This window comes from Mustelus asterias, chromosome 11, assembly GCF_964213995.1.
Source record: "Mustelus asterias chromosome 11, sMusAst1.hap1.1, whole genome shotgun sequence".
Taxonomy (NCBI): Eukaryota; Metazoa; Chordata; class Chondrichthyes; order Carcharhiniformes; family Triakidae; genus Mustelus; species Mustelus asterias.
This window is the reverse complement of record NC_135811.1, coordinates 2,025,610-2,097,698: the sequence shown is the minus strand read 5'-3', so window position 1 is coordinate 2,097,698 and position 72,089 is coordinate 2,025,610. Positions and strand designations below refer to the sequence as shown.

General features: G+C 48.9%; 1 protein-coding gene and 1 non-coding gene across 2 annotated transcripts; both read left to right on the top strand.

The window, feature by feature from the left end:
* Positions 1 to 6,616: 6,616 nt before the first annotated feature.
* Positions 6,617 to 6,815, top strand: LOC144501086 (U2 spliceosomal RNA). Its single transcript, XR_013499056.1, has one exon. It is a non-coding gene; the product is annotated as a U2 spliceosomal RNA (small nuclear RNA).
* A 19,956-nt stretch (positions 6,816 to 26,771) lies between these two features.
* LOC144500864 (kazal-type serine protease inhibitor domain-containing protein 1-like) lies at positions 26,772 to 54,220 on the top strand. Its single transcript, XM_078224337.1, has 5 exons — positions 26,772 to 26,938; positions 37,287 to 37,899; positions 44,864 to 45,024; positions 46,532 to 46,679; positions 53,693 to 54,220. Exons 2-5 carry the CDS (start codon positions 37,398 to 37,400, stop codon positions 53,767 to 53,769), a joined length of 888 nt encoding a protein of 295 aa, XP_078080463.1. The 5' UTR covers positions 26,772 to 26,938; positions 37,287 to 37,397; the 3' UTR covers positions 53,770 to 54,220.
* The last annotated feature ends 17,869 nt before the right edge of the window (positions 54,221 to 72,089 follow it).

Below are 72,089 nucleotides of genomic sequence, written 5' to 3'. Positions count from 1 at the left end.
GCAGCACCCCCTCAGTACTGACCATCTGACAGTGCAGCACTCCCTCAGTACTGACCCTCTGACAGTGCGGCACTCCCTCAGTACTGACCCTCTGACAGTGCAGCGCTCCTTCAGCACTGACCCTCTGACAGTGCAGCACCCCCTCAGTACTGACCCTCTGACAGTGCGGCACTCCCTCAGTACTGACCCTCTGACAGTGTGGCACTCCCTCAGTACTGACCCTCTGACAGTGCAGCACTCCCTCAGCACTGACCCTCTGACAGTGCGGCACTCCCTCAGCACTGACGCTCTGACAGTGCGGCACTCCCTCAGCACTGACCCTCTGACAGTGCAGCGCTCCCAGAGCACTGACCCTCTGACAGTGCGGCACTCCCTCAGTACTGACCCTCTGACAGTGCGGCACTCCCTCAGTACTGACCCTCTGACAGTGCAGCGCTCCTTCAGCACTGACCCTCTGACAGTGCAGCACCCCCTCAGTACTGACCCTCTGACAGTGCGGCACTCCCTCAGTACTGACCCTCTGACAGTGTGGCACTCCCTCAGTACTGACCCTCTGACAGTGCAGCACTCCCTCAGCACTGACCCTCTGACAGTGCGGCACTCCCTCAGCACTGACGCTCTGACAGTGCGGCACTCCCTCAGCACTGACCCTCTGACAGTGCAGCGCTCCCAGAGCACTGACCCTCTGACAGTGCGGCACTCCCTCAGTACTGACCCTCTGACAGTGCAGCACCCCCTCAGTACTGATCCTCTGACAGTGCGGCACTCCCTCAGTACTGACCCTCTGACAGTGCAGCACCCCCTCAGTACTGACCCTCTGACAGTGCGGCACTCCCTCAGCACTGACCCTGACAGTGTGGCACTCCCTCAGTACTGACCCTCTGACAGTGCGGCACTCTCTCAGTACTGACCCTCTGACAGTGCGGCACTCCCTCAGTACTGACCCTCTGACAGTGCGGCACTCCCTCAGTACTGACCCTCTGACAGTGCAGCACTCACTCAGTACTGACCCTCTGACAGTGCAGCACTCCCTCAGTACTGACCCTCTGACAATGCAGCACTCCCTCAGTACTGACCCTCTGACAGTGCAGCACTCACTCAGTACTGCACTAAGATTATCAGACTGGATTATGAATAATAATCTCCAGAGTGAGGCTTGAACCCACACTGTGCCTCAGGGGTGAGTGTGTGACCCACAGCGACACAGTGAGAGAGCTGGTATCTGAATGATATTCAATTCTCAGACTGGGTACTTTGCCCCAGACCGCGCTGTGCATAGCAGCAACCTGGCTGGTTTACTGAGAGACAGCGCAGACATTTCCTTCACCTGCCCCGGGAATCTGCTTCATGCTCAGAATTGATTCGATCCCCACCCCCTGTCCTCATCCCATTCGCCATTGTCAATAACTGAGGCCAGGGGCTGTGGAGGAGGCTTATTGACTGCAGAAGGAATCACAATCCAATCTGACAAGCCGTACACCCACTGACATCAGTGAACTGGTTGGAGCTGAAGATTTGCTGCAGAGGACAGCCCCTGTGTGATGTATTCATGTTGATTGTTGGTAGTTGCAGTAAGCACCGTGTATTCATATATCCATCGGCGGCATGGTGACACAGTGGTTAGTACTGCTGCCTCACAGCACCCGGGACCCGGGTTCAATTCCAGGCTTGGGTCACTGTCTGTGCGGAGTCTGCACGTTATCCCCGTGTCTGCTTGGGTTCCCTCCGAAAGACGTGCGGGTTAGGGTGCATTGGCCATGCTAAATTCTCCCTCAGTGTACCCTACAGGTGCCAAGGTGTGGCAACTAGGGGATTTTCACAGTAACTTCATTGCAGTGTTCATGTAAGCCTACTTGTGACACTAATAAATAAACTTTAAACTTGCAGAGGTTGTGAGTGTGGGAAACTGCCAGAGTGAAGAAGCCACACTGTAACATCACCAGGTAAATAAAACTCCATTGTTTTGAACCCTCTGTGCTTCCTCGGTCAACTCTCCAATTTACAACAAGCCATGCTGTGGATCTCTGGGTGAGGTGGTTACGAGGCAATTGCCTGCTCCTGGAGCTAGCCCAGTGACAGGGACTCTGAGGAAGGACAAATTTAACAAGGCTCATGCACCATGGGAGAGTCTGCAAGGAATGTTTCACCGCTCTCTCCACGCTTTTCCTGAGTGAAAAGCTTCCCTGTGTTTAAATCCAAACCAACACATATTCCCCCAGCAGTCTATCCTGCAGTGCCTCTGTCCAAGACAAACTTCCAGAAAAGTTGCAAGTGTGTGCTTCTGAGGGTCCAGGGGGACATAAAAAGTGAGGCAGAAGCTGTCCGCACAGATTTAAAAACTGCTTCTTCTATTCACCAAATAATTTGTTCCAGATGTCGTTCCAGCAGTGCTGCAGATCTGTTAACCCTTTCCACACTGACTGCCTCACAGAGAGAAAGAATGGGATTCTCCAGCTGCTGCCCAGGACTGCAATATTTGGAGAGACTTTGAACGGATCCCCAAATTTTCCCACTCGGACCGTGAGAATCGCTGCTGGTGTCACGCCTGGAAAATTCCACCCAAAGACGCGCAGTGGGACATCTCAAAGCACTTCCCAGCCAATGGAATACTTTGGAAGTCACTGTTATAATGGAGGCACTGCAGCAGCCATTATGCACACAGCAAGATCCCAGAAACAGCTGTGTGATGATGATGACGAGGTAAGCAACCTCAATATTGATGGAACACAATGGGAACAGCTCTCCCATTGGCCAAGACTCCAGAGGAAAAAAACCTTTTGGCCAGGACACTGCGAAGATTATTCCTATTGGTCAGAACATAAAGTAAAGTTGATTTATTCGTCGCAAGTAGGGTGATATTAACACTGCAATGAAGTTACTGCGAAATTCCCCGAGTCGCCACACTCCGGCGCCTGTTCAGATCAATGCACCCTAACCAGCACATCTTTCAGACTGTGGGAGGAAACCTACGCAGACACGGGGAGAACATGCAGATTCCACACAGACAGTGACCCAAGCCAGGAATCAAACCCGGGTCCCTGGCGCTGTGAGGCAACAATGCAAACCACGATGCAACAACTCTCCAACAGTGCGGCACTCCCTCAGTACTGACCGTCTGACAGTGCGGTACTCCCTCAGTACTGACCCTCTGACAGTGCCGCACTCCCTCAGTACTGACCCTCTGACAGTGCGGCACTCCCTCAGCACTGACCCTCTGACAGTGCGGCACTCCCTCAGTACTGACCCTCTGACAGTGCCGCACTCCCTCAGTACTGACCCTCTGACAGTGCAGCACTCCCTCAGTACTGACCCTCTGACAGTGCCACACTCCCTCAGTACTGACCCTCTGACAGTGCCGCACTCCCTCAGTACTGACCCTCTGACAGTGCCGCACTCCCTCAGTACTGACCCTCTGACAGTGCGGCACTCCCTCAGCACTGACCCTCTGACAGTGCGGCACTCCCTCAGTACTGACCCTCTGACAGTGCCGCACTCCCTCAGCACTGACCCTCTGACAGTGCGGCACTCCCTCAGTACTGACCCTCTGACAGTGTGGCACTCCCTCGGTACTGACCCTCTGACAGTGCGGCACTCCCTCGGTACTGACCCTCTGACAGTGCAGCACTCCCTCAGTACTGACCCTCTGACAGTGCGGCACTCCCTCAGTACTGAGCCTCTGAATGTGCGGCACTCCCTCAGTACTGACCCTCTGACAGTGCGGCACTCCCTCAGTACTGACCCTCTAACAGTGCGGCACTCCCTCAGTACTGACCCTCTGACAGTGCGGCACTCCCTCAGTACTGAGCCTCTGACAGTGCGGCACTCCCTCAGTGCTGACCCTCTGACAGTGCGGCACTCCCTCAGTACTGACCCTCTGACAGTGCGGCACTCCCTCAGCACTGACCCTCTGACAGTGCAGCACTCCCTCAGCACTGACCCTCTGACAATGCGGCACTCCCTCAGCACTGACCCTCTGACAGTGCGGCATTCCCTCAGTACTGACCCTCTGACAATGCGGCACTCCCTCAGCACTGACCCTCTGACAGTGCGGCACTCCCTCAGTACTGACCCTCTCCGGGGTATTCATTGTTGAACTCATTGCAGAGATGAAAGCCAGAATATACCCAATTGAGTTGCAGATGCAACTTCTCAAATCACTTCCCATTTAATCAGCCAATCCTGCTGGACTGATTCTCAGCAACACAACTCACAATATCGAATCACCTTCTCATTGTTCCTGGAAGCAGCGTACACTCATCAGGAATTGGGAATCAGAATTCCAATACTCTGTATCTAACCCCGTGCTGGTGTTAAATCCCAGTCTGTCGCTGCTGTCCAGTCGAGGCAGCTGTTAGTACCACAGCTGCCTGCTCTGGGACTCTGGGACTGACAAAACCCACTGTATTGATGGGAGGGAAGAGTATTCAAATGCAGAGTCCCTTCCAAACCCTCCCAGCTGGGAGCCAGCATCAACAGTGAGAAGTCACTCACCATCCAGAGATGGTGAACCGGAGTTACAGTGTCGCCGAGATTTTAGATTATTTCATTGGCTCTGGACATCACCGGCTCAGCCAGCATTTATTCCCCGTTCCGAATTGCTCTTGAGAAGGTGCTGGGGAACTGCCTGCTGGAACCGATGCAGTCCATGAGATCCTGGAGCGTACAGTGCTGCAACTCTGCTGGGATATATTCCAAAACTCACACTCTCACCTTCTTCTCATGGGTCACCCAAGACCCTCATCCTCATGGGATTCCCTCTCGGACAGCCAATCAAAAATAAATACGCGTCATCATCGGATTGGATGATTCCTAACCCTGACCCTAAGACGTAATCCCCCCCCCCCACCCCCGTCTCCAATCATTCAACACCCTCCAAATGTCCACGACTGGCTGCTTTTGGAGGTTTTGTGAGTTCATGTATTTGGGATTTAGGGTATCTTTGAGAGGGGGTTGGGGTTTTTTGGGGATTGGAGTATCTGGCGGGTTAGTGTATTTTTGGGAAAGGGGTTGGGGTTTTTTGGGGATTGGGGTATCTGGGGGGTTAGTGTATTTTTGGGAAGGGGGTTGGGGTTTTTGGGGGATTGGGGTATCTGGGGGGGCTTGGGGGATTTTGGGAGGATTTGGGGTTTGAAGTGACAGTTCAGATAGGCTCAGAGGAAGGGGTGACATGAGGAACTGAGGTTAAAGGCCATGGGCCGCAGTAATCAGCAGGAAAGGGGAGGAGGGGTCGGGAGGAACCTGGATTTGTTCCAGTAATCCCACGTTTGATCCCACGGTGACCAATGAGAAGAAGGTGAGAGTGTGACTTTTGGAATATATCCCAGCAGAGTTACAGCGCTGTACCGTGCTGGGAAGAGGGGGTACTGGAGAGAGGGGGTAAATGAATAGTGGGCATGTGGATAAATATCAAACCTCTCTGCTCACAACATTGACACATGGTGAATTTACAGTGGACCATCTTGAAGTTAGAAATATCTTGGGGGCCACATTTCATAGAAATGATCACTTGATGTGGTTTACCACGGGGCAACTGACCCCCAGAGCCCACTTTTTGTTTCCAGAATCTTCTGTGGTGATTGTAGAATCAACAAGAGCTCAGAGAGCCCGTTGCGAACAGAGATGCCAATGAGATTTCACGATCGGGAGATTTCCTCGGATTACCTAATTTCCTCTTTACCATCATTCTTCCCGGAATCCACACAGATTCCCACATCCAGAGAAACACTGGAGTTTATTGGATTCACATGTCCACAGGAACACTAGACTTAACCACAATCCCACATTGAGGAAAACGCTGGAATTAACTGGATTCCCATGTTCAGGGGAGCACTGGAATTACCTGGATTTCTGTGTCCGTGGAAACACTGGAATTACCTCGGTTCCTGTTTCCACAGGAACACTGGATTGATGTGGACGCTACGACAACGGATGAATGAACACCGCTCGACAGTGACCCAAGCCGGGAATTGAACCCAGGTCCCTGACGCTGTGAGGCAGCAGTGCTAACCACCGTGCCACCATGCCACCCACAATGCCACCCAAGTTACACCCTTGTTCAAACAATTACAGACGAGTCAGTTTAACATCAGTTGGGGAAAGCTTTGAGAAACAGTTATTCAGGATAGAGTTAGTAGTTCCATGGGAAAATGTGTGCTGATTGGCTATGCAATGGTCCATGTGCAGATATTTCCTTCCTTGTATTTGGTGTCTCGTCCTGCCTCTGTGTAACGTTCTGAGAGCGATGCAGGGGTGCGGGGAAAAGGCAGGAGAATGATGCACGTTTGGAGAGCCAGTGCAGACACGACTGGGACCTCTTCAGTGCGCAGAGTGCGGAGATTCAGGTGAGAAGCTGAACTGACAAAACAGTCGGGATCTGGAACAGTTTTCCCACCAATTCAGCACTTTTGGGAGAATCACCCCCGTGGTTACAAGGGGATCAAAACTGGGAATAAATATTTAGGGGTATGTGACTTTTTGTAAGGACCGGCAGGAAGGAAAACGGAGCTTTGTCAGTACGAGATGGAGTAAATATGATGGGATAAAATGATCTTGGATTGGAAGATGTAGGTGGGAGTAATAAGTAACAAGAGGATGAAGACACTACTGGGAGTATTCTATCGCTTCTCGGCCTTTTGGCTAGGATCAAGTGTAGTATCGACAGGCTGTGCTTGGTTGAAGTCATTAGGTTACATTTTAACTTCATTTGAAGCAATTTTTAAAAGCGGCATCTCGGCCTTTTGGTGAAGATGCAAATGAGATCAAGCCTTGGAGGAGGAGTTATGCCTACTCCAATCAGCTTGGATCATGTAGATCAAACCCAAGACAGGAGGTGAGAGCCCTGCCTTGTCAGCTTGGATCGGGAATGTCTCAACTTGTTGAGACTCTGAATTGGACTTGATTTGATTGAATTGGAATAAAAATACAAAAAAAATCGGTCCATTATTAAGGAGTCTACAGCAGGATATGTAAAAATCCTGATGTGATCAGGCAGAATCAACATGGCTTTGCGAAAGGTGTTGTAATATACCTTTAAATCAGCATGACATCATTAAAAGGGAATGTGTCATGTGATCCAGTCTTAGTTTCACTTTTGCTTTGAGCACAGCACGTACACACAGCTCTGATGCTTTCAAGCTTTATGTGTAGAAACATAGAAAATAGGAGCATGCATTATGACAGTGGTGATTCATCCAACTTCATAGCCTGATCCCACCTTTCCCCGTATCCTTTAATTCCTTCACCTTCAGAGCTATAGCTAATTCCTCTTGAAAACAGAATGTTGTTGGCATCATACCTCATACCGGTGTATAACCATTCCCAGCTGCCTCATCATCATAAATGAACCCAGTATATGTTTACTCAATCGCTTATGGGTGATTGGTGCCTTGCGTCTTGTACAGAAAATGGTCAAAGGTATTGTATTATTATAATAACATAGCACTGATAGGACAGGTAGCAGCAAGATTAAGTTCATGTATGACGTGGTTAACAGCCTTAGATCATGCTACACGGCAAGAGATAACCCTTGCCACTTTGGTCATCGGAGAGTGTTGAAACCGTTGTGTGGTGATGCTGGAAAAGGTTTTAGAGAGACAGTGTTGAGTTAGAGCTCAGGTAAAGAGCTGGTTAGCAGATGGATTCCTTACGGTGAGATTGCAGCGTGTAGTCTGTCCATTCAGTGACTGAAACAGTGTTAACTCAATCTGAAAACACATGTGACCAGGGGATAGGTCAGGGGTTTCTTCAAGCTCACAGGAACAACTTTGCACGCACCGTCCCAGGATGCAGCTGTATCACGGGTGACAGGGCTGTCATGGGGGGAAGAAAGCAAGATCATGACCATAATTTGTACTTGCTGATGCAAGCAGCGGGAAATGAAGGATTGGTGTCCAACAGTGTGAAACGTGGCAGCAATGTGCAGCAGATCCATTTCTTTGGTTCTATTTATTCCAGTACTGTCGCGATCCAAGTGAAATGGAGGGTATTAATGCCATGTTTCAAGATAAGGATGATCTTCGAAGATGTCTGGGTCTCTTTAAGTTCTTGTCGTCATACATTCCCAGTTTCACTCAAAAATCTTCATTGCTAAGGGACTCGTTGGGGGAGGGCGTACCTTTCCTGTGGCACAAAGACCCCTTTAAAACACTGAAGCTCTCATTATCAGAAGCATCAACATTGCAATGTTACAATCCTAGGGAGACAACGACCCTGGAGACAGATGCTTCACACTAATGTCTGGGAGCACAAAAGACAAACTGACTGCATTGGCTTCAAATCTCTGTCTGTAACACAAAGAACAAAGAGCAGTACAGCACAGGAACAGGCCCTTCGGCCCTCCAAGCCTGTGCCGATCACGCAGTCCTATCAGGACCAACCTCTTATATCCCTCTATTCCCCGCCTGTTCATATGCCTATCCAGATAAGTCATAAATGTGGCTAATGTAACTGCCTCAACCATCTCACTTAGCAGTGCATTCCAGGCCCCCACCACCCTCTGTGTAAAAAACTTCCCCACACATCTCCACTGAACCTTTCCCCCCTTACCTTGAACTTGTGCCCCCTTGTAATTGTCATTTCTGTCCTGGGAAAAAGCTTCAACTGTTCACCCGATCTATACCCCTCATAATTTCTATCAGGTCGCCCCCCAGCCTCCGTCTTTCCAGGGAGAACAATCCCAGTTTATTCAATCTCTCCTCATAGCGAATACCCTCCATACCAGGCAACATCCTGGTAAACACAACCCAACTACCCCAACATTGCGGGGAAACATTAGCTTTAGCATTTAGAATTGTGCATTTTCATACCTATTTATTTGACAGAAGGTTTGTGGTAGAGAATAAACCTTATGGGTGGCACAGTGGTACAGTGGTTAGCACTGCTGCCTCACAATGCCAGGGACACAGGTTCGATTCCCAGCTTGGGTCACTATCTGTGTGGAGTCTGCACATTCTCCCCGTGTCTGCGTGGGTTTCCTCCGGGTGCTCCGGTTTCCTCCCACATTCTGAAAGACGTGCTGGTTAGGTGCGTTGACCCGAACAGTCGCTGGAATGTGGCGACTAGGGGAATTTCACAGTAACTTCATTGCAGTGTTAATGTAAGCCTCACTTGTGACTAATAAATAAACTCTATAAAGAAACCTAAATCACTGTAAATAATTTGGCGAAAACCATTGACTGGTGCAATGCCAAGATTGTAACGTTTCTTGATAAAGATTCAAGGTCGCGACTGTGAGATTAGGAACAAGACTGATGGTCACATTGGGTCCATCTCACTCATTACCCAACCCAGTGAAAACAGAAGGTATATCCTTTCTCCTAGAAATTGATTTCATTGACATTGAATTAGAAGATATTGTTTTCTTCAAATTGATTCGATACATTTTGGACAACATAACGGCAGCAGTTAAAGAGGAAATGACAAAAGATTCTGCACTGCCGAAGTTGTGGAAAACCGTGAGGGCGAATTCAATTCAGCGTGTCCACAAACACATCAAACCACTTTGGCCTCACTGGGATACGGCAGGTAACCCCTCGGCAGTCATTTTTAAAAACAGACGGGTCATCACACTGGATTCTTCAACAACTCCATCACTCACACATGGGCAGAGGCTGGATGAAGAAACTCGCAAGAGAGACAAAATCTTATTGGTAATCCATTTCAGGATGCGTGTGTGTAAGGGGAAGTTTTTGCTTCCTACCAGCATAAAATACAAGCAGACATGAGTACAGTACAAAAGGCAACACAAGCTTTATTCCCTGTCCAAAATAACAAAACCACAGGCCTGGGGGAACACAGCTGCTCGCCAACTGCTTCCCCTGGCCACTGTGCGCTTTACAATTTATAGGGTTTTGAACTTCGCGCCAAGCGTATGGTAATGGGCTCATTCAAAGCCGGGACTTGAGAAGGGGTTGCTGACAGCATGAATGGACCCACATGGGTTATTGTAACACTAAGCAGTGACCCAATAGCAAAGTATTGAAAAGCTAGTATAGATGGGTGGAGTTGATCTGTGGCTAATAGTGAAATGATCCTATTTCTCCTGGGCCGATCTGTTTCTGGAGAGTTCCCTTTGTGATTTGAACTTCTTGCATAATCTAATCAGTTGAGCTATTGTCTATGTTTCCCTGCCTGGAGTCTAAAGTGATTAAGCCTGTCTGAAGTGATTAGGAGGTGCAAGGAGCCTCTCCATGAGTCATCGCATTGCTGTGAGCTGCTGATAATATTTCCCATCATTCATTACCGGGCAACATAAATTCGATATAAACGTGTAAAAATGTCCATGATATTAGGCATGAAAGTTGTCTTAAGCATAAAAGTCGTCCCCTTCAGTGTGAATAGTGTTATATCAATCACACTACTTCTTCTCCTCATCACTCGAGCTCTAAAGATCTAACACCCAACTGAATGAATGATTTGCATGGTGAATTCCCTAATTCTCAAATGTAGGCAGACTAAGCAGGATCTACGCATTGCAATGTTAGATGAGGGCGACACCTTTAAATGCAACTATTCCATCCCTGGCAAAGCTCATGTTTCACAGAGTAGTGTATATAAATTCACCTACTCTTACCCATTCTATTCTCTCAGGAAAGAAACAGCAACTTTTAAAACTGCAAGAGAAGAGGATCAATGTGCATGATAAAAATGCAGCTACAGCATTGCCATGTTTACAGTGGGGACAAGTTCACATCCAGGATACCACAGATTGTACATAGAACCATAGAAAATTACAGCTCAGAAACAGGCCTTTTGGCCCTCCTTGTCTGCGCCGAACCATTTTTTGCCTAATCCCACTGACCTGCACTTGGACCATATCCCTCCACACCCTCTCATCCATGAACCCGTCCAAGTTTTTCTTAACTGTTAAAAGTGACCCCGCATTTACCACTTTATCCGGCAGCTCATTCCACACTCCCACCACTCTCTGCATGAAGAAGCCCCCCCTAATATTCCCTTTAAACTTTTCTCCTTTCACCCTTAACCCATGTCCTCTGGTTTTTTTCTCCCTAGCCTCAGCGGAAAAAGCCTGCTTGCATTCACTCTATCTATACCCATCAAAATCTTCTACACCTCTATCAAATCTCCCCTCAATCTTCTACGCTCCAGGGAATAAAGTCCCAACCTATTCAATCTCTCTCTGTAACTCAGCTTCTCAAGTCCCAGCAACATCCTTGTGAACCTTCTCTGCACTCTTTCAACTTTATTTACATCTTTCCTGTAACTCGGTGACCAAAACTGTACACAATACTCCAAATTCGGCCTCACCAATGCCTTATATAACCTTATCATAACACTCCAACTTTTATACTCGATACTCCGATTTATAAAGGCCAATGTACCAAAGGCACTCTTTACGACCCTATCCACCTGTGACGTCACTTTTAGGGAATTCTGTACCTGAACTTGGTGAGGCCGAATTTGGAGTATTGTGTACAGTTTTGGTCGCCGAGTTACAGGAAAGATGTAAATAAAGTTGAAAGAGTGCAGAGAAGGTTCACAAGGATGTGGAGGGATATGGTCCAAGTGCAGGTCAGTGGGACTAGGCATAAAATGGTTCGGCACAGACAAGAAGGGCCAAAAGGCCTGTTTCTGAGCTGTAATTTTCTATGGTTCTATGGTTCTATATGTCCAGCTTAATAAATAAACCCACAATGGGTTTACCCAGTCCCTTGTGAGTGATTGGTCCCCTGTGTCTCATACAGTACAAAAGCCCAGGGCATTATATCATTATAGTAACACGACAAAAGGGAAATCAAGTTTGATAAATTTATTCAGGGTAACATATTGCCTGGCATGGAGGGCATTAGCTATGAGGAGAAGTTGAAGCACTGTAACTATTTACAGTACATGTTAATGTTTAGTCCACAGAGCTGGCAAACTATGAGTCTCTAAAGGAAGTGGTCATCATCTAATATGTCATGATCTTGTAATAGAAACTTTGTCCATGGGTTTGTTCTCACTGGAGCGACGGAGGTTGAGGGGAGACCTGATAGCAGTCTACAAGATTATGAGAGGCATGGACAGAGTGGATAGTCAGAAGCTTTTTCCCAGGGTGGAAGAGTCAATTACTTGGGGGCACAGGTTTAAGGTGCGAGGGGCAAGGTTTAAAGGCAGATTTTTTACACAGAGTAGTGGGTGCCTGGAACTCGCTGCCGGGGAATGTAGCAGAAGCGGATACGATAGTGAGTTTTAAGGGGCATCTGGACAAATACATGAAAGGATAGGAATAGAGGGATATGGTCCCCAGAAGGGTAGGGGGTTTCAGTTCAGTCGGGCAGCATGGTCGGTGCAGGCTTGGAGGGCCGAAGGGCCTGGTCCTGTGCTGTAATTTTCTTTGTTCTTTGTTCTTTATTATCATAGAATCATAGAATCCCTACAGTGCAGAAGGAGGCCATTTGGCCCATCGAGTCTGCACCGACCACAATCCCACCCAGGCCCTATCCCCGTAACCCCACATATTTACCCTGCCAATCCCCCTGACACTCGGGTCAATTTAGCATGGCCAATCAACCTAACCTAAATTATAGAATCCCAGAATTGTTATGTCTCAGGAAGCGGCCATTTGGCCCATCGTGTCTGCACCAGCTCTCCAAGCAATCATCATGGCTTAGTGCCATTCCCCTGCCTTTTCCCTGTACCCTCTGCATATTGTTTCTATTCAAGTAATCATCCAATACTCCAGCTGAGGTCTAACTCGTGTCTTCTATAAGTCCAGCATTACCTCCTCACTCTTGTCTTCTCTGCCCCTATTAATAAGGACCAGAATACTATACACTTTATTTACTGCTCTCTCCACCTGTCCTGCCACCTTCGATGATCTGTGCACAGATACAGCCAGCTCCCTCTGCTCCTGCCCCCTTTTAGAATTTTACACCCTATTTTATATTGTCTCTCCATGTTCCTCCTGTTGCTGGGGGTAGAACGTCCCTCGACCTGGTTAACAAAGTACAAAGAACAAAGAAAAGTACAGCACAGGAACAGGCCCTTCGGCCCCCCAAGCATGCACTGACCATGATGCCCTAACTAAACTAAAACCGTACGCACTTACAGAGTCCGTATCCTTCCATTTCCATCCTATTCATGTATTTGTCTCGTTGCCCCTTAAATGCCGCTGTGGTACCTGCTCCCAACACCTCCCCGGGCAGCGCGTTCCAGACATTCACTACCCTCTGTGTCAATATCTTGCCTCGCTCATCTCCTCTAAACTTTCCCCCAGGCACCTTAAACCTATGTCCCCGAGTACTTGGCTTTTCTACCCTAGGAAAGAGCATCTGACTATCCACTCTGTCCATGCCTCTCATAATCTTGTAAACCTCTATCAGGTCACCCCTCAACCTCCGTCGTTCCAGTGAGAACAAACTGAGTTTATCCAAGCTCTCCTCATAGCTAATGCCCTCCAGACCAGGCAACATCCTGGTAAACCTCTTCTGTACCCTCTCCAAAGCATCAGCATCCTCTGGTAGTGCGGCAACCAGAATTGTACACAATATTCTAAATGAGGCCTAACTAAGGTTCTGTACAGCTGCAGCATGACCCGCCAATTTTTATACTCAATGCCCTGGCCGATGAAGGCAAGCATGCCGTATGCCTTCTTGACTACCTTCTCCACCTGCATTGCCACCTTCAGTGATCAGTGGACATGTACGCTCAGATCCCTCTGCCTGTCAATACTCCTAAGGGTTCTACCATTTACTGTATAATTGCTACATGCATTGGACCTTCCAAAATGCATTATCTCACGCTTATCTGGATTAAACCCCCTCTGCCATTTCCCTGCCCAAGTCTCCAGCGGTCTATATCTTGCTGTATCCTCTGACAATCCTCTTCGCAATCTGCAACTCCACCAATTTTTGTGTCATCTGTGAACTTACTAATCAGACCAGCTACATTTTTCTCCAAATCATTTCTATATACTACGAACAACAAAGGTCCCGGAACTGATTCTTGTGGAACGCCGCTGTTTCCCAGAGATCAGACCATGAGTGTTGGTCAATAGCTGGTTTATTCAAACATTATAGCGAGAGTGCAGAGACCAATCTCAGCAAACTCTGAAGACTCATGGTCACGTGGGCACCTTTTTACGTGATTATAACAGAACAACCTGCGGTTGTGCCTCACAGTTTGTTGCACAATGTGGTGCTCAGTATCCCATGGAGCTTTGCACGTAGTGCCTTCCATATGCTAATTTTCCCATTTTGCCCTACTTCACGGGCAAGAACCTGACATTTCTCCACATTGAACTCAGTTGCCACCTATCCGCCCACTCCACCAACTCACAGTTCACAGCACTTCCCAGTTTTGTATCATACACAAACTTTGAAATTGCCCCCTGCACACCAAGATCCAGATCATGAACATATATCAGGAAAAGCAGGGGTCCCAATGCCCCTGGGGACACCACTACAAATCTTCCTCCAGCCTGTAAAATATCCATTGATTATTCGCACGGACAAAGGATTGCTTAGCTACAGGAAGCAGAGAGTGGGGATAAATGGATCTTTTTCGAGTTGGCAAACTAGCAGAGTGCCACAGGGATCAGTGCTGGGTCCTTAACTATTTATAACCGATCACAATGACATGGATGAAGGGAGCAAACCAATGGTAGCTAAATCTGTGAATGACACCAAGATAGGGAGGAAAGTAAAGAGGAGGAAGAGAGTCTGCGACACAGACAGCTTAACCAAGTGGGCAAAGATTTGGTAGATGTGAAGTTGGCAGGAAGTGTAGAAAAGCAGCAGATTATTTAACTGGAGAGGGACTGCAGAGCTCAGAGGTACAGAGGGATCTGGGTGTCCTGGTACATCAATCACAAAGTTAGGATGCAGGTACAGCGAGTGATTAGAACAAAGAGAACAAAGAAAATTACAACACAGGAACAGGCCCTTCGGCCCTCCAACCTTCACTGACCATGCTGCCCAACTTAACTAAAACCCCCTACCCTCCCCTGGCAGCGAGTTCCAGGCACCCACCACCCTCTGTGTCATAGAGTCGCAGAGATTTGCAGCATGGAAATAGGCCCTTCAGCCCAACTTGTCCATGTTGCCCTTTTTTTAAAACCCCTAAGCTAATCCCAATTGCCTGCATTTGGCCCATATCCCTCTATATCCATCTTACCTATGTAACTGTCTAAACACTTTTTAAAAGACAAAATTGTACCTGCCTCTACTACTACCTCTGGCAGCTTGTTCCAGACACTCACCACCCTCTGTGTGAAAAAACTGCCCCTCTGGACACTTTTGTATCTCTCCCCTCTCACCTTAAACCTATGCCCTCTAGTTTTAGACTCCCCTACCTTTGGGAAAAGATATTGACTATCTAGGTGATCTGTGCCCCTCATTATTTTATGGACCTCTATAAGGTCACCCCTCAGCCTCCTACGCTCCAAAGAAAAAAGTCCCGGTCTATTCAGCCTCTCCTTATAACTCAATCCATCAAGTCCTGGTAGCATCCTAGTAAATCTTTTCTGTACTCTTTCTAGTTTAATAATATCCTTTCTATAATAGGGTGACCAGAACTGTACACAGTATTCCAAGTGTGGCCTTACCAGTGTCTTGTACAATTTCAACGAGACGTCCCAACTCCTGTATTCAATGTTCTGACCGATGAAACCAAGCATGCCGAATGCCTTCTTCACCACTCTGTCCACCTGTGACTCCACTTTCAAGGAGCTATGAACCTGTACCCCTAGATCTCTTTATTCTGTAACTCTCCCCAACGCACTACCATTAACTGAGTAAGTCCTGCCCTCGTTCAATCTACCAAAATGCATCACCTCGCATTTGTCTAAATTGGACTCCATCGGCCATTCGTCAGCCCACTGGCCCAATTGATCAAGATCCCGCTGCAATTGGAGATAACCTTCCTCACTGTCCACTATGCCACCAATCTTGGTGTCATCTGCAAACTTACTAACCATGCCTCCTATATTCTCATCCAAATCATTAATATAAATGACAAATAACAGTGGACCCAGCACTGACCCCTGAGGCACACCGCTGGACACAGGCCTCCAGTTTGAAAAACAACCCTCCACAACCACCCTCTGGCTTCTGTTAAGTAGCCAATTTTGTATCCATTTAGCTTCCTCACTCTGGACCCCGTGAGATTTAACCTTTTGCAACAACCTACCATGCGGTACCTTGTCAAAGGCCTTGCTAAACTCCACGTAGACAACATCAACAGCACTGCCCTCATCTACCTTCTTGGTTACCCCTTCCGAAAACTCAATCAAATTTGTGAAACATGATCTTTCCACTCACAAAGCCATGCTGACTGTCCCTAATCAGTCTTTGTGTCTCTAAATGCCTGTAGATCCTGTCTCTCAAAATACCTTCCAACAATTTACCCACCACAGATGTGAGGCTCACCGGCCTGTCGCTCCCAGGCTTTTCCCTGCAGCCCTTTTTAAACAAAGGCACAACATTTGCCACTCTCCAATCTTCAGGCACTTCACCTGTGACTATTGATGATTCAAATATCTCTGCTCGGGGACCCGCAATTTCTTCCCTAGCCTCCCACAACGTCCTGGGATATACCTCATCAGGTTCCGGAGATTTATCTACCTTGATGCGCTTTAAGATTTCCAGCACCTCTTTCTCTGTAATAGGTACACTCCTCAAGACATCACTATTTATTTCCCCAAGTTCCCTAACATCCATGCTTTTCTCAACAGTAAATACTGATGAGAAATATTCATTTAGGATCTCAACCATCTCTTGTAGATCCGCAAAAAACTTGCCTCATACATCTCCTTTAAACATTGCCGCTCGCACCTAAAACCTATGCCCCCTAGTAATGGACTCTTCCACCCTGGAAAAAAGCTTCCATGCCCCTCATAATCTTGTAGACTTCTATCAGGTCTCCCTTCAACCTCCATCGTTCCAGTGAAAACAAACAACGTTTCTCAAACCTCTCCTCATAGCTAATGCCCTCCATACCAGGCAACATCCTGGTAAATCTTTTTTGTACCTCTCCAAAGTCTCCACATCCTTCTGGTAGTGTGGCAACCAGAATTGAACACTATATTCTAAGTGCGGCCAAACTAAGGTTCTATAAAGCCGCAACATGACTTGCCAATTTTTAAACTCAATACCCCGGCTGATGAAGGCAAGCATGCCCGTATGCCTTCTTGACTACCTTCTCCACCTGCGTTGCCACTTTCAGTGACCTGTGTACCTGTACATCTAGATCCCTCTGCCTATCAATACTCTTAAGGGTTCTGCCATTTACTGTATATTTCCTATCTGTATTAGACCTTCCAAAATACATTACCTCACATTTGTCCAGATTAAACTCCATCTGCCATCTCTCCGTTAAAGCCTCCAACCAATCTATATCCTGCTGTATCCTCTGATGGTCCTCATTGCTATCTGCAAATCCACCAACCTTTGTGTTGTCCGCAAACTTACTAAACAATCCAGTTACATTTTCCTCCAAATCATTTATAGATATTACAAACAGCAAAGGTCCCAGCGCTGATCCTTGAGGAACACCACTTGTCACAGCCCTCCATTCAGAAACGCACCCTTCCACTGCTACCCTCTGTCTTCTTTGACCGAGCCAGTTGTGTATCCACCTTGCCAGCTCACCTCTGATCCCATGCGACTTCACCTTCTGCAACAGTCTCCCATGAGGGACCTTGTCAAAGGCCTTACTGAAGTCCATGTAGACAACATCCACTGCCCTACCCTCATCAATCAACTTTGTCACTTCTTCGAAAAGCTCGATCAAGTTAGTGAGACACAACCTCCCCTTCATAAAACCATGTTGCTTCTCGTTAATACGTCCACTTATTTCCAAGTGGGAATAAATCCTGTCTTGAAGAATCCTCTCCAATAATTTCCCTACCACTGATGTAAGGCTCACCGGCCTGTAATTACCTGGATTATTCTTGCTACCCTTCTTAAATAAAGGAACAACACTGGCTATTCTCCAATCCTCTGGGACTTCCCCTGTAGCCAGTGAGGATACAAAGATTTCTCTCAAGGCCCCAGCAATTTCCTCCCTTGCCTCTCTCAGTAAGGAGGGACAATTAGGGAGACAAATAAAACGTTGCCATTTATTGCAAGCAGAATGGAATAAAATTTTTAAAGTTTTATTGTGGCTGAAGAGGCCCTGAGTGAGATCACATCTGGAATACTGTGTACAGTTCTGGCCTCCTTATTTGAAAAAATATATAATTGTGTTCGAAGCAGTTCAGAGGAAGTTTTCTTGACTTATTCCTGGGATGAGGGATTTATCTCATGAGGAAAGGTTGGACAAGTTGTGCCAATACCCACTGGAGTTTCTGAGAGGTGGTCTTAATGAAACGTATCAGATCCTGAGGGGACTTGACAGAGTGGAGGATGTTTCTTCTTGTGGTAAGACTAAAAATAGGGGGCCCAGTTTCAGGATAAAAGGTCTCAACAGAGAGATGAGGAGAATTTATTTCAATCAAAGGCTCGTTGGAATGTAGAATTCTCTTCCCAGGAATACAATGGGGGCTGGGTCTTTATTCAAGGCAGTTAGACAAGTTTCTGATGCTCACTCGCCTGGTGAAGGAGCAGTGCTCCGAAAGCTCCTGGTTCCAAATAAACCTGTTGGACTTTACCCTGGTGTTGTGAGACTTCTTACTGTGCCCACCCCAGTCCAACGCCGGCATCTCCACCTCAAGTTTTTGATGGACAAAGGAGTGACGGATTATGCGGTTAGACAGATTCGTGGAACTGAAACATAACCAGATCAGGCAGGATCTGACTGAATGGCGGAGCAGGCTCAGAGGGCTGAATGGCCTTCTCATGCTGCTAAGATTGCTGTCCCAATGAGGTGTCTGGTGGGGTAATATATGTAATGAGGAGTTGGGGTGGAATCTGTGAGAGGGATATGAGTGTTTTATAACTGACATTGGGAGTGAGAGGCAGCAACTTGACTGAATAATTAAAGGAAATGAATCTTCATCATTGGAGCACAAGGTGCCATTACTGTATCAATGTGTGCTCCCAGGGGATGGGAGAACATCTGAACATTTTAACACAGGGCTGATTGTAATATGATGTGTTGTTGTGTGGACAGGCTCTGGAGTCAGGATGGAGGAGTTTTCCTGTGTCCAGTCACTGAGTTATATGGCAGCAAAAGACAGCACTGACCTTTCACCTGTGCAATCCCAGTACAAAGCACTCAGGGTGGGAGTTCAGGGGGAAGGAGTGGGCTGGGGCGGGGGGGGGGGGAGGGAGGGGGGTGTGCAGGGGTTGGGTGGGTGGGTGGGGAGGGGTGGGCTGGGGGGGGCAAAGGGGTGGGGAGGGGATGGGTTGGGGGGGAAGGGGTGGGTTGAGATGGGAAGGGGTGGTCTGTGGGGGGAAGGGTGGGCTGGGGGGAAGGGGAAGGGGTGGGATGGGGGGAAGGGGTGAGCTGGGGGGGGCGAATATCAGCTGTTTCTGAACAGGTTAAACTCGATTAAAACAATTTACTGTTTGCAAGTATTTGATAGATTCAGTTATTGCACACAATTCGCAGCACGGCAGACATTTCACAGCCAAACTCCATTCATTCACCGTCTCTTACCCTTCCATGTGTAAACTGAGCTGTCCTCCACAATCTAACATGGGCCTAGAGCCAATGCTGCTTCATACAGCATGTAGCTTGACACAGTCTGGGAGCTCAGACCGTAACACAGACAGATAGGGAGTGAGCAGAGAAACTGTACACTGGCTATCCGCCTCACTCACTGTGTGAACAGCAGCAGACCCAGACACACAACCAGAAAGCAGAGGAAACATTCAGAGAACAGCTGCCGAGAGAAGAGAGACTTTCAGCTCATTTTTTTCTTCGAAAATTAAGAATTAAGAGGTGGACAAACGCACTCACAGTTAACCAAAAGCAAATAAAGCATAATTATAACCATCAATGCCCCTGTCTGCATCAACGGGACGAAGTAGAAAGGGTCAAGAGCTTCGGGTTTTTAAGGTGATCACCAACAACCTGTCCTGGGCCCCCCATGCTGATACTATCGTTAAGAAGGCCCACCAATGCCTCTACTTTCTCAGAAGACTAAGGAAATTTGGCATGTCAGCTACGACTCTCACCAACTTTTACAGATGCACCATAGAAAGCATTCTTTCTGGTTGTATCACTGCTTGGTCTGGGCTCCTGCTCTGTCCAGGACTGCAAGGAACTACAAGGAGTCATGAATGTAGCCCAATTCACCACACAAACCAGCCTCCCATCCATTGACTCTATCTACACTTCCCACTGCTTCGGCAAAGCAGCCAGCATAATTTAAGGACCCCATGCAACCCGGACATTCTCTCTTCCATCTCTCAATGTCCACCTTGTCCTCTATTAAGTCATTAACTACAGTGCGCAAAGGACCTTTAGCTTCTTCCGTCGGGAAAAAGATACAAAAGTCTGAGGTCACGTACCAACCGACTCAAGAACAGCTTCTTCCCTGCTGCCATCAGACTTTTGAATGGACTTACCTCGCATTAAGTTGATCTTTCTCTACACCCTAGCTATGACTGTAACACTACATCCTGCACTCTCTCTTTTCCTTCTCTATGAACGGTATGCTTTGTCTGTATAGAGCGCAAGAAACAATACTTTTCACTGTATGTTAATACATGTGACAATAATAAATCAAATCAAATCAAAACCAATCTTTGTCTATGATTATCCACATATCTGCTTATCATTGGTGTGTGTGTCTATCTCCTTCTCCATCTCTCAATGTCCATCTTGTCTTCTATTAACTCATTAACCACAATGTGCAAAGGACCTTCAGCTATTAGTTACATAACTGGAGGGGCATTCCTACTGAATCATCCCCTCCCTGCTAGCCCTTCTCACTCCCTTTCCTGCTCCTCCTCTCTCCACATTCTCCATTGTCAATGCTGGCAGCAGTCATTCCCTGTACCTCAGGGCTCTGCAGGTCTTACTGAACCATATTTCTGCAGCATCCTCCCACATTGATGTTGATCCTTCCCCAAGCATGGTCAGCTCAAATTCACAATCTCCCACTGGGCTGCAGTGAACCCAGTCATGATGTGGAGATGCCGGTGTTGGACTGGGGTAAGAACAGTAAGAAGTCTCGCAGACTTCTTACCCAGTCGGGCAGACAGGCTGCTGTAAACCTCCTTCCATGCTGTAAGCCTCCCTGACTCTAGGACAGTGCATCACCCAGTCATCCCACAGAGCATGGGCTTCTCATTGGGTTTCAATTGATTGAGAGAGTCCTCGTTGGACAGAAGACCAAAGTTGAGCTAGCTCGCATTCTCCCACCCAGCTAGTCACATGAGGTGCTGAATTGGGGGAAGGCTAACTACAGCCGGATTAGGCAGGATTTGGTGGCTGTTGATTGGGAGAGGCTGTTCGAGGGTAAATCCACATCTGGCATGTGGGAGTCTTTTAAGGAGCAGTTGATAGGACTGCAGGACAGGCATGTGCCTGTAAAGAGGAAGGATAGGAAAGGTAGGATTCGAGAGCCATGGATAACCAGTGAAATTGTGGGTCGAATCAAAAAGAAAAAAGAGGCATACATGAGGTCCAGGCAGCTAAAAACAGATGGAGCACTGGAGGAATACAGAGAAAGTAGAAAATAACTCAAACAGGGACTTAGAAGGGCAAAAAGGGGTCACGAAATGTCCTTGGCAGACAGGATTAAGGAGATTTCTAAGGCATTTTATACATACGTTAGGAACAAGAGGGTTGTTAGGGAAAGAATAGGACTTCTCAGGGACAAAGGAGGGGAATTATGCTTTGAACCAAAGGAAGTAGGAGAGATCCTAAATGAATACTTTGCATCAGTATTCACAAAGGAGAGGGACATGTTGACTGGTAGTGTCTCAGAGAGATGTGTTGACCCGTTAGAAAAAATCTCAATTACAAGGGAGGAAGTGTTAGATTTTTTAGGAAACATGAAGACAGACAAATCCCCAGGGCCAGATGGCATCTATCCTGGACTCCTGAGGGATGCAAGAAATGAAATTGCTGGGCCTCTTACAGAAATCTTTGTCCCTTCACTGGACACAGGTGAGGTCCCAGAGGATTGGAGGATAGAAAATGTGGTCCCGTTATTTAAGAAGGGTAGCAAGGATAACCCGGGTAATTATAGCGTTTGACAAGGTCCCTCATGGCAGGCTGGTGCAAAAGGTTAAATCTCACGGGATAAAAGGTGAGCTAGCTAGATGGGTGGAGAACTGGCTTAGCCATAGAAGACAGAGGGTAACAGTGGAGGGGTCTTTTTCCAGTTGGAGGTCTGTGACTAGTGGTGTTCCGCAGGGCTCTGTACTGGGACCTCTGCTGTTTGTGATATATATAAATGATTTGGAGGAAGATGTAGCTGGTGTGATCAGTAAGTTTGCGGACGAAAGAAGATTGCTGGAGTTGCGGATAGTGATGAACATTGTCAGAGAATACAGCAGGATATAGATAGGCTGGAACATTGGGCGGAGAAATGGCAAATGGAATTTAACATAGAACATAGAACATTACAGCACAGAACAGGCCCTTCGGCCCACGATGTTGTGCCGACCTTCATCTGAAACCAAGATCAAGCTATCCCACTCCCTACCATCCTGGTGTGCTCCATGTGCCTATCCAATAACCGCTTAAATGTTCCTAAAGTGTCTGACTCCACTATCACTGCAGGCAGTCCATTCCACACCCCAACCACTCTCTGCGCGATTTAATCCAGATAAATGTGAAGTGATGCATTTCAGTAGATCTAATGTAAGGGGGAGCTATACAATAAATGGCAGAACCATCAGGAGTATAGCCACACAGAGGGACCTGGGTGTACAAGTCCACAGATCCTTAAAGGTGGCAACACAGGTGGAAAGGGTGGTGAAGAAGGCATATGGCATGCTTGCCTTTATTGGACGGGGCATAGAATATAAAAGTTGGCATATGATGTTGCAGCTGTATAGAACGTTGGTTAGGCCACATTTGGAATACTGCCTCCAGTTCTGGTCGCCACACTACCAGAAGGACGTGGAGGCTTTGGAGAGAGTACAGAAAAGGTTTACCAGGATGTTGCCTGTATGGAGTGTGGTGAACCATAGATGGTTAGCACTGTGGGTACTTGTACATATGTTACTCTTGTTACTGTTGGGGTTAGGGTTGGGGTGTTCCACCTGTTAGCATTGTTCTGTGGTACACTCCGTTTGGCTCTGCCTTCTTACAGGAGTATAAAGGTCACTGCTACTTCCTAGTAGCCCTTAGTCTGAGACAGTATTGTTAAGCAGTGTGCTCTATTCCTGTTGTGAATAAAAGCCTTTATTCCCGGGTACGTCCTAGCCTCCCGTGTGAATTAATCGCGCATCATGGAGGGTCTTAGCTATGAGGAGAGATTGAGTAAACTGGGGCTGTTCTCACTGGAAAGATGGAGGATGAGGGGTGACCTAATAGAGGTGTATAAAATTATGAAGGGCATAGATAGGGTGAACAGTGGGAAGCTTTTTCCCAGGTCGGAGGTGACGAACACAAGGGGTCACGGGTTCAAGGTGAGGGGGGCAAGGTTCAACACAGATGTCAGGGGGTCGTATTTTACACAGAGGGTGGTGGGGGCCTGGAATGCACTGCCAAGCAAGGTGATTGAGGCGGACACGCTGGGATCGTTTAAGACTTATCTCGATAGCCACATGAACAGACTGGGAATAGAGGGATACAAACGAATGGTCTAGTTGGGCACATGAGCGGCGCGGGCTTGGAGGGCCGAAGGGCCTGTTCCTGTGCTGTATTGTTCTTTGTAACAATAATAGACGTGTGGGGTCATCACAGTAATCAATCTCTATCAATTACCCAACGATTAAAGCCAGCCAAGACAGAATTGATCACTTCTTCGCATGTTGACTGCGGACAAACCTGAATGGGATACAATGCCAGTTCCTCTCAGCGGGAATATAGTTTGCCTCTCTTGTGGGGACCATGAATTAGAATCAGTTGAAGTTTGATTTGTTTTGGAGCAAGCAAAGCAGGTGGATTCGGGACTCGCCCTCCCCACTCTGCACCCTGGCTTTGTAACTCTGAGAAAGGCGAACATTTTTAAAATAGACTGTTTCTGGAGGGTCAGTACTGAGGGAGTGCGGCACTGTCAGAGGGTCAGTACTGAGGGAGTGCGGCACTGTCAGAGGGTCAGTACTGAGGGAGTGCGGCACTGTCAGAGGGTCAGTACTGAGGGAGTGCGGCACTGTCAGAGGGTCAGTACTGAGGGAGTGCTGCACTGTCAGAGGGTCAGTGCTGAGGGAGTGCGGCACTGTCAGAGGGTCAGTACTGAGGGAGTGCGGCACTGTCAGAGGGTCAGTACTGAGGGAGTGCTGCACTGTCAGAGGGTCAGTACTGAGGGAGTGCTGCACTGTCAGAGGGTCAGTACTGAGGGAGTGCTGCACTGTCAGAGGGTCAGTACTGAGGGAGTGCGGCACTGTCAGAGGGTCAGTACTGAGGGAGTGCTGCACTGTCAGAGGGTCAGTACTGAGGGAGTGCGGCACTGTCAGAGGGTCAGTACTGAGGGAGTGCGGCACTGTCAGAGGGTCAGTACTGAGGGAGTGCTGCACTGTCAGAGGGTCAGTACTGAGGGAGTGCTGCACTGTCAGAGGGTCAGTGCTGAGGGAGTGCTGCACTGTCAGAGGGTCAGTACTGAGGGAGTGCTGCACTGTCAGAGGGTCTGTACTGAGGGAGTGCCGCACTGTCAGAGGGTCAGTACTGAGGGAGTGCCGCACTGTCAGAGGGTCAGTACTGAGGGAGTGCCGCACTGTCAGAGGGTCAGTACTGAGGGAGTGCCGCACTGTCAGAGGGTCAGTACTGAGGCAGTGCTGCACTGTCAGAGGGTCAGTACTGAGGGAGTGCTGCACTGTCAGAGGGTCAGTACTGAGGGAGTGCCGCACTGTCAGAGGGTCAGTACTGAGGGAATGCCGCACTGTCAGAGGGTCAGTACTGAGGGAGTGCGGCACTGTCAGAGGGTCAGTGCTGAGGGAGTGCTGCACTGTCAGAGGGTCAGTACTGAGGGAGTGCTGCACTGTCAGAGGGTCAGTGCTGAGGGAGTGCTGCACTGTCAGAGGGTCAGTACTGAGGGAGTGCCGCACTGTCAGAGGGTCAGTACTGAGGGAGTGCCGCACTGTCAGAGGGTCAGTACTGAGGGAGTGCCGCACTGTCAGAGGGTCAGTACTGAGGGAGTGCCGCACTGTCAGAGGGTCAGTACTGAGGGAGTGCCGCACTGTCAGAGGGTCAGTACTGAGGGAGTGCTGCACTGTCAGAGGGTCAGTACTGAGGGAGTGCCGCACTGTCAGAGGGTCAGTACTGAGGGAGTGCTGCACTGTCAGAGGGTCAGTACTGAGGGAGTGCTGCACTGTCAGAGGGTCAGTACTGAGGGAGTGCCGCACTGTCAGAGGGTCAGTACTGAGGGAATGCCGCACTGTCAGAGGGTCAGTACTGAGGGAGTGCCGCACTGTCAGAGGGTCAGTACTGAGGGAGTGCCGCACTGTCAGAGGGTCAGTACTGAGGGAGTGCCGCACTGTCAGAGGGTCAGTACTGAGGGAGTGCCGCACTGTCAGAGGGTCAGTACTGAGGGAGTGCCGCACTGTCAGAGGGTCAGTACTGAGGGAGTGCCGCACTCTCAGAGGGTCAGTACTGAGGGAGTGCTAGTGTTGCACAGAGACTCTTGTTCAGTGTTGTTATTGTCTGTGAAGTGCTTTGATGTGCCGATGCTGTGAAAGGCGATATAGAAATGCAAGCCTCTTTCTTTGGACATGTGTGCTCAGGCAGAGATGAGGTGAGGCAGTGCAGTGATGGAGAGCTTTGGGAACCCTTGATTCAAAGTCTCCTTTCCCTCCGGAGCACACGCTGTGTCATCGACTGGATCCTGAAATGACATTTTGTGTAGAAATTCAATCTAATTTACATTTGAATGAATCAGCCAGGACTGTCCTGATCAGAGCACCAGGAAGCTGTGGGCTGACTGTGGGATGTGATTCCAATGCCATGGTGTGGGCAGTAGCCACAGTCGCACTGGGGGTGGGAGGCTGGAATGGTCACGGGACAGATTTACATCGGCTGCCTCCCAACTTAATATAAAACCTTCAGTTACTGCAGTAACATCAGCAGGAAATGTCTGAAGGTGATTTTTAATATATTAAAACAGAATAGGGAGAGAGAAAGAGATAGTGTGAGGAGTGGGTTAATAGAAGGATGGTGGAAGAGGCAACGAGAAGCAGAGGAAAATGAAACGCTAAAGGAAGAGCTCTGAGAGAGAGTGGCAGAAATGACAATCACAGACACAGAGAGAGTGAGTGAGATACAACATCGTGGGCCGAAGGGCCTGTTCTGTGCTGTAATGTTCTATGATACATAGAAAGAGGGAGGGATTGTGAGGGAGATAGAGAAAGAAGAGATAAAGTGAGGAAATAATGTCGGAAATAGACAATGACAGAGAAAGAGAGATAGAGAGTTAGAGACAGAGATAAAGCTATGACAGAGAGAGAGACGGGGGACAGATAGTGAATGAGAGACAGAGATAGAGTAAATAACGGAGATAGAGAGTTGGACTCAGAAAAAGTTACTGACACAGGTAGAGAGAGACAGAGGGAGAGAGAGTCAGTGGCAGAGAAGTGAGAGTGATGGAAATAGACAGGTAGACAGACAGAGAGACAGCCGGTCAGACAGTCAGTCAGACAGGTAGACAGCTAATCAGACAGGTAGCCAGACAGGCTGAGGTAGCTGGGAGGCTGATCCCAGGAATGTGGATTCTCTACTTCCTGCTGCTGCTGCGGGTCTTTAAGGAGCATGTGTTTTCTCACTTAAATCCTGGTTAAAGAGCGAGCGGAGTCCGGAGCTGGAGTCACATTTCATTCGGGTTGCAGTCTGTGCTGCTGAACTCACTTCCCTCCTGATCTCAGTGACAGGGCTGGGTCACAATGTCCCTTCCAGGAGCTGCTGCAGTGGGTTATTAAGCGGAGCGATTCCACAGGTTAAGGTAAGACTCAGTGAGCGGGGCTGGGGTCTAAAGCCAGTGACTCAGAGCCCCTGTGAGAGCTGTGCCGCTTACTGAGCTCTCCACAACAGGCGGCTGTGTGAGCTAGTGTGAGCATCTCAGTAAGCCACTGAGTGCTCCATCCGGATCCCTCAACCCAGAGCAACACACACCCTCACACAGACACACACCCTCACACATACACCCTCACACAGAGACAGACACACACCCAGACACCCTCACACAGACACACACCCTCACACATACACCCTCACACAGAGACAGACACACACCCAGACACCCTCGCACAGACACACACACCCTCACACATACACCCTCACACAGAGACAGACACAGACACCGTCACATACACACCCTCACACAGACACACACACACACACCCTCACACAGAGACAGACACAGACACCCTCACATACACACAGGCACACACTTACACAAATACACTCACACCCTCACAAAGAGACAGAAACACAGACCCTCACACACAGACTCACATACGCACCCTCACACACACACTTATACATGCTCACACAGACACACACACAGAGCCTCTCTCACACACACATGCTCACACACACACACCCTTACACAGACACAGACATGCACAGACACACACACCCTCACACAGACACACGCATATATAGACTCTCACACACACACACACACCCTCACACACATACCCTCACACACACATCCTCACACAGACAGACACATGCACACACAGATACACACAGATGCATTCACACACATACATTCACACATACTTAAACAGACACACACAGACTCATATACACACACGCTCACACAGACACATAGACACACACTGAGACACACATACACACACAGACTCACAGGGTCTCAGACACACACACAGTTTTCAATGTTCTCATTCGCCTACTCTCAAATAGCCCTGTTCTGATGTTCCCAGTCTCTCTTGATAACTTTTCATTTAAAACACTGACATTTGCTGCAGATGCCTGCCTTCAGCGCATTCTCTTTCTCACTCAGCCTCTCACTCTCTCTATCCTGTATTTTCTATCCCACTCTATCTCTCTCCATGTCTCTCTCTCTCCCTACGTCTGTCTGTCTCCCTCTCTCTGTCTGTCTGTCTCTCTCTCTGTCTGTCTGTCTCTCTCTGTCTGTCACCCTCATTCTCGATTGACATTCAAAGGGTTAACTTAGCGTAAGTCCTTTTATTCAGATGGTAAAATGAACAACATTTGAAATGTCCCGTGTAAGTTACAGCATCAATAACAAGTTTTATAGTTTAATGTTGGTGACATTAATCATACACTATCATAGAATCCAGACCTGCTAAGACTCGCATTCCAACCATTATCTTGTAATTGAGTTTGTGTCTATATATGACCTGTGTGTGAAACAAATCCTGCACTCACCTTGATGAAGGGGCAGCGCTCCAAAAGCTCGTGCTACCAAATAAACCTGTTGGACTTTAACCTGGTGTTGTGAGATTACTTACTGTGCCTATCCCAGTCCAACGCCGGCATCTCCACATCATAGAATCCTACAGTGCAGAGGGAGGCCACTCAGCCCATTATGCCTGCCCCGACCATAATCCCACCCAGGTCCTATCCCCATAACCACCCATATTAACTCTGCAATATTTGAAATAGTAATCAAACTCAGGAATGTTATTTTAGAAAGTGGTGTTTACCTATCTCTGTAAACTCCTTCAAACCTGCAAACCCCACTTGAGTGCAGAGTGTTCCTCCAGTGCTGGCACCTTCAGTATTCCCATTCCTCCCACAGGGAGAATCCAGGGAACTTCCTATCAGATTGTCCGTCCCTCAGTAGTAGCTGTGACTCCTCATTCCCTCAGGGCACCGGGAGTCCGGGACCTCCATCTGCCTCAGGAAAGAAATGTGTTAACATAGAACATAGAAAGCCACAGCACAAACAGGCCCTTCGGCCCACAAGTTGCGCCGATCACATCCCCACCTCTAGGCCTATCTATAGCCCTCAATCCCATTAAATCCCATGTACTCATCCAGAAGTCTCTTAAAAGACCCCAACGAGTTTGCCTCCACCACCACCGACGTCAGCCGATTCCACTCACCCACCACCCTCTGAGTGAAAAACTTACCCCTGACATCTCCTCTGTACCTACCCCCCAGCACCTTAAACCTGTGTCCTCTCGTAGCAACCATTTCAGCCCTTGGAAATAGCCTCTGAGAGTCTACCCTATCCAGACCTCTCAACATCTTGTAAACCTCTATCAGGTCACCTCTCATCCTTCGTCTCTCCAGGGAGGAGAGACCAAGCTCCCTCAACCTATCCTCATAAGGCATGCCCCCCAATCCAGGCAACATCCTTGTAAATCTCCTCTGCACCCTTTCAATGGCTTCAACATCTTTCCTGTAATGAGGTGACCAGAACTGCGCGCAGTACTCCAAGTGGGGTCTAACCAGGGTCCTATAAAGCTGCAGCATTATCTCCCGACTCCTAAACTCAATCCCTCGATTAATGAAGGCCAGTACGCCGTACGCCTTCTTGACCGCATCCTCCACCTGCGAGGCCGATTTAAGAGTCCTATGGACCCGGACCCCAAGGTCCTTCTGATCCTCTACACTGCTAAGAATGGTACCCTTCATATTATACTGCTGCTTCATCCCATTGGATCTGCCAAAATGGATCACCACACACTTATCCGGGTTGAAGTCCATCTGCCACTTCTCCGCCCAGTCTTGCATTCTATCTATGTCTCGCTGCAACTTCTGACATCCCTCCAAACTATCCACAACACCACCTACCTTGGTGTCGTCAGCAAACTTACCAACCCATCCCTCCACTTCCTCATCCAGGTCATTTATGAAAATGACAAACAGCAAGGGTCCCAGAACAGATCCCTGGGGCACTCCACTGGTCACTGACCTCCATGCAGAGAAAGACCCCTCCACAGCCACTCTCTGCCTTCTGCAGGCAAGCCAGTTCTGGATCCACAAGGCAACAGCCCCTTGGATCCCATGCCCTCTCACTTTCTCAAGAAGTCTTGCATGGGGGACCTTATCGAACGCCTTGCTGAAGTCCATATAGACCACATCCACCGCTCTTCCTTCGTCAATGTGTTTGGTCACATTTTCAAAGAACTCAACCAGGCTCGTAAGGCACGACCTGCCCTTGACAAAGCCGTGCTGACTACTTTTGATCATACTAAACTTCTCTAGATGATCATAAATCCTGTCTCTCAGGATCCTCTCCACCAACTTACCAACCACTGAGGTTAGACTCACCGGTCGGTAATTTCCCGGGCTGTCCCTGTTCCCTTTCTTGAATATAGGGACCACATCTGCAATCCTCCAATCCTCCGGAACCTTTCCCGTCTCCATCGACGATGCAAAGATCATCGCCAAAGGCTCCGCAATCTCCTCCCTCGCCTCCCACAGTAACCTGGGGTACATCCCATCCGGTCCCGGCGACTTACCAACCTTGATGCCATTCAATAGTTCCAACACATCCTCTTTCTTTATGTCCACATGCTCGATCCTTTCTGTCCACCGCAAACCAGCAGTACAACCACCCAGATCCCTTTCCACCGTGAATACCGAGGTAAAGTATTCATTAAGCAGCTCCGCCATTTCTAACGGTTCCGCACAAACTTTTCTCCCTTCACCTTTTAAGGGTCCTATGCCTTCACATCTCATCCTTTTACTCTTGACATATTTGTAGAAAGCCTTGGGATTCTCCTTAATCTTACCCGCCAAGGCCTTCTCATGACCCCTTCTCGCTCTCCTAATTTCCTTCTTAAGCTCCTTCCTACATCCCGTATACTCCTCTAAATCCTTAACACCTCCTAGCTCTCTGAACCTTCTGTACGCCTCTCTTTTCTTATTCACCAGGTTCATCACAACCTTCGTGCACCACGGTTCCCGTACCCTACCAACACCCCCCTGTCTCATCGGAACGTTGTCATGCAGAGCTCCAGACAAACATTATTGTGTTGTGGACAATAAACAGGGGACACTGGAGCAGGAGTGGGAAATGGAGTCACAAGGTAGACATGAATGTTTGGCAAGATTAGGGGTTAACTGGCAAAGTTTGGCAGGTGGGGTTGGAGATATGGGGAGAAGGTGGGCGATGAGGGATATGGGGAGAAGGTGGGTGGGGAATGAGGGATATGGGGATAAAGAGAGTAAGTGGAATTGGGGGATAAAGAACTATAGAATCATAAAAACACAGAAAATGGGAGTAGGAATAGGCCATTCGGCTCTTCAAGCCTGCTCCACCATTCAGTACATTCAACATGAGTGATCATGGCTCATCCTCCATGTTGATGCCACACTCCCACATTCTCCCCATACCCCTTGGTGCCTTTAGAGTCTAGAAATCTATTTCCTCCTTAAATATATTCAGTGATTTGGCATCCACAGCTTTCTGTGGTAGAAAATTCCACAGCTTCACCACCCTCTGAGTGAAGAGGTTTCTCCTCGTCTCAGTCCTACATGGCACTTGCCGTATCCTGAGACTATGATTCCTTGTTCGAGACCCTCCAGCCAGACGAACCAGCATTCCTGCATTCAATCCATTCAGCCCTGTCAGAATTTTATACCTTTCAATGAGATCCCCTCTCACTCTACTAAACTGCAGTGAATACCGGCCCAGTCGACACAATCTATCCTCATAGGACAATGCTGCCATCCCAGGAATCAGTCTGGTGAACATTCACTGCTCTCCCTCTATGGCAAGTATATCCTTTCTTAGATAAGGAGACCAAAACTCTACACAATACTCCAGGTGCGGTCTCCCCAAGGCCCTGTACAACTACAGTAATGATGTGGAGATGCCGGCGTTGGACTGGGGTGAACACAGTAAGAGTTTTAACAACACCAGGTTAAAGTCCAACAGGTTTATTTGGTAGCAAATACCATAAGTTTTCGGAGCGCTGCTCCTTCGTCAGATGGAGTGGAAATGTGCTCTCAAACAGGGCACAGAGACACAAAATCAAGTTACAGAATACTGATTAGAATGCAAATCCCTACAGCCAGCCAGGCCTTAAAGGTACAGACAATGTGGGTGGAGGGAGCATTAAGCACAGGTTAAAGAGATGTGTATTGTCTCCAGACAGGACAGCCTGCAAGTCCAGGAGGCAAGCTGTGGGGGTTACTGATAATGTGACATAAATCCAACATCCCGGCACGGTAGCACAGTGGTTAGCACTGCTGCTTCACAGCTCCAGGGACCTGGGTTCGATTCCCGGCTTGGGTCACAGTCTGTGTGGAGTTTGCACATTCTCCTCGTGTCTGCATGGGTTTCCTCCAGGTGCTCCGGTTTCCTCCCAGAGTCCAAAGATGTGCGGGTTAGGTTGATTGGCCATGCTAAAATTGCCCCTTAGTGTCCTGGGATGCATAGATTAGAGGGATTAGTGGGTAAAATATGTAGGGATATGGGGGTAGGGCCTGGGTGGGATTGTGGTCGGTGCAGACTCGATGGGCCGAATGGCCTCTTTCTGTACTGTAGGGTTTCTATGATTTCTATGATCCCGGTTTAGGCCGTCCTCATGTGTGCAGAACTTGTCTGCAGTAACCAACTGCAGTGAGACATCCTTGCTCCTGAACTCAAATCCTCTTACAATGAAGGCCAATGGTTACATTTGCCTTCCTAGCTGCTTGCTGTAGCCGAATACTTGCTTTCATTGACTGGTGTACAAGGACACCCAGATCCCTTTCTACAACCACATTTCCCAATCTATCAGCATGTGGGGAGACGGTGGGTGGGTGGTGGGGATGGGCGATATGGAGATTAGGTGAGTGGCTGGGGATGGGGGATATGAGGAAAAGGTGGGTGGGCGAATGGATTGTTAACTGCTCTCATGGAATGGGTTTTAATTAAAGGATACAGAAAGACTGGAGATGGTGCAGAGAAGATTTACAAGGATGATATCAGAAATGTGTGGGTATCAATCATCAGGAAAAGATCAACAGCCTGCCTCTCTATCCTCTTGAACTGAGAAGGCTGAGGGGGTGACCTAACATACAATGTGGAGATGCCGGCATTGGACTGGGGTAAGCACAGTAAGAAGTCTCACAACACCAGGTTAAAGTCCAACAGGTTTATTTGGTAGCACAAGCTTTCGGAGTCTCGCTCCTTCAGCAGGTGAATCACCTGAACAAGAAGGTTCTCACCTTCTTGTCTTGATGTATTGTGGTCAGCAGTGTGAGTGTGAAATCCAGTCCTATCCAGAAGCTTCTGAATATCTGATGGTAATCAAACACACACACTGCTTTCTTTGCTTCTCTCCTCTAACACTGATTGGCACCCAAGCTCCAAAGGGTTAATGTGACAGTGAGGTGTGCGCACAGTGTGGAGACTATAGTCTCCGCTCATTGGTATAGGGACTGGATGTTCTGTCCATTCAGACATTGATGTCTCTGTTTCGAATTCATACAATAAGCTCATGTGGGTCTCACACTAAACAGGTGGTGGAACCTGGGTGCCATCTGGTTCTACCTGCTTAGCTGTGTAAAATGATTCAAACCTGGCAAATAAAACAATAGTATTCATTGCAAAGCAAACAAGAAGGGAAGAAACAGTCACTGAGAGAGACAGAGAGAGATAGAGACAGGGAGAGAGAGAGACAAGGAGGGAGAAAGAGGGAGAGAGAAACAGATAGAAAGAGGGAGACATCTTTGGGTAAGCGTTCTCCAAGGCAGCCTTCATGACACACGACAGCGCAGAGTCGCTGAGCAGAGCCTGATAGCCAAGTTCCGCACACATGAGGACGGCCTCAACCGGGATCTTGGGTTCATGTCACACTATCTGTAACGACTTGTCTGGGCTTGCAAAATCTCACTAACTGTCCTGTCTGGAAACAATACACATCTCTTTAACCTGTGCTTAACGCTCTCTCCACTCACATTGTCTGTACCTGTAAAGACTTGATTACCTGTAAAGACTCGCATTCCAACCATTATTTTGTAAATTGAGTTTGTGTCTTTATATGCCCTGTTTGTGAACAGAACTCCCACTCACATGATGAAGGAGCAGTGCTCTGAAAGCTTGTGGCTTGTGCTACCAAATAAACCTGTTGGACTTTAACCTGGTGTTGTGAGACTTCTTAACAGAAAGAAATGAACAGACATATAGAGGGAGAGACAAATTAAAATACATATTTCATCCCTGAATATTGGCAGGAAATTCAGCTGGGAATCAAATCCCTTCTCCCCAATCCTAAACGCATCTTCCTCTCGTTTCCCCATCTTAGCCGATATTCTTACTGTTCCCTCCAATGATGTTCTGTATTCAGCACCTTCATTACCCCCTCAACAGAAAATTCTCAATCGCTCAGTTCTTGCTAATTACTGCCCCATCTCCAGACTCCCGTTCCTCAGCGCTATCCTTCAATTTGTTGCCCTGTGCCACTGCCACTCTGCTGAAATGGCTCTTTACAAAGTCACAAACTACAACCCGCATTCTCTTTGTTTCCCAGTCCCTCTTCTCTCTCTCCGCTGCATTCTCTCTCTCTGGTATTTCTGGGGAGGAGTTACTGAGCGCAGAGAGGGAAATCAGTTCATGAGGTTTCTCACTCTGCTGTCTGACTGCCATCATGATGTCTGAGGATGTTTTGCAAGGGTTTGTGAGATTGAGAAGTGTTTTGGAAGGAAAAAATGTGGCAGACAGCCTGTAGCCTGAGATCCTCAGTTTCCAGTCTGAGATGGCCCAGATTCTGGGAGAGTTTCCCACAGGATAAGGGTCAGTTTGAGGACAGTGAATCAAACATTGCTCCTTGCTGCATCAATGTCTCCCTTCTTGTTTGAATGTTGATGCCTCAAATAATTGACTATTCCCCACGGGTGAATCCAGATGTCAAGGGTCAGAGGGCTGCTCATCCATGGACAATATCTTAGGCCAGACTAATCCTGCCTTTCGCCAATATTCATCAGCACAGATCACAGGACAGCGATAAGGAGTAGCAATGCTGATGGGTGACTAACTCTGCGCTCAGAGACACAAAGCCCCAGTGAAGCTGCTCCAGTAGCGACATTATCAGAAAATAGAGCACATTCAGAGATTGTCCACGTCCCAACTCAACCTGTCCTGGGGGTGTTTGATGGGGACAGTGTAGAGGGAGTTTACTCTGTATCTAACCCCGTGCTGTACCTGTCCTGGGAGTGTTTGATGGGGGACAGTGTAGAGGGAGCTTTACTCTGTATCTAACCCCGTGCTGTACCTGTCCTGGGAGTGTTTGATGGGGGCAGTGTAGAGGGAGCTTTACTCTGTATCTAACCCCGTGCTGTACCTGTCCTGGGAGTGTTTGATGGGGGACAGTGTAGAGGGAGCTTTACTCTGTATCTAACCCCGTGCTGTACCTGTCCTGGGAGTGTTTGACAGGGACAGTGTAGAGGGAGCTTTACTCTGTATCTAACCCCGTGCTGTACCTGTCCTGGGAGTGTTTGATGGGGGCAGTGTAGAGGGAGCTTTACTCTATATCTAACCCCGTGCTGTACCTGTCCTGGGAGTGTTTGATGGGGGCAATGTAGAGGGAGCTTTACTCTGTATCTAACCCCGTGCTGTACCTGTCCTGGGAGTGTTTGATGGGGGACAGTGTAGAGGGAGCTTTACTCTGTATCTAACCCTGTGCTGTACCTGTCCTGGGAGTGTTTGACAGGGACAGTGTAGAGGGAGCTTTACTCTGTATCTAACCCCGTGCTATACCTGTCCTGGGAGTGTTTGACAGGGACAGTGTAGAGGGAGCTTTACTCTGTATCTAACCCCGTGCTATACCTGTCCTGGGAGTGTTTGACAGGGACAGTGTAGAGGGAGCTTTACTCTGTATCTAACCCCGTGCTGTACCTGTCCTGGGAGTGTTGATGGGGTCAGTGTAGAGGGAGCTTTACTCTGTATCTAACCCCGTGCTGTCCCTGTCCTGGGATTGTTTGATGGGGACAATGTAGAGGGAGCTTTACTCTGTATCTAACCCCGTGCTGTACGTGTCCTGGGAGTGTTTGATGGGGGTCAGTGTAGAGGGAGCTTTACTCTGTATCTAACCCCGTGCTGTACCTGTCCTGTGAGTGTTTGATGGGGACAGAGTAGAGGGAGCTTTACTCTGTATCTAACCCCGTGCTGTACCTGTCCTGGGAGTGTTTGATGGGGACAGTGTAGAGGGAGCTTTACTCTGTATCTAACCCCGTGCTGTACCTGTCCTGGGAGTGTTTGATGGGGACAGTGTAGAGGGAGCTTTACTCTGTATCTAACCCTGTGCTGTATCTGTCCTGGGAGTGTTTGATGGGGACAGTGTAGAGGGAGCTTTACTCTGTATCTAACCCTGTGCTGTATCTGTCCTGGGAGTGTTTGATGGGGACAGTGTAGAGGGAGCTTTACTCTGAATCTAACCCCGTGCTGTACGTGTCCTGGGAGTGTTTGATGGGGACAGTGTAGAGGGAGCTTTACTCTGAATCTAACCCCATGCTGTACCTGTCCTGGGAGTGTTTGATGGGGACAGTGTAGAGGGAGCTTTACTCTGAATCTAACCCCATGCTGTACCTGTCCTGGGAGTGTTTGATGGGGACAGTGTAGAGGGAGCTTTACTCTGTATCTAACCCCGTGCTGTACGTGTCCTGGGAGTGTTTGATGGGGACAGTGTAGAGGGAGCTTTACTCTGAATCTAACCCCATGCTGTACCTGTCCTGGGAGTGTTTGATGGGGACAGTGTAGAGGGAGCTTTACTCTGTATCTAACCCCGTGCTGTACCTGTCCTGGGAGTGTTTGATGGGGACAGTGTAGAGGGAGCTTTACTCTGTATCTAACCCCGTGCTGTACCTGTTCTGGGAGTGTTTGATGGGGACAGTGTAGAGGGAGCTTTACTCTGTATCTAACCCCGTGCTGTACCTGTCCTGGGAGTGTTTGATGGGGACAGTGTAGAGGGAGCTTTACTCTGTATCTAACCCCGTGCTGTACCTGTCCTGGGAGTGTTTGATGGGGACAGTGTAGAGGGAGCTTAGTGAGTTGGTTTTATCACCTCTTAGCACATTCTTCCTAAATGCATTCTGCTTGCTGGATTGAGTGAGGTCAGTGATTGAAGGAAACGGGTAGGTGGGTGAAGATCTCATTGGAGTCACAGATAGAATTTTACAGCAGAGAAAGAGGCCCTTCAGCCCATCATGTCTGTGCTGGCTATCAAGGACTGACCTATTCTAATCACATTTTCCAGCACTTGCTCTGGAGCCGTGTATATATAGCATTTCAACTGCTCATCTGAATGCTTCTTAAATGTTGTGAGGGTTCCCGTCTCCACCACCCTCAGGCAGTGGGGTTATTAAGGGATGGAGTTACAGATCTCCCCGTGTCTAAGCCGTGTTTCTCGATTGTTTTTCAGGTGCCGAGCAGCAGGATCATGGTGCTGGAGTGAAGGAGCTCAAACTCCGAGGAATATCCAGGAAGCGACTGGGGGGCTGAGCTTGTTGAAAGGGTTTGTAGAAAGGCAGCAATGATGAGATCAGGCAATCTGTCCCCTCTCTGCTGTCCAGTTCTCCTGCTGAGTGTCAGCTGGACTGTGCTGCTGACAGTCTGGACCACTGCAGATGCCATGGAGTTTGTGCACCGAGGGTGGCACAGGTTATTGGAGGAAGGGGAGGGTTGCTCTCAGTGTGAGTTAGAGCAGTGCCTCACTCCGCAGGGGTGCCTCGCCGGGCTGGTGAGAGACTCCTGCGACTGCTGCTGGGAGTGCGGCAACATTGAGGGGCAGATCTGTGACCTGGACAACAGTAACCATTTCTACGGTCAATGCGGAGAGAATCTAGAGTGTAGGCTTGAGCTGGGGGACCTGAGGCAGGGGGAGGTCCCCGAACCCCAGTGCGTGTGCCAGTCCAACCAGGCCGTGTGCGGCTCCAATGGACAGACCTATCCACACATCTGCAAGTTCCAGGAGGCTGCCAATGGCAATGAAACTTTGAACATCACCCTGACACATGAGGGACCCTGTGAAGGAGGTAAGAAAAGGGGAGTGGGGAGAGAAGGTTCTTATATCTGGGGAGGGGAGAATCAATGTGTACTGGAGTGAGGGGGACATCTTTCTGAGCACATACAGAAGGCAGCAGGGAAGAAGCTGTTCTTGAGTCGGTTGGTACGTGACCTCAGACTTTTGTATCTTTTTCTTGACGGAAGAAGGTGGAAGAGAGAATGTCCGGGGTGTGTGGGGTCCTTGATTATGCTGGCTGCGAAGAAGTGTAGACAGACTCAATGGATGGGAGACTGGTTTGTGTGATGGATTGGGCTTCATTCACAGCCCTTTGTAGTTTCTTGTGGTCTTGGGCAGAGCAGGAGCCATACCAAGCTGTGATACAACCAGAAAGAATGCTTTCTATGGTGCATCTGTAGAAGTTGGTGAGAATCATAGCGGACATGCCGAATTTCCATCGTCTTCTGAGAAAGTAGAGGCATTTGGTGGGCTTTCTTAACTATAGTCTCACCTGATGAAGGAGCAGTGCTCCGAAAGCTCCTGATTCCAAATAAACCTGTTGGACTTTAACCTGGTGTTGTGAAATTTCTTACTCTTCTTACCCACGTTTAATGAACTTGTTGGAGATTTTTGGGGATATTTCTTGTAGCATTGGTAAAGGAGAGCCAGTGGATGTGGAGGGCATGGGATTGAAATATCGGATTGAGAATTGGTTAACAGACAGAAAACAGAGAGTAAGAATAAATGGGTTATTCTCTGGGTCTCAGGCTGTTACTCAGGGGGTATCGCAAGCACAGTGCTGGGGCCACAACTGTTCACAGTTTTTTAACAAGCGGGATGTGGGGACCAGTTATAATATTTCCAGATTTGCTGATTGAGAGGGAGGTTGTGAGGAGGTTGCAAGAGGCTTCTCGAGGACTCGGACAGGTTTAGTAAATGGGCTAGAAGTTAGCAGGTGGAATATAGTGTGAATAAGTCTGAAGTTATTCACTTTGGTAGAAAAAAAGAGAATGGTAGAATATTTCTGAAATAGTGTGAGGTTGGTTAGTGTCCAAAAAGACCTGAGTGTCCTTGTTCATGAATCACTAAATGTTGGCGTGTACAGTTTGAGTCCCCTTATCTAAGGAAGGATTTAATTGCCACAGAGGGAGTGCACAGAGGTTCACCAGACTGGGTTTTTGGGATTGTTTTATGAGCAGAGAGTGAGGAGATTGGGCCTGTGTTCTCCAGAGTTTCCAAGAATGAGGAGTAACCTCAATGTAAGTTACAAAATTCTTCCAGGCTATAACACGGGGATGTAGAGTTATTTCTCTGGCTGGTGACTCTAAAACAAGGGGACATAATCCTAGGATTAGGGGTGGGTCATTTAAGACTGAGATGAGGAGGAATTCCTTCACCCAGAGTTGGGGAATCTTTGCAATCTTCTTTGGAATGGGCTATTGAGTGTGCTCAAGACAGAAACAGATAGATTCCTGGAGAGTATGGGGTTAATGCGGGAAAGTGGTATTGGTGTAGATGACCAGCCATGATCCATTTGAAAGGTGGAGCAGGTTGGATGGGCTGAATGGCCTACTCCTGTTCCTATGTTCAACCCCAGGACCTTCTGACCCAGGGTGAGAGTTTTACCCACTGAGCCAGACTGACAGGCTCTGCGAGATTTCCCCCTTGGTCTATGTTGGGTTGATACTTTCCATGTCCTCCAACCACTCCTGTAGATTGCAGGCCTGCCCTACATAAACCTTGCATTCGGGGACAGGTTATTGGTGAGGCTGGAAGGGCAGAGTGGGCGAGAGCAAGAAACCAACCAACCAATTCCCAGCATGAAACCGGGGAGGTTTCAACCACTGACCCACCTGAATAAACCTCCTGACCAAACTCAGGAGGCGATCAAAGGAACGTTGACAGGCTGAGTGAGTGGACAAAATGGTGACGGATCGTATTCAATGTGGTGACCTGAGGAAGGGGGGTCAGAATAGTTCTGAAGTGACACAAAGCTGAGAACTGGAGATGAACAGAGATTTGGAAGATCAGCGACAGAACTCACAAAGTTTCTGGACAGGTACAACCACCGGTTAAAAAACAAACAGCCTTGATTCCGAGAGCAGAGAAGCTCAGGCAGAGGGAGTGACGGTGTTACTGAGCTCTGCTCACACCAGACTGTGGAGTAAGTCTGCATTTCTGGACAGCACAACTCAGGGAGCAGATATTGGTCTTGGAGGGGACACAGTGTAGATTCAGCAGAATGATCACAGGGTTTAAAGGGTTAAATTATAAGGAGCAGTTGCAGAGACCAGGCCGGTATTCCCCTGAGTTTCAGAGATTAGGGGGATGTTCTCATTGAGGTGTTTGCGATAATTAAAGGAGTGAATCGGGTGGACAGAGAGAATCTGTTTCCTCTGGTGGGAGGAGTCCTGAACATGGGGGGCAGAAGCTTAAAATTCAAGCCAGGCCGTGATGTCAGGAAGCATTTCTTCACACAATGGGGAAGTGTAGATCAGCCTTAAGATGATGGAATAGTGGGATAGTCTGGAGGGGCTGAATGGTTGATATCCATGTTTCAACCTCCCAAATATCCCAGATCCATTTCCAAAGTAAAGTTAGCGAATGTCACTCCAATATTCAGAAAGGAAGGGAGAGAGAAAACAGGGAATTATAGACCAGTAAGCTTAACATTGGTAGTGGGGAAAATTCTCAAATCCAATAGAAATAGAAACCCTACAGTGCAGAAGGAGGCCATTCGGCCCATCGAGTCTGCACCGACCACAATCCCACCCAGGCCCTACCCCCACATATTTACCCGCTAATCCCACTAACCTACGCATCACAGGACTCTAAGGGGCAATTTTTAACCTGGCCAATCAACCTAACCCGCACATCTTTGGACTGTGGGAGGAAATGGGAGCACCCGGAGGAAACCCACGCAGACACGAGGAGAAAGTGCAAACTCCACACAGACAGTGACCCGAGCCGGGAATCGAACCCAGGACCCTGGAGCTGTGAAGCAGCAGTGCTAACCACTGTGCTACCGTGCCGTTATTAAGGACTTTATAGCGGAGCATTTAGAAAGCAGTGGCAGGATCAGACAGAGTCAGCATGGATTTATGAAGAGGAAATCATGTTTGACAAATCTGTTGGAATTCTTTGAAGATGTAACTAGTAGAATTGACAAGGGGGAGCCAGTCGATGTGGTATATTTGTACCTTCAGAAAGTGTTTGACAAAGTCCCTCGCAAGAGATTATCGTGCAAGATTAAAGCGCATGAGATTGGGGGAAGTGTATTGAGATGGATAGAAAACTGGTTGGCAGAGAGGAAACAAAGAGTAGGAATTAATGGGTGCTTTTCAAATTGGCAGGCAGTAACTAGTGGGGTGCCACAGGGATCGGTGCTGGGACCCCAGCTATTCACAATATATATTAATGATTTAGATGAGGGAACAAAATGAACATCTCAAAGTTTGCAGATGATACCAAGTTGGGTGGGAGGGTGAACTGTGACGAGGATGCAGAGATCCTTCAGCATGATCTGGACAGGTTGGGTGAGTGGGCTAATCAATGGCAGATGCAGTATAATTTGGATAAATGTGAGGTTATTCACTTTGGAAGCAAAAACAAGGCGGCAGATTACTACCTGAATGGGTGTAAATTGGGAGAGGGGAGTGTGCAGCGGGACCTGGGTGTCCTTGTGCACCAGTCGCTGAAGGTAAGCATGCAGGTGCAGCAGGCGGTAAAGAAGGCAAATGGTATGTTGGCCTTCATTGCGAGAGGTTTCGAGTACAGGAGCAGGGATGTGTTGTTGCAATTATGATGTGGAGATGCCGGCGTTGGACTGGGGTAAACACAGTAAGAAGTCTCACAACACCAGGTTAAAGTCCAACAGGTTTATTTGGTAGCACAAGCTTTCGGAGTCTCGCTCCTTCATCAGGTGAGTGAGGACTTGTGTTCACAAACAGGGCATATATAGACACAAACTAAATTTACAAGATAATGGTTGGAATGTGAGTCTTTACAGATAATCAAGTCTTAAAGGTACAGGCAATGTGAGTGAAGAAAGGGTTAAGCACAGGTTAAAGAGACGTGTATTGTCTCTAGCCAGGACAGTTAATGAGATTTTGCAAGCCCAGGCAAGTCATGGGGGTTACAGATAGTGTGACATGAACCCAAGATCCTGGTTGAGGCCATCCTCATGTGTGCGGAACTTGGCTATCAGTTTCTGCTCAGCGATTCTGCGTTGTCGTGTGTTGTGAAGGCCACCTTGGAGAACGCTTACCCGAAGCTCAGAGGCTGAATGCCTGTGACTGCTGAAGTGTTCCCCAACAGGAAGAGAACAGTCTTGCCTGGTGATTGTCGAGCGGTGTTCATTCATCCGTTGTCGTAGCGTCTGTATGGTTTCCCCAATGTACCATGCCTCGGGACATCCTTTCCTGCAGCGTATCAGGTCGACAACATTGGCCGAGTTGCAAGTGTATGTACCGTGTATCTGGTGGATGGTGTTCTCACGTGAGATGATGACATCCGTGTCATCTGAAGGTACACAAGGCCAACACATCCTGTGTCACTGATAGCCAAGTTCCACACACATGAGGACGGCCTCAACCAGGATCTTGGGTTCATGTCACACTGTCTGTAACCCCCATGACTTGCCTGGGCTTGCAAAATCTCACTAACTGTCCTGGCTGGAGACAATACACATCTCTTTAACCTGTGCTTAACCCTCTCTCCACTCACATTGTCTGTACCTTTAAGACCTGATTACCTGTAAAGGCTCGCATTCCAACCATTATCTTGTAAATTGAGTTTGTGTCTGTATATGCCCTGTTTGTGAACACAAGTCCTCACTCACCTGATGAAGGAGCGAGACTCCGAAAGCTTGTGCTACCAAATAAACCTGTTGTTCTTTAACCTGGTGTTGTGAGACTTCTTACTGTTGTTGCAATTATACAGGGCCTTGGTGAGGCCACACCGAGTGTATTGTGTGCTGTTTTGGTCTCCTTTTCTGAGGAAGGATGTTCTTGCTCTCGAGGGAACGCAGCGAAGGTTTATCAGGCTGATTCCGGGGATGGTGGGACTGATATACGAGGAGAGATTGACCAGGTTAGGACTGTTTTCGCTGGAGTTCAGACGAATGAGGTAGGGGGAGCTCAGAGTTATAAAATTCTAACAGGACCAGACAGGGTAGATGCAGGGAGGATGTTCCTGATGGTGGGGGAGTCCAGAACCAGGGGTCACAGTCTGAGGTTGAGGGTAGGCCATTTAGGACGGAGGTGAGGAGACATTTCTTCACTCAAAGAGCGCTGAGCCTGTGGAATTCATTACCACAGGAAGTAGTTGATGCCAAAACATTGAATGTATTCAAGAGGCGGCTGGATATAGCACTTGGGGCGAATGGGATCAAAGGTTATGGGGAGAAAGCAGGATTAGGCTATTGAGTTGGATGATCAGCCATGATCGTGATGAATGGTGGAGCAGGCTCGAAGGGCCGAATGGCCTCCTCCTGCTCCTATCTTCTATGTTTCTATGTTTCTATGTATCTGTGTAAAGTGACTTCCCAGCTGTTGCTGGAATGGGTTTTAACGATATTCTTCAAGAGTTCATTAGTTTTATGAGTGTTTTTAAAGGAAGGAATTTGACAGGCAAACTGTCCCCCCACCCCCTCATCCATAGCTCAAAATCCTCTCTCTCTGACTCCAGCCAAAGGGCCTCCAGTTCCAAATGTGTCTTCCTGGAGTTTCGGCATCATTCCAGGGAATCAGTACGGAAAAGCAAATGTGTTCTCAAGATGGAGAGTGGTGGAGAGGGGAGGGGGAATCAGACGCCTGCGATTTCTGTCGTTACTCTGCCCCCAGTGACAAGCGGGTTCCATTAGGGTAACACACACATTGTCATTCTCCAAAACTGCATCAAATCACAGAAACACCCGACCTGTTTCCATCATAACACATTCCACCTTCTCATCACGCTCTGTGTGAAGCAGCCTCTGCTTTCATAAGGATCAGGGCTTGGGCCATTCCATCCCTCGAGGCTTTCCCTCAAGGCCATCAGATGGTTCATGTCCTCATGACCTCATATCCTTCGATACAGGTGCCAAATCCTTCAGTCAACCATTGACCAGAAATTCAACTGGACTCACCACATAAAGACAGTGGCTACAAGAGCAGGTCAGAGACTAAGAATACTGCGAGTAACTCACCTCCTGACACCCCAAAGCCTGTCCACCATCTACAAGGCACAACTCAGGAGTGTGATGGAATACTCCCCACTTGCCTGGGTGGGTGCAGCTCCAACAACACTCAAGAAGCTCAACACCATCCAGGACAAAGCAACCCGCTTGGCTGGCACCACATCTACAAACATCCACTCCCCCCACCCCCAACGCTCAGTAGCAGCAGTGTGTACTATCTACAAGGTGCATTGCAGCAATTCACCAAAGATCCTTAGACAGCACCTTCCAAACCCACCAGCACTTCCATCTAGAAGGACAAGGGCAGCAGATACATGGGAACACCACCACCTGCAAGTTCCCCTCCAAGCCACTCACCATCCTGACTTGGAAATATATCGCCATTCCTTCGCAGTCGCTGGGTCAAAATCCTGGAATTCTCTCCCTAACAGCATTGTGGGTCAACCCACAGCAGATGGACTGTGGCACTTCAAGAAGGCAGCTCACCACCACCTTCTCAAGGGCAACTAGAGATGGGCAATAAATGCTGGCCAGCCAGCGACGCCCATGTCCAAGAAAATAGGTCAGCAGAATTAGTTCAGCTCATTATTGTTGGTTCTGATTCAGACTGGATGCTTCAGTCACCATCAATCACTGGCTCTGTGCATCATCCAGCTCTTCCTCGATCTCCCTCAGCATCCTGCTCCTAACTCAATAATGAATGATGCTGTAACTGTTTCAATTCTCTAAACGGGCCCAGCTGCTGAGAGTTTGGATTTGCTGTCGAAATGTGAACCCATTGTTCCCAACATATCGATCTTGACCCTTTCTCTCTCAGTCCCTCAGATTATATCTCCTCCCTTCAACATCTGGAATACCACTGGAGAAGATGTCATTTTTGGGTGTGAGATCTTTGCTTATCCAATGGCGGCCATCGAATGGCGCAAAGATGGGGTGGAAACATTCCTGCCGGGTGATGACCCTCACATCTCTGTCCAGGTACCTACCTCACTGACAGAGAATTGTAGACACTTCAAACTGCCACAGGCAATTCCAGACATTCCCTAACAGTCAATACTTAACAACATGAGAATCAGACAATGATTGGGTGAGGGATGGATATTATAAATTGCTGGATGTAAACTTGGATTTAAGGTTTTCCAAAGACATTCCTCTTTTTCAGTCTCCAGTATAACCAACCCTAAACACACACTCCCATCAGGGATTCTCTGTCTGTCTCAGCCTTGAACATACTTAATGACCCGGCTTCTACAGCCCTTTGTGATAAAGAATTCCACAGATTCACTCCCCTCTGAGAGAAGAAATCTCTCCCCATCTCCGTCTGAAATGGGTGACCCCCTCACTCTGAAATTGTGCCCTCTGGTCCCAGACTCTCCCACAAAGGGAAACAACCTCTCAGCATCGACTCTGTCAAGCCCCCCGAGAATCCGATATGTCTCAATAAGGTCATCTCTCATCCTTCTAAACTCCAGTGAGTACAGACCCAACCTACTCAACCATGAGAAAACCCCTCCCTATCCGGGATCAACCTCATGAAGCTTCTCTGGACTGCCTCCAATGCCAATACATGTTTCCTTAGATAATGCGACCAAAATTGTTCACAGTATTCCAGGTGTGGTCTAATTAATTGCATAGTTTTAATAAGTCTTCCTTATTTTTATACTCCATTTCTTTTGAAATAAATACGAACATTCCATGTCCCTTCCCTATTATCTGCTAAACTCACATGCCAGATTTTTGTGATTTATGCATGAGGATCTCCAATCCCTCTGTGCTGCAGCTTTCTGCAGTCTTTCTCCATTGAAATAATATTCAGCTCCTTTATTCTTCCTACCAAAGTGCAGAACTTCACATTTTCCTACATTATATTCCATCTGCTAACTTCTTGCCCACTCACCTAACCTGTCTATATCCCTCTGTAGACCCTGTGTGTCATCCTCACCAACTGCTTTCTTAGCTATTTTTGTGACATCCACAAACTTGGCAATAGTACATTCACTTTCCTCGCCCAAGTCATTAATATATGTTATAAATAATTGTGTCCTCCAGCACTGATCCCTGAGGCACTCCACTAGTTACAGGTTGCCACCCTGAAAATGCCCCTCTTATCAAAGTTCTCAGTTAGCCAATCCTCTATCTGTGTTAATATACTACCCCCAACAACATGGGCTCTTATCTTACTGAATAGCCACATACACAGCATAGTCCTCACGTACACAGCATAGTCCTCACGTACACAGCATAGTCCTCACGTACACAGCATAGTCCTCACGTACACAGCATAGTCCTCACGTACACAGCATAGTCCTCACGTACACAGCATAGTCCTCACGTACACAGCATAGTCCTCACGTACACAGCATAGTCCTCACGTACACAGCATAGTCCTCACGTACACAGCTTGGTCCTCACGTACGTACCGTTGTCTTCAGGTACACTCTGTTGTGCTGCGAACTCTAACTCTCTGGGATCATTTTATTGGCAGTTTCGAGGAGGACCGTTTAAATACGAAGTGACTGGCTGGCTCCAGATCCAGGAAATTCGCAGCACGGATTCCGGAGTGTACCATTGCTGCGCTCGGAACAAGCTGGGAGAGGTGTCAGCAGCAGCCAACCTGACAGTCATCTCGCCAGGTAAGAGAGAGTGGAATTGACCAACAATTGGGGTCAGCACGGTGGCACAGTGGTTAGCACTGCTACCTCATAGTGCCAGGGACCCGGGGCAGCACGGTGGCACAGTGGTTAGCACTGCTACCTCATAGCGCCAGGGACCCGGGGCAGCACGGTGGCACAGTGGTTAGCACTGCTACCTCATAGCGCCAGGGACCCGGGGCAGCACGGTGGCACAGTGGTTAGCACTGCTGCCTCACAGCGCCAGGGACCCGGGGCAGCACGGTGACACAGTGGTTAGCACTGCTACCTCATAGTGCCAGGGACCCGGGGCAGCACGGTGACACAGTGGTTAGTGCTGCTGTCTCATAGTGCCAGGGACCCGGGGCAGCACGGTGACACAGTGGTTAGCGCTGCTGTCTCATAGTGCCAGGGACCCGGGGCAGCACGGTGGCACAGTGGTTAGCGCTGCTGCCTCACAGCGCCAGGGACCCGGGGCAGCACGGTGACACAGTGGGTTAGTGCTGCTGACTCACAGTGCCAGGGACCCGGGGCAGCACGGTGGCACAGTGGTTAGCACTGCTACCTCATAGTGCCAGGGACCCGGGGCAGCACGGTGACACAGTGGTTAGTGCTGCTGTCTCACAGTGCCAGGGACCCGGGGCAGCACGGTGGCACAGTGGTTAGCACTGCTACCTCATAGTGCCAGGGACCCGGGGCAGCACGGTGACACAGTGGGTTAGTGCTGCTGTCTCACAGTGCCAGGGACCCGGGGCAGCACGGTGGCACAGTGGGTTAGTGCTGCTGTCTCACAGTGCCAGGGACCCGGGGCAGCACGGTGGCACAGTGGTTAGCACTGCTACCTCATAGTGCCAGGGACCCGGGGCAGCACGGTGACACAGTGGTTAGTGCTGCTGTCTCACAGTGCCAGGGACCCGGGGCAGCACGGTGGCACAGTGGTTAGCACTGCTACCTCATAGTGCCAGGGACCCGGGGCAGCACGGTGACACAGTGGGTTAGTGCTGCTGTCTCACAGTGCCAGGGACCCGGGTCAGCACGGTGACACAGTGGTTAGTGCTGCTACCTCATAGTGCCAGGGACCCGGGGCAGCACGGTGGCACAGTGGTTAGTGCTGCTGTCTCACAGTGCCAGGGACCCGGGGCAGCACGGTGACACAGTGGGTTAGTGCTGCTGTCTCACAGTGCCAGGGACCCGGGTCAGCACGGTGACACAGTGGTTAGTGCTGCTACCTCATAGTGCCAGGGACCCGGGGCAGCACGGTGGCACAGTGGTTAGTGCTGCTGTCTCACAGTGCCAGGGACCCGGGGCAGCACGGTGGCACAGTGGTTAGTGCTGCTGTCTCACAGCACCAGGGACCCGGGGTGGTACAGTGGTTAGCACTGCTGCTTCACAGCGCCAGGGACCCGGGGTGGCACAGTGGTACAGTGGTTAGCACTGCTGCCTCACAGTGCCAGGGACCCGGATTCGATTCCCGGCTCGGGTCACTATCTGTGTGGAGTTTGCACATTCTCCCCGTGTCTGCGTGGGTTTCCTCCGGGTGCTCCAGTTTCCTCCCACAGTCCAAAAGACGTGCTGGTTTGGGTGCATTGACGCAAACAGGCGCCGGAGTGTGGCGACTAGGGGATTTTCACAGTAACTTCATTGCAGTGTTAATGTAAGCCGACTTGTGACACTAATAAATAAACTTTAACTTTAACAACAGTGAGTAGATTGTGGCGAATGGAGAATTGGATCCGACTCCCTGCTACACCATCACAGAATGATTCAACCTAGCCAGAGGCCATTCGGCCCATCATATCTGGGCCAGATCTCTTACATCTGTTAGGGCAGTGGGGGCAGATTCAGTAATAACTTTCAGAGGGGACTGAGCTAAGTCCATGAAGGGCGATAGGGAAAGCACAGAGGCAATAGGATTAATTTGAGGCTCTTTCACAAACATAAATGCCGGTTTTACAACCTCGCTCGGGCAAGGCTCATAAAATCCCGCCCGAGGCCAACAGAGAATTCTGGAAATCTCACCCGCCCCATGCCGGTAAAATTCCAGCCAAGAACTAGCTTTCTGTGCTGCCTGACGAGTGAGTGGGAATGGAGGGATACAAAAGAATGGTCTAGTTTGGACCAGGGGGCGGCGCGGGCTTGGAGGGCCGAAGGGCCTGTTCCTGTGCTGTATTGTTCTTTGTTCTTTGCGTCACCTTTGCGGCACGGTAGCACAGTGGTTAGCACTGCTGCTTCACAGCTCCAGGGTCCCGGGTTCGATTCCCGGCTCGGGTCACTGTCTGTGTGGAGTTTGCACATTCTCCTCGTGTCTGCGTGAGTTTCCTCCGGGTGCTCCGGTTTCCTCCCACAGTCCAAAGATGTGCGGGTTAGGTTGATTGGCCAGGTTAAAAATTGCCCCTTAGAGTCCTGGGGTGCGTAGGTTAGAGGGATTAGTGGGTAAATATGTGGGGGTAGGGCCTGGGTGGGATTGTGGTCAGTGCAGACTCGATGGGCCGAATGGCCTCCTTCTGCACTGTAGGGTTTCTATGATTTCTATGATATTGGAAGCAGGGAGTTGCTGCCCTCTCTCTAACCCAGGGGCAGTCAATGAAGTATAGAATCTATACTGCCACCTGGATCAAATATCCATAATTCGAGGGACCTTTACACTGTTCAGTTTAGTAATGATACTCACTTCACCCTCTCCTTATTGACATGGGGACAGGAGGAGGCCATTCAGCCCCTCTTCTACCATTCAGTCAAGATCCTGCCTGATCTTTATTTCAATCCCGTTTATCCAGCTTCGCTCCATATTCCTCGATCTCCTCTCCCAATAAAATTCCTTTGGTCCCAGTCCTGAGCAATCCAATTGGCCTCCAATGTCCACAGGTTTCAGTGTGTGAGAGGGTTCCAGATTTCCACTGAACCTTCATCTCAGAAAAAAGCTCCATAACCAACCTGGGGGACACTGATCAGAGCTCATCAAACCATGGGTGGACTGTTCCTGGTGGGGGTGGGGTGCGGGGGAAAGAGGGGTGTGGGGGTGGTGTGAGAGGGGTGGGGCTGATGTGGGAGGGGTGGGAATAGTGTCTTGGGAAGATTGTAGGAGCCATGTCAGATTGGCTGTGTGCCCCATCACTGGGAAATGTTACTGATGGTGGATTGGAATTGTCTGCCCAAACTCGGCAGCGGGACAGTTTCCAGATGTTTAGGCTCCACTAACGGCCAATTACATCTAATTGTTGGGGGCCTCCCATTGGCAACACAGGGTGTGGGGAAAAGCAGCACTTCGAGCAGAACAATATCCCCAGCACTGCTCCCCCGGCACACACCCCCTCACACCCCCTCACACCCCCTCACACCTCCTCACACCTCCCCCCGGCTCACACCCCCTCACACCCCCTCACACCCCCTCACACCCCACCACACCCCCTCACACCCCCTCACACCTCCCCCCGGCACACACCCCCTCACACCCCCTCACACCCCCTCACACCTCCCCCCGGCTCACACCCCCTCACACCCCCTCACACCCCCTCACACCCCACCACACCCCCTCACACCCCCTCACACCCCCTCACACCCCACCACACCCCCTCACACCCCCTCACACCCCCTCACACCTCCCCCCGGCACACACCCCCTCACACCCCCTCACACCCCCTCACACCCCACCACACCCCCTCACACCCCCTCACACCTCCCCCTGGCACACACCCCCTCACACCCCCTCACACCCCCTCACACCCCCTCACACCTCCCCCCGGCACACACCCCCTCACACCCCCTCACACCCCCTCACACCCCCTCACACCCCCTCACACCCCCTCACAGCTCCCCCCGGCACACACCCCCTCACACCCCCTCACACCCCCTCACACCCCCTCACACCCCCTCACACCTCCCCCCGGCACACACCCCCTCACACCCCCTCACACCTCCCCCCGCACACACCCCCTCACACCCCCTCACACCCCCTCACAGCTCCCCCCGGCACACACCCCCCCACAACCCCCCACACCCCCTCACACACCCTCACACCCCCTCACAACCCCTCACAACCCTCACAACCCCTCACACCCCCTCACACCCCCTCACAGCTCCCCCGTCACACCCCCTCACACCCCCTCACACCCCCTCACAACCCCTCACACCCCCTCACACCCCCTCACACCCCCTCACACCCCCTCACAGCTCCCCCCGGCACACACCCCCTCACACCCCCTCACACCCCCTCACACCCCCTTACACCCCCTCACAATCCCTCACACCCCCTCACAACCCCTCACACCCCGTCACACCCCCTCACACCCCCTCACAGCTCCCCCCGGCACACACCCCCTCACACCCCCCCACACCCCGTCACACCCCCTCACACCCCCTCACAGCTCCCCCCGGCACACACCCCCTCACACCCCCTCACACTCCCTCACAACCCCTCACACCCCCTCACAACCCCTCACACCCCGTCACACCCCCTCACACCCCCTCACAGCTCCCCCCGGCACACACCCTCTCACACCCCCTCACACCCCGTCACACCCCCTCACACCCCCTCACAGCTCCCCCCGGCACACACACCCTCACAGCTCCCCCGGCACACACCCCCTCACACCCCCTCACACCCCCTCACACCCCGTCACACCCCCTCACACCCCCTCACACACCCTCACACACCCTCACAGCTCCCCCCGGCACACACCCCCTCACACCCCCTCACACCCCCTCACAGCTCCCCCCGGCACACACCCCCCTCACAGCTCCCCCCGGCACACACCCCCTCACAGCTCCCCCCGGCACACACCCCCTCACAGCTCCCCCCGGCACACACCCCCTCACACCCCCTCACACCCCCTCACAGCTCCCCCCGGCACACACCCCCTCACAGCTCCCCCGGCACACACCCCCTCACACCCCCTCACACCCCCTCACACCCCGTCACACCCCCTCACACACCCTCACAGCTCCCCCCGGCACAGACCCCCTCACACCCCCTCACACCCCCTCACACCCCCTCACAGCTCCCCCCGGCACACACTCCCTCACACCCCCTCACACCCCCTCACACCCCCTCACAGCTCCCCCCGGCACACACCCCCCTCACAGCTCCCCCCGGCACACACCCCCCTCACAGCTCCCCCGGCACACAGCCCCTCACACCCCCTCACACCCCGTCACACCCCCTCACACCCCCTCACACCCCCTCACACCCCCTCCCACCCCGTCACAACCCCTCACACCACCTCACACCCCCTCACACCACCTCCCACCCCGTCACACCCCCTCACACCCCGTCACACCCCCGTCACACCCCGTCACACCCCCTCACACCCCGTCACACTCCCTCACACTCCCTCACACCCCGTCACACTCCCTCACTCCCCCTCACACCCCCTCACACCCCGTCACACCCCCTCACACCCCCTCACAGCTCCTCCGGCTCACACCCCCTCACACCCCCCCCCACACCCCTCACACCCCCTCACCCACCGGGGGCCACGAGGCTCCAGCTTGGCTCCAGATTGGCCACAACCCGGTGATGCAGTTGAGCTTCCTGCCTCTGATTGGACCCAGTAAGAGTTTTAACAACAAATACCAAATAAACCTGTTGGACTTTAACCTGGTGTTGTTAAACTCTTACTGTGTTCACCCCAGTCCAACGCCGGCATCTCCACATTCTGATTGGACCAACAGTGACCCCGAGGGCAGTGACCTGATTGGCTGCTGTCTGTAGAGTTCCTGATGAGGTTCTATAGGCGAGCCGCTTCGCCTCCTGCTGGTAATCTCACAGCACTACCATCCAGACACCCAGAGGACACAGGTTCAAATCCCACCACAGCAACTGGTGAAATTTAAATACAGGGCGGCACGGTAGCACAGTGGTTAACACTGTTGCTTCACAGCTCCAGGGACCTGGGTTCGATTCCGGCTCGGGTCACTGTCTGTGCGGAGTTTGCACATTCTCCTCGTGTCTGCGTGGGTTTCCTCCGGGTGCTCCGGTTTCCTCCCACAGTCCAAAGATGTGCGGGTTAGGTTGACTGGCCAAGCTAAATTGCCCCTTAGTGTCGCGGGATGTGTAGATTAGAGGGATTAGCGGGTAAATATGTAGGGATACGGGGATAGGACCTGGGTGGGATTGTTGTCGGTGCAGACTCGATGGGCCGAATGGCCTCTTTCTGCACTGTAGGGTTTCTATTCTATTCTTCTATAACTCATAAACCTGAAATTATAAAGCTAGTCTGAGTAATGGTGACCATGAAACTATCAGCAATTGTTGTAAAAAAAACCCATCTGGTTCACTAATGCCCTTTAGGGAAGGAAATCTGCCGTCCTTACCCAGTCTGGCCTACATGTGACTCCAGAGCCACAGCAATGTGGTTGACTCTGAAATGCCTCTGAACAAGCCACCGAGTGCAAGGACAACAGGTAAAGTCGCCATCGTTCCAGATGATCACAGGTTAGTCTCCCCTCTGAGAGGGAGAGCTGACAGGCAGTGATTTAACCTGAGGATCACCACACCTCGGGCAAGGGGCAAGGTCGAGAAGGTGGGGCCCATCATGAGTAACCTCAGCCAGTACAGGAATTGAACCCACGATGTTAGCATCGTTCCGCATCACCAACCGGCCATTCAGACAACTGAGCTAGCTGACCCCTCCAACAAATGCTGACCGAGCCAGCAACACCCACATCCCTGAGAGAACAGAAGCTGCTGAGCCATCAGCCTGATCAATAAAGTTCCTCGTACCTTTGTATCTCTCCCCTCTCACCTTAAACCTATGCCCTCTCGTTTTAGACTCCCCTACCTTTGGGAAAAGATATTGGCTATCTCGCTGATCTGTGCCCCTCATTATTTTATAGACCTCTATAAGATCACCCCTCAGACTCCTACACTCCAGAGAAAAAAGTCCTAGTCTATTCAGCCTTTCTCTCTCTACAGATCTGTCTGACCCGCTGAGTATTTCCAGCATCTTCTGTTTTTAGTTGAGGTTTGCGGGCGGTAATTTCTATTTTATAATACTCTCGTTGTTTCTGTCTTTCAGACCAGGCGGGTAAGTTGGAGACACCGTGGAGAGAGTCTCAGCCTTTAGTCGAGGAATACTCTGATGACTATTACTGAGAACCGGATAAACACCAGGTGTGGAGTAACCAGCGCATCGAGGGATAGCGCAGCCCCAGCAGGGTGCGGCAATGAATCCGACTCAAATGTGATAGAATCCACCAGATAATGATTGTATCACACTTGCACCCTCTCTCTCTCTGTTAGTCCAGTCACACACCTGGTTTTGTAATGGTTTCTTCAGCTAACGAGTTAAATGCGTTGAATCAGATGTTGCCAGCTGGTTGACCCTTTCACATCAGCTGTTTTTTACGTATCCAATGTTGAGTGTGAGACTGAGTTAGGAGCTACGTCCTGTACACATTGAGATAGGTCTCACTGAAAGATCTCCCTGAATCCCCCCCCCCCCCCATCTCTCCACAAAAACTAACTCTCTCAATTATTTTTATGGAACCCTTTTGTTCTGATTGGATAATAACTGATACTTTAATTAAAGGATTGTTCTTTCATTTCCCTGAGTCCTATTTTGTTCCTCTCGACATGAGAAACTGATTTAACATTTATCCTGCAGCTGAACTTTGCCAGCATTTATTGCCCATCCCTAATTGCCCACTGAGAAGGTGGGGGTGAGCTGCTGCTTTCTTGAACCGTTGCCGTGCCTGAGGTGTAGGTACACCCACAGTGCTGTTAGGGAGGGAGTTCCAGGATTTTGACCCAGCGACAGTGAAGGAATGACCGATATATTTCCAAGTCAGGATGGTGAGTGACTCGGAGGGAACCTCCAGGTGGTGGTGTGTCTTTCCAGGTTGTATCGGTGGCACTTGCTGTTCCTTGCACTCAGGATGTAAGATTTTTCCAATTCCTCCTCAATAACAAGCCTCATTCTGATGCCAACACATGAAAACTGTCTCTCCAAGTGTCAAATGTTTATCATTTTCTTTGCTGTTTCTTTCCCTCATCATATCTTCAGATAGCCGAGACTCTCTCTGGCTTTCTGTCTCACACACCCCTCAGGTATCCGTTGGCCCTTCCTGATATATGAAGGTCGTTGTGATATGTATCAAGTGAGAGGCTGATGCTAGCACACTGAACACTTTGGGTGGCATGGTGGCACAGTGGTTAGCGCTGCTGCCTCACTGTGCCAGGGACCCAGGTTGGATTCCCAGCTCGGGTCACTGTCTGTGTGGAGTTTGCACATTCTCCCCGTGTCTGCGTGGGTTTCCTCCGGGTGCTCCAGTTTCCTCCCACACTCCAAAGATGTGCGGGTTAGGTGGATTGGCCACGCTAAATTGCCCCTTAGTGTCAGGGGGACTAGCAGGGTAAATACGTGGGATTATGGGCATAGGGCCTGGGTGGGATTGTTGTCAGTTCAGGCTCAATGGGCCGAAAGGCCTCCTTCTGCGCTGTGGGGATTCTATGTTAGAGTCATAGAGTCACAGAGGTTTACAGCATGGAAACAAGTCCAAACTCGTCCATGCCGCCCTTTTTTTTTAAACCCCTAAGCTATTCCCAATTGCCCACATTTGGCCCATATCCCTCTATACCCATCGTACCCAAGTAACTGTCTAAATGCTTTTTAAAAGACAAAATTGTACCCGCCTCTGGCAGCTTGTTCCAGACACTCACCACCCTCTGTGTGAAAGAATTGCCCCTCTGGTCACGTTTGTATCTCTCCCCTCTCACCTTAAACCTATGTCCTCTAGTTTTAGACTCCCCTACCTTTGGGAAAAGATATTGGCTATCTCGCTGATCTGTGCCCCTCATTATTTTATAGACCTCTATAAGATCACCCCTCAGACTCCTACACTCCAGAGAAAAAAGTCCTAGTCTATCCAGCCTCTCCTTATAACTCAATCCATCAAGTCCCGGTAGCATCCTAGTAAATCTTTTCTGTACTCTTTCCAGTTTAATAATATCCTTTCTATAATAGGGTGACCAGAACTGTACACAATATTCCAAGTGTGGCCTTACCAATGTTTTGTACAACTTCAACAAGACGTCCCAACTCCTGTATTCAATGTTCTGACCGATGAAACCAAGCATGCCGAATGCCTTCTTCACCACTCTATCCACCTGTGACTCCACTTTCAAGGAGCTATGAACATGTACCCCGAGATCTCTTTGTTCTGTAACTCGCCCCAACGCCCTACCAGTAACTGAGTAAAAGAACAAAATTCGGTTCCTTCTTTCACTTTGAACGGCAGAGGTGTGAAGAGTGTTGGGGAAAAGGCAGAAAGTGGGGTTCAGGCCACACTTAGTTCAGCCATGATCTTATTGATTGGTGGAACAGGTTTGAAGGACCCAATCCTATTTCTTCTGTTTTTCCAGCTCTCAGCAGCAAGGTCCATGCAGCGATTCAGAGCAGGAAGCAAACAGGTTAAAGCAATCAGTTTGAATCAAACAAGTCCTGAATAACTGCCGCCCTCATTGCATTATTCCAGGGTGTCGTGTTGCTTCTGCTTTGATTCTCATTGTCAGAAATTTCTATCCAAGACATAACACTTGGATGCGGAATCCTGCTTCTAACCCAGCGCTCAAACCCAGCCTCCCATTCCCAATAATCAGTGCATTCCAGACCCCTCACAACACTCTCAAACACTGCGGCACGGGGGCAAAGGTTAATCCTTTCACATTAACACTTTGGGAGAAATTGCAACTCTTCTCACATTTTGGTGAAGTCGGTTCGGTGCAGTCTGAGAAACAATGCAAGGGAGGGAGAGAATGTGAGAGAGAAGGGAAAGAAAGAGAGGAACAGAACTCGAGAGTGAGCAAGCAAGCGAGAGAGAGAGAGAGATGGACAGTGAAAGAGAGGCGGGGAGGACAGAAAGAGTTGGAAAAGAGAGACAGAAAATGAACAAAAATCAGACCATCACCAAAATAGAATGAGGGGAAGAGGGAGAGAGCGAGAGAGAGAAAGACAGACAAAGAAAGGAGGGATGGAGAAAGACAGGGTGGGGAAGGAGTGGAATGAAAGAAAGAGGATTGAAAAGGAAGCGGAGAGAGAGAGAGGGAGGGAGGGAGGGAGCGGGAGAGAGGGAGGAAAAGAGAGGGAGGGAGGGAGAGAGAGAGAGGGAGAGAGAGAGAGAGGGAGAGAGAGAGAGGGTGAGATGGAGGGAGAGAGAGAAAGGGAGAGAGAGAGGGAGAGAGGGTGTAAGAGAGGGAGAGAGAGGGAGGGAGACAGGGAGGAAGAGAGAGGAAGAGCAGGGGCCCGGAGAGAGGGTGGAAGGGAGGGAGAGAGGGGGTGAGAGAGGGGGAGAGAGAAGAGAGGATGAGGGTGATAGTGGGAGAGAGGAGGAGTGGGAGGGAGAGGGGGAGAGAGAAGAGAGGGTGAGGGTGAGAGTGGGAGAGAGGACGAGAGGGAGGGGGAGAGAGGAGGAGAGGGACGGGGAGAGAGAGGGGGTGAGAGAGGGGGAGAGAGAACAGTGGATGAGGGTGAGAGTGGGAGAGAGGAGGAGAGGGAGGAGGAGAGGGAGGGAGAGAGGGGGAGAGAGAGGAAGGGTAGCTGAGTTATGAAAGCCAAGTGCTTTGCTGTGAATTCCCCTTTCAGATCTGGAGCTGCTGTTTTACGCTGTGTGTTAGACGGCTCTGATCCAGGATGTTTGCAGAGCTGCGGATCCAGACTGCTGACACGGGAGTGGTGAGAGAGGGATCGATTCTCTGGGATGGTCAATATCCGTTTTCCACAACTGGAGGGAGCTGTTTTGTAGAAAATCCATCACAAAATGCTGCAATAGACTCCACATACCTTCATTTGTCAATGAACAGAGAGGCACCATGTGTGCTGTAAGATTCAATAAACTCCGGACTAAATATTAACCAGTAAACACGGAGAACTCACTAAAATAGTGACAACAATCCAATCACCTGGGACAGCAGAGGCAGACCAGGTTCCCCTCTCCGACAAAACATGGGACCTTCGACAATGCGGCACTCCCTCAGTACTGACCCTCTGACAGTGCGGCACTCCCTCAGTACTGACCCTCTGACAGTGCGGCACTCCCTCAGTACTGACCCTCTGACAGTGCGGCACTCCCTCAGCACTGACCCTCTGACAGTGCGGCACTCCCTCAGCACTGACCCTCTGACAGTGCGGCACTCCCTCAGTACTGACCCTCTGACAGTGCGGCACTCCCTCAGTACTGACCCCCTGACAGTGCGGCACTCCCTCAGCACTGACCCTCTGATAGTGCGGCACTCCCTCAGTACTGACCCTCTGACAGTGCGGCACTCCCTCAGCACTGACCCTCTGACAGTGCGGCACTCCCTCAGCACTGACCCTCTGACAGTGCGGCACTCCCTCAGTACTGACCCTCTGACAGTACAGCACTCCCTCAGTACTGACCCCCTGACAGTGCGGCACTCCCTCAGCACTGACCCTCTGACAGTGCGGCACTCCCTCAGTACTGACCCTCTGACAGTGCGGCACTCCCTCAGTACTGACCCTCTGACAGTGCGGCACTCCCTCAGTACTGACCCTCTGACAGTGCGGCACTCCCTCAGTGGTGCTCTGAGATTGTCAATCTGGGTTTTGAACCTGAAATTGTGAAGAAGGGTTGAAGCCATGACCCTTTGACCCTCAGTGACTTCTGCTCCCTCCAATCAACTCCCACCCCCCTCCCGCCCAACTCTCATATACCAGCTGACTGTTTGGTTCACCGTGTGGGGAGGTTACTTGGGATGATTTGATTGAACACGGATCTGCAGCTCTTCCAACAGGTGATCAGAGATTCTGGCAGCTTTCGGCTCTGGGTGTTGCCGGCAGTGCCCTGTACATACCTTAATCCAGACAGCCGTTCCTGGTGAGTGAGGTTTCGATGGACAAGGTACTGAGCTCAACCCTGCCAATATAACACTCAGTGCAGGGTAGGTATGGGCAGCACGGGGGCACCGTGGTTAGCACTGCTGCCTCACAGCACCAGGGACCCGGGCTTGAAGCCCGGCTTGGTTCCCTGTCTGTGTGGTGTTTGCACATTCTCCCCGTGTCTGCGTGGGTTTCCTCCGGGTGCTCCGGTTTCCTCCTGTCCAGAGACGTGCGGGTTAGGTTGATTGGCCATGCTAAATCCTCCCTTAGTGTCAGGGGGACTAGCAGGGTAAATATGTTCGGTTATAGGAATAGGACCTGGTTTAGATTGTTATTGGTGCAGGCTCGATGGGCTGAATGGACTCCTTCTGCACTGTAGGGATTCTGTGATCTATTCTCGGTGTTTGATGGCTGGCACAGGCATGATGGGCCAAAGGGCCTCTTTCTCTGTTATTTTACAACAACAGTCGTGGCCAGACGGCACTGAGCACAACTAATGCCTGTCAGTAACCCCTCACACAGAGCCACATCACACACTGTCCCTGTGCAGCCCACACAGGAGGGACAGGGACAGTGGGTTCTCTCCATTAACATTCCAGCCCCTTCCCCTCACTGTTAGTGACTCGCTCTCCCTCTCAAACTAATGTCAACATCATCAAATCAGCTTTAATTTACAGTAATGAGAGGCTCAAATATAGTCAAGGACAAACTCTGAAGATCTACTCTCTGAAACCATGGAGCTTTCATCATTTTGTCGAGTTTATAAATATTTGATTAAGAGCAGAGCAACGTTTACACTTTGTCCAGCTGGACTTGGAGTCTCCAGTTCTCTGCATTCTCGTTCCTCGGCACTCTTTCACATTACAGAGTGTAATAGACATCCTGACATTACAGAGTGTAATAGATATCCTGACATTACAGAGTATCATAGACACCCTGACATTACAGAGTGTAATAGAGACCCCGACATTACAGAGTATAATAGACATCCTGACATTTCAGTGTGTAATAGACACCCTGACATTACAGAGTGTAATAGATATCCTGACATTACAGAGTATAATAGACATCCTGACATTACAGTGTGTAATAGACACCCTGACATTACAGAGTGCAATAGAGACCCCGACATTACAGAGTGTAATAGACATCCTGACATTACAGAGTGTAATAGACATCCTGACATTACAGAGTGTAATAGGCATCCTGACATTACAGAGTGTAATAGACATCCTGACATTACAGAGTGTAATAGGCATCCTGACATTACAGAGTGTAATAGACATCCTGACACTACAGAGTGTAATAGGCATCCTGACATTACAGAGTGTCATAGGCATCCTGACATTACAGAGTGTCATAGGCATCCTGACATTACAGAGTGTAATAGGCATCCTGACATTACAGAGTGTCATAGGCATCCTGACATTACAGAGTGTAATAGACACCCTGACATTACAGAGTGTAATAGAGACCCCGACATTACAGAGTATAATAGACATCCTGACATTACATAGTGTAATAGGCATCCTGACATTACAGAGTGTAATAGACATCCTGACATTACAGAGTGTAATAGGCATCCTGACATTACAGAGTGTCATAGGCATCCTGACATTACAGTGTGTAATAGACACCCTGACATTACAGAGTGTAATAGGCATCCTGACATTACAGAGTGTAATAGGCATCCTGACATTACAGAGTGTCATAGGCATCCTGACATTACAGTGTGTAATAGACACCCTGACATTACAGAGTGTAATAGATATCCTGACATTACAGAGTGTAACAGACATCCTGACATTGCAGAGTGCAATAAACAGCCTGACATTACAGAGTGCAATAGGCATCCTGACATTACAGAGTGTAACAGACATCCTGACGTTACAGAGTGCAATAAACAGCCTGACATTACAGAGTGCAATAGGCATCCTGACATTACAGAGTGTAATAGGCATCCTGACATTACAGAGTGTAATAGGCATCCTGACATTACATAGTGTAATAGACACCCTGACATTACAGAGTGTAATAGGCATCCTGACATTACATAGTGTAATAGACACCCTGACATTACAGAGTGCAATAGGCACCCTGACATTACAGAGTGTAATAGACACCCTGACATTACAGAGTGTAATAGGCATCCTGACATTACATAGTGTAATAGACACCCTGACATTACAGAGTGTAAACGACACCCTGACATTACAGAGTGTAATAGGCATCCTGAAATTACCAAGTGTAATAGACACCCCGACATTACAGAATGTAATAGACATCCTGATATTACAAAGTGTAATAGACACCCTGACATTACAGAGTGCAATAGGCATCCTGAAATTACCAAGTGTAATAGACACCCCGACATTACAGAATGTAATAGACATCCTGATATTACAAAGTGTAATAGACACCCTGACATTACAGAGTGTAATAGGCATCCTGACATTACAGAGTGTAAACGACACCCTGACATTACAGAGTGTAATAGGCATTCTGAAATTACCAAGTGTAATAGACACCCCGACATTACAGAATGTAATAGACATCCTGATATTACAAAGTGTAATAGACACCCTGACATTACAGAGTGTAATAGACACCCTGACATTACAGAGTGCAATAGGCATCCTGAAATTACCAAGTGTAATAGACACCCCGACATTACAGAGTGTAATAGGCATCCTGACATTACATAGTGTAATAGACACCCTGACATTACAGAGTGTAATAGGCATCCTGACATTACAGAGTGTAATAGACACCCTGACATTACAGAGTGTAATAGGCACCCTGACATTACAGAGTGTAATAGACACCCTGACATTACAGAGTGTAATAGGCATCCTGACATTACAGAGTGTAATAGACACCCTGACATTACAGAGTGTAATAGGCATCCTGACATTACAGAGTGTAAACGACACCCTGACATTACAGAGTGTAATAGGCTATCCTGAAATTACCAAGTGTAATAGACACCCCGACATTACAGAATGTAATAGACATCCTGATATTACAAAGTGTAATAGACACCCTGACATTACAGAGTGCAATAGGCATCCTGAAATTACCAAGTGTAATAGACACCCCGACATTACAGAGTGTAATAGGCATCCTGACATTACAGAGTGTAATAGACACCCTGACATTACAGAGTGCAATAGACATCCTGATATTACAAAGTGTAATAGACACCCTGACATTACAGAGTGTAATAGGCATCCTGACATTACAGAGTGTAATAGACACCCTGACATTACAGAGTGTCATCGACACCCCAACATTACAGAGTGTAATAGACACCCCAATATTACAGAGTGTAATAGAGACCCTGACATTACAGAGTGTAATAGACACCCTGACATTACAGAGTGTAATAGGCATCCTGACATTACAGAGTGTAATAGACACACTGACATTACAGAGTGCAATGGGCACCCTGACATTACAGAGTGTAATAGACACGCTGACATTACAGAGTGAAATGGGCACCCTGACATTACAGAGTGTAATAGACACCCTGACATTACAGAGTGTAATAGACACCCTGACATTACAGAGTGCAATAGGCACCCTGACATTACAGAGAGTAATAGACACCCTGACATTACAGAGTGTAATAGACACCCTGACATTACAGAGTGTAATAGACACCCTGACGTTACAGAGTGTAATAGGCATCCTGACATTACAGAGTGCAATAGGCACCCTGACATTACAGAGTGTAATAGACACCCTGACATTACAGAGTGCAATAGACACCCTGACATTACAGAGTGCAATAGGCACCCTGACATTACAGAGTGTAATAGACACCCTGACATTACAGAGTGTAATAGACACCCTGACATTACAGAGTGTAATAGTCACACTGACATTACAGAGTGTAATAGACACCCTGACATTACAGAGTGTAATAGACACCCTGACGTTACAGAGTGTAATAGACACCCTGACATTACAGAGTGTAATAGGCATCCTGACATTACAGAGTGTAATAGACACCCTGACATTACAGAGTGTAATAGACACCCCAATATTACAGAGCATAATATATACTTTGATATAGTGTGAAGCAGGAACTAACATTACAGAGTGTGATGGGCACTCTGAAATTACAGCGTGTAATAGACACTCTCACATTACAGAATGTAATAGGCACCCCGACATTACAGAGTGTAATGGACACCCCGACATTACAGAGTGTAATGGACACCCCGACATTACAGAGTGTAATGGACACCCCGACATTACAGAGTGTAATGGACACCCCGACATTACAGAGTGTAATGGACACCCCGACATTACAGAGTGTAATGGACACCCCGACATTACAGAGTGTAATGGACACCCCGACATTACAGAGTGTAATGGACACCCCGACATTACAGAGTGTAATGGACACCCCGACATTACAGAGTGTAATAGACACCCCGACATTACAGAGTGCAATAGACACGCTGACATTACAGAGTGTAATGGACACCCCGACATTACAGAGTGTAATGGACACTATCAAATTTGCCGCCCTTACCTGTGACTCCAGACTGAGGCATTGGAAACAGCAGCTGCAAACTCAGCCCTGTCAACCCTGCAAAGGCCTCCTCACTAAAATCTAGGGGCTTGGGTGATCTGTCCCACAGACTAGTTAAGCAGCAGCTCAACATAGTCACACTCATGGAATCATATCTAAAGGCAATGTCCCAGACTCCACCGTCATCATCCCTGGGTATATCCTGACTCACCAGCAGGACAGACCCAGCAGAGGTATACAGTCGGGTGGGAGTTGCCCTGGAAATCCTGAATGTCGACTCAGGACCTCATCAAGTCTCATGGCACCAGGTTAAACATGGGCAAGGAAACCAGTTACTGGTCACCACGTACTGTCCTCCTTCGGCTGATGAATCAGTATTCCTCCATGTTGAACAACACTTGGAGGAAGCACTGAGGGTGGCGAGGGCGCAAAATGTACTCTGGGTGGGAACTTCCATGTTCATCACAAGGAATATCTGGGTGGTACCACCTCAGACCCAGCTGGCTGGGTCCTAAAGGACATCACTGTTAGACTGGGTCTGCAGCAGGTGGTGAGGGAACCAACAAGAGGAAATAACATACTTGACCTCATCCTCACTAATCTGCCGGCTGCAGATGCATCTGTCCATGACAGTATCGGGAAGAGTGACCACCGCACAGTCCTTGTGGAGACGAAGTTCCGCCTTCACATTGAGGATACCCTCCATTGTGTTGTGTGGCACTATCACCGTGCTAAATGGGACAGACTTCGAACAATTCTAGCAACTCAAGACTGGGCATCCATGAGACGCTGTGGGCCATCAGCAGCAGCGGAATTGTACTCCAGCACAATCATGGCCCGGCATATCCCTCCCATTCAACCATTATCATCAAACCAGGGGATCAACCCTGATTCAATGGAGAGTGTAGGAGAGCATGCTGGGAGCAGCACCAGGCATACCTAAACATGAGGTGTCAACCTGGTGAAGCTACAACACAGGACTACTTGCGTGCCAAACATCAAAAACAGCAAGTGATAGACAGAGCTAAGTGATCCCACAACCAATGGATCAGATCTAAGTTCTGCAGTCCTGCCACATCCAGCCTGAATGGTGGTGGATAATTAAACAACTCACTGGAGGAGGAGACTCCACAAATATCCCCATCCTCAATGATGGAGGAGCCCAGCACATCAGTATGAATGATAAGACTGAAGAATTTGCTTTATCTTCAGTGGACCTTCGAGTGGATGATCCATCTCGACCTTCTTCAGTGGTCCCCAGCATCTCAGACACCAGTCTCCAGCCAATTCGATTCACTCCACGTGATATCAAGAAACAGCTGAAGGCACTGGATGCTGCAAAGGTAATGGGCCCTGATAACATTCCAGCAATAATATTGAAGACATATGTTCTAGAACTTGCCATAACCCCAGCAAAGCTCTTCCAGGACAGCTACAACACTGGCATCTAGCCGATAATGCGGAAAATTGCCCAGGTATGTCCTGTACACTAAAAGCAGGACAAATCCAACCCCAGCCAATTACTGCCCAATCAGTCTACCCTCGGTCGTCAGTAAAGTGATGGAAGCGGTCATCAACAGCGCTATCAAGCAGCACCTGCTCAGCAATAACCTGCTCAGTGACGCCCAGTTTGGGTTTCGCCAGGGTCACTCAGCTCCTGACCTCATTACAGCCTTGATTCAGACATGGACAAAAGAGCTGAGTTCCAGAGGGGAGGTGAGAGTGCAATAGATACTGATATTATGGCATAAAATAGACACAATGGTATTATGGTATGTAATTGGCTCTCTGATATTACAGAGTGTAAATGGCACTTTAATGTTACAGAGTGTAATAGACACTCTGCTTTACAAGGTGTAACAGAATGAGAGTGTAACAGAGTGTAATAGACTCTCTAATATTCTGGCATGTAATAGACAATGTGATATTACAGTGTTTAATAGACACTCTGATTTTAACAGATTCCTTCTATTCACAGAACGCATTCATATATGTCACTTCAAACAAATATAAATTACCCACATTTATACCCAAAACAAAGCATCTTCTGTAAGATGTGATTCTGTGACTGAGCAGCACTTGCTGAACAATATTGAGTGTGCTAATAGTTACACTAACAACCAATGAACTGTGGTCAGTACCTTTCCACTATGTCTCTGATGTGCTTCCCCTTAGATGTGTCCTGATTATTCACTATTCTTTATTCAAATGGTTTTATTATCCATGCTGTGAGCCAGTATATGGCCATAATGCACTAAAATATGCCCTTAATATCTTTCCTGTTTACCTCCAATAGAAACTAGAAACAGCAGGAGGAGGCCATTCGGCCCTTTGAGCCTGCTTCACCATTCATCTTGATCATGGCTGATCGTCGAATTCAATATCCTGATCCCCCCTTCCCCCCATATCCCTTGATCCCTTTAGCCCCAAGAGCTATATCTAATTTCTTCTTGAAATCAGGCAACATTTTGGCCTCAACTACTTTCTGTGGGAGTGAATTCCACACATTCATCACCCTCTGGGTGAAGAAATTTCTCCTCAACTCAGTTCTAAAAGGTTTACTCCTTATCCTCAAGCTATGATCCCTAGTTCCGAACTCCCCCCACCATCGGGAACATTCTTTCTGAATCTACCCTGTCTAATCCTGTTAGAATTTTATACGTTTCTATGAGATCCCCTCCTCACTCTTCTAAACTCCAATGAATATAATCCTAACCGACTTAGTCTCTCCTCATATGACAAACCTGCTATCCCAGGAATTAGCCTGGTAAACCTTCGCTGTACTCCCTCTATATCAAGGACATCCTTCCTCAGATAAGGACACCAGAACTGCACACAATACTCCAGATGTGGCCTCACCAATGCCCTATTAAGAGTCCAACATTAAGAGCATTCAAATGGTTATTGGATAACATATGGATGATATTGGAATAGTGTAGATTAGAGGGGCTTTAGATTGGTTCCACTGGTCGGCGCAACATCGAGGGCCGAAGGGCCTGTACTGCGCTGTAATGTTCTATGTTCAATGTTCTATGTTCTATACAACTGCAGCAAAACATCCCATCCCGATACTCAAATCCTCTCGCTATGAGGGCCAACATACCATTTGCCTTCTTTACTGCCTGCTGTACCTGCACGCTTACTTTCAGCGACTGATGCACGAGGACTCCAAGGTCTCACTGCGTATCCACCTCTCTCAATTTACACCCATTCAAATAATGATCTGTTGTCTGGAACGCGCTGCCGGAGGAGGAGGTGGAAGCAGATTCTATAACAACGTTCAAGAGGCATCTGGATAGATACATGAATAGGCAGAGAATAGAGGGATATGGACCAGGTAGAGGCAAGAAAATATTAGATTGGAGAGGTGTTGGCACAGACCTGGAGGGCCGAAGGGCCTGTTCCTGTGCTGTACTGTTCTTTATTCTTTGTTCTATTATTGCTCCCAAAGTGGATAACCTCATATTTATCCACATTATACTGCATCTGCCATGCAGATTCCCACACACTCAGCCTGTCCAAATCACGCTGAAACATCTCACAGCAAGGTGCAGAGATGCAAAAATTTTGTTTCAATAGAAGTGATTTTAAACTTTTAATAGGAGAACATATTTTTTTAAAGCCTTCTTTTTCCAGTTTGTTGTGGTGAGACTTAAGAATAACTCCTAAATAAATAAGGAGAAACAATGCCATCGTATAAACGTTTCAAGCTCCTTTGGAAATGACTTTGGAGCTTTTCCTGACCTGTGTTGAGTGTGAAGAATGTGAGGGTCCCTGCCTGGTGGGATTTTATGTGTGGCAGAGAAAACATCTGTTTAACACCTGTTGGAACCACAGCTGTCAGGTGGTGCTGTCGATGTCTATGCTTTATGGCTTCTGGGTAAAAATGGCCATATGTGTTTATGTGTCCATTATCTCAATCTAAAATATAATATCCTAAATACCTATTTACCTATTTATTCACATAGTTCCTTCACGTTTGGTTCCCTCATCTAAATCATCGCTGTGACACGGGCAGAATTTTCTGTGTGCCAGGCGGGTACACGCCTGACTTGGGAGTGCGTTAAATAACACCCCCCCCAAACCCCTCCCCTGGATGGAGCTGGTAAGATCACCCCCACATCTTTAAAATTCACAGCTTTAAATATCACAGCAGGTCACCATTGGACACGGTGTGCACTGTCCCCACACACACAACTCTCACAATGTGGCCACAAACCTCATTAATCACAGCTAGATCGGGAAACACAGCCACTCCCACTCCCCGAGCACACGTCATGCGTGAAATTCTTCCCATGGGAACAGGAGGCCATTCAGCCCCTCGAGCCTGTTACACAGGAACAGGAGGCCACTCAGCCCCTCGAGCCTGTTACACAGGGACAGGAGGCCATTCAGCCCCTCGAGCCTGTTACACAGGAACAGGAGGCCATTCAGCCCCTCGAGCCTGTTACACAGGAACAGGAGGCCATTCAGCCCCTTGAGCCTATTATACAGGAATAGGAGGCCATCCAACCCCTCGAGCCTGTTACACCGGAACAGGAGGGGCACATTCAGCCTCTGAAGAATACAAGTTGCTGTGAGTTGATCTGGCTGATGAAGGAGAGCCTGTTACACAGGAACAGGAGGCCATTCAGCCCCTTGAGCCTGTTACACAGGGACAGGAGGCCATTCATCTCCTTGAGCCTATTATACAGGAATAGGAGGCCATTCAGCCCCTCAAGCCTGTTACACAGGGACAGGAGGCCATTCACGTGTGCTCGGGGAGTGGGAGTGGCTGTGTTTCCCGGCTCCATCCAGTGAGTGCTTACCAGCTCCATCCAGTGAGTGTGAGTAGGAAAGCAGCAGACTGAGGATGGGAGAAGGGAGTAGGAGGAAGTTTCCACAGGGATGTACACAGAAACACATTTGCTCAGATCCCTGGACTGATGCCCGCAGCACCATTCCCTGAAACATGCATCATTATTACTAACCGAGGCAGGCAGTGTGGGGTTTGCTCATATTAAATGTAATTCACCAAATTCGGAAACTCTGCTGGTTGTATTAGTGATTTCACAACTAATCCTTTCAAAACAAAGTGTTTTTAATAATGTTTCACCTGAATTAGTATCAGACATGATGTGGAGATGCCGGCGTTGGACTGGGGTAAGCACAGTAAGAAGTCTCACAACACCAGGTTAAAGTCCAACAGGTGACCAAATAAATCTATTGGACTTTAACCTGGTGTTGTGAGACTTGTTAGTATACACAGCACCACCTACAGGGAACAGCCTGAATGACAGCTAGCAGATACACCCGGCCACTGACCCACCCCCAACCACCCATCAGCACTCACATTGGGGAAAGAGAAAGTCATCTTCTTTCTTTCCATTTAGCACACACTCTCTCTCTCTGCCCCATGACAAACACTGTCCCTCTGTCCCCATATCAGGCACACTCTTTCTACCCCAAATCAAACATCCTCCCTCTCTGCCCCATATCACGTACTCCCTCTCTGTTCCATATCACGCACACTCTCTCCCTCTGTCCCAAAGCACACACTCTCTCTCTCTGCCCCATATCACGTACTCCCTCTCTGTTCCATATCACACACACTCTCTCCCTCTGTCCCAAAGCACACACACACACTCTCTCTGCCCCATATCCCTCCCTCTCTCTCTCTCTCTGCCCCATGCTACACACTCTCTCTCTCTGTCCATTTATTACTCTCTCTCTCAGTCTTCTCCCTCTCCATTTCTAATTCTCTATTTCTCCGTCAAGTTATCACTCTCTCACTGCCACCCAAGAATCACACACTCTCTCTCTGTCCATTCATCACATCTCTCTCTCACCATTTTTCATTCTTCCTTTCTGTCCATTTCTCATCCTATCTCCCTCTCGGTGCAATTATCACATTCCCTTTCACTCTGTCCATTGATCACTCTGTCTCCCTCTCTCTCTCTCTCAGTCCATTAACCACATTCTCTCCATTTTTCATTCTCTCTTCTATTAATCATCCTACCTCTCTCTGGCAAATTCTCACTCCCTCACTCTCTCCATTTATCACACACTCTCTCGCTCCCTCTCCCTCTCCATTTCACTCTCTCTCTCTCTGACCACTTATCCTCGGGTGGGGGGCCGGGGGGAGGGAGGGCAGGGGCGGGGGGTGGGTGCTGCGAGGGAGCATACATTTCTGGCCATTGTTTTGTGAAGGAGAAATTCTGTTTCATAAATTTATCATAGTTCTTTGAGGATGTAACATGCAGGGTGGGTAAAGGGGAACCAGTAGATGTAGTGTATTTGACTTTCTAACAGGCATTCAGTAAGATGCCTACATATGAAAAGAGTTGATAGTGTGGGGATGGTTTATTAGTCTGGATAGGAGACTGACTAACTTACAGGACACAAGTTATCAGACAAATGGGTCATGGCAAATTGTAACTAGTGGAGTGTTGCAAAGATCAGTGCTCGGCCTTCAACTATTTACAATCCATATGAATGGCTCGGATACGGGACAGATTGTATTGTAGTCAAATTCACTGATGCTACAAAGATAGGTTGGAATGTAAATTGGGAGGAGGTTGCCAAGGGTTACAGCAAGGCAAAAATTAACAGATGGTGCATAAATGGGAAAATCTGAGGTTGTCCACTTTGGCAGGAAGAATAGAGAAACTGCAGAATGTTATTGAAATAGACAGAGATTGCAGAGTGCTGCAGCGCAGAGGGATCTGAGTGTTCTTGTACATCAATCACAGAAAGTTAGAATGCAGCTACAGCAAGCAATTAGGAAGGCAAATGGAAGGTTGGCCTTTATTGAATTGGAGAGACTTTCGATCTCCAGTCTGTGGAACTCGCTATCACTGACAGCAGTGGGGCCTGAGTCGTTGAGTTTATTCAAGACCAAGTTCGTCAGTCAGATTTCTGATCAACAAGGAGTCAAATGTTATTGGGGGACAGACAGGAAAGTGGATATCACAATCAGATCAGCCATGGCCTTATTGAATGGTAGCACAGGCTCGAGGGGCTGAATGGCCTATCATAGAACCATAGAAGCTCTACAGTGCAGAAGTGGACATTTGGCCCATTGAGTCTGCATTGGCCCTCTGATAGAACATCTCATCCAGGCCCTCTCCTCCATCCTATCCCTATAACCCCAGACATTTACCATGGCCAATCCACCTAACGTGGACATCTTTGGACTGTGGGAGGAAACTGGAGCACCCGGAGGAAACCCACACAGACACAGGGAGAATGTGCAAACTCCACACAGACAGTGACCCAAGGCTGGGACTCTTCAGATGGTGGGAAGCAAGACACCACCACGCAAAACATTCAGGCCTGCCTTGATTCTGCCTGATTACATGATTTGAAAGATTTTCTCTACCCCCTTCTGAACACTGGATTCCAGCATTTTCCCAATGACAGATGTTAGATGAACAGCCTTATAGTCTCCTGTTTTCTGTTCCCCTCCTTTCTTGAATAGTGATGCTAAATCTGTGTTTCTCCAATTCTTTTCAGAATCTAAGGCAGTTTACCGTGCAAGGTGAGTTAACGATAAAGCAGTCTGGCTAAGTGGACAGGGTTTGGCAAGAACACATCTGGAATACTGTAGAAATCATAGAAATCATAGAAACCCTACAGTGCAGAAACAGGCCATTCGGCCCATCAAGTCTGCACCGACCACAATCCCACCCAGGCCCTACTCCCATATCCCTACACATATTTACCCACTAATCCCTCTAACCTACGCATCTCAGGACACTAAGGGGTAATTTTTTAGCATGGCCAATCAACCTAACCCGCACATCTTTGGACTGTGGGAGGAAACCGGAGCACCCGGAGGAAACCCACGCAGACACGAGGAGAATGTGCAAACTCCACACAGACAGTGACCCAAGCCGGGAATCGAACCCGGGACCCTGGAGCTGTGAAGCAGCAGTGCTAACCACTGTGCTACCGTGCCCCCTGTGTGTGCAGTTTTGGTCTCCATCTTTGGGAAATTGGAGGCGGTACAGTGAAGGTTCGCTCGATTGGTCCCTGGTCCAATGATGGGAGGGTGTGTAATTTGGGTCTGTATTGTCTGGAGTTTTAGAAGTTGATCGCATTGAAACCCAATCCAGTCCAAAGGAGCTTACATCCAAATTAGGAGCAGGAGCAGGAGCCCCTCCAGCCTGCTCTCCCATTCAATAAGATTATGGCTGATCTAAGTGTAACCCCAACCCCACATTGCTGCTGGCCTCCGATAACCTTTCACCTCCTAGTTAATCAAGAATCTATCCATTTCTGCCTTAAATATAGTCAAAGACTTTGCTTCCACTGCCTTTCGAGGAAGAGGGTTCCAGAGACGCAACCTTCAGCCTTGTTGATCGTGGGTGTAAATCCCGTAATAGCCGCTAAATCTCGCCAGAGGCCAAAACAGGATTTGCGTAGACGGGATCTCAGTTTGAGATCTTCTCCGCCCCCTGCTGGTGATGTAATCTGGTTCACGCCCAGTAAGGGCATGAGCCTGATTTGCATGAATTAACATTACAGTAGGGGGCTTGACGACGCTACTTTCGCCCTCATCGTAAACTCCCCAACCAACCGGCCTGACCTCACGCTGGCGAGAATCACTATCAGTTTTCAAAAACGGAAACCAGTCAAGGTGACAATGCCAGAGGCACAGAGGTAAGTGTAGCCCCCGAGCGGTGAGGGAAGTGCCTAGCAGTGCCCCATGGCACTCTGGCAGTGCCCCCGGCACTTCCCCCTGGCACACACAGGAGAGGAGCTCCATTATCCTCGGAATTGGGATGTGGGGGATGTCTCCAAATCTAGAAAGCTTTGGAAAATTAAAACCAATTCATCAACTACCTCATCAGCCACTTCCTGAGGGTGAAGTCCATCTGGACCAGGGGATTTGTCAGCCTGCCAACCCAACAATGTGCTCAGTGCCACTCCCCCAGTGACTATAATTTTCCTGAGCTCCTCCCTCCCTCCCATTTCCTGGTTTCTATTTCTGGCTTGTCAGGGCAGGTGCTGGTTTGGGGAGTTTGGGGCACAATCTCAGAATCAGGGAGTGGT

What these genes read in the sequence shown, in the direction of transcription:
- LOC144500864 (XM_078224337.1), top strand. Translation starts at nt 37,398, where the DNA reads ATGATGAGATCAGGCAATCTGTCCCCTCTCTGCTGTCCAGTTCTCCTG. An exon ending in TGAGGGACCCTGTGAAGGAG is followed by an intron (nt 37,900 to 44,863) that starts GTAAGAAAAGGG and finishes TTTCTCTCTCAG; the next exon opens with TCCCTCAGATTATATCTCCT. An exon ending in ACCCTCACATCTCTGTCCAG is followed by an intron (nt 45,025 to 46,531) that starts GTACCTACCTCA and finishes TTTTATTGGCAG; the next exon opens with TTTCGAGGAGGACCGTTTAA.